At 40.9% G+C, this 72,089-nt stretch overlaps 1 protein-coding gene across 2 annotated transcripts; it reads right to left on the reverse strand.

The window, feature by feature from the left end:
• Positions 1-17,324: 17,324 nt before the first annotated feature.
• On the reverse strand, positions 17,325-24,944 carry LOC134095905 (epididymal sperm-binding protein 1-like). Of its 2 annotated transcripts, XM_062549620.1 has the most exons (8): positions 24,857-24,944; positions 24,617-24,649; positions 23,230-23,397; positions 22,859-23,026; positions 22,303-22,470; positions 21,456-21,623; positions 20,933-21,100; positions 17,325-17,628 (listed from the first exon to the last, which is right to left on the reverse strand). In XM_062549620.1, exons 1-8 carry the CDS (start codon positions 24,894-24,896, stop codon positions 17,591-17,593), a joined length of 951 nt encoding a protein of 316 aa, XP_062405604.1. In that variant the 5' UTR covers positions 24,897-24,944; the 3' UTR covers positions 17,325-17,590. The 2 variants fall into 2 exon arrangements, with proteins under 2 accessions (XP_062405604.1, XP_062405605.1); XM_062549621.1 differs by lacking the exon at positions 20,933-21,100.
• Between the last annotated feature and the right edge of the window lie 47,145 nt (positions 24,945-72,089).

Here is a 72,089-nt window from a genome sequence, read left to right on the forward strand (position 1 = left end):
ACTTGGTAAAGTAGCAGTCATAATTACACAACTTTGGTTACAATAATCACCCAGTTGTAATCTAATAAAAGTGTTCATTACAAATGCAGAAGCTTCACCAATGTCATAACAAGGGTCCTTGGTGCAAATGCAATAAATAAACAATATAATGAATTTGTTATCTGCATGGGGTTTTTAGGAATTATAATTAACTCCATTAACAATTTGCTACTGAACAGTTCAAAGGGTCTGGCTTGTAAAAATTTACAACAACAAATACAGTTTTTGAAATTAATTAATTTATGTTGATTGCTTTTCATTATTATTATGATTTTATTTTGAAATAATTAAAGAAGATCTTTAGTATTTCAGTTTGTATTTCACTGATGGTAAATCAATATCTCTAAAGCACTGTTTTTGTCACATGAATAGATTAAGCCAATTTTATGCTTGAAATTCCGATGATTCATGTTAATGCTGGTCCTTCCTCCTGGGAAGAAATGCTTCATTAGGAAAATCCCTTGGACTGATGAATGCTTCTGCTTTCAAGTGATTTTAACCAAATCATTCATAAACAGTTTTTTAAAAAGATTTTCATACAAACAAACAACACCCCAGAATGGCAACGTTAAGTAAGATAGATAGAGAGAAAGAAAGAAAGAGAGATCTTTCCTTATTCATCCCCAGGGGGAGTTGCAGACACTTACATCACTAAAACACACAAATTTACACAAAAACACACAAGGCACGTCTAATCAATGGAGTCAACCAATGAAAGGAACTGCCTTAAAACTCCATCGTCTAGTTACGCTTTAGGGACATCAGCAACAGCAGCCTCACACAGTGCAGTGTATCAGAGCCTGCGCGTTAATCAGCAGCCTCACACAGTGCAGTGTATCAGAGCCTGCGCATTAATCAGCAGCATGGTGGAGGAGCCGGGCCTGATGCACACACACTCAGAACCATCAGAATCATCTGGGCTGCTAATGCCTGATGCACACACACTCAGAACCATCAGAATCATCTGGGCTGCTAATGCCTGATGCACACACACTCAGAACCATCAGAATCATCTGGGCTGCTAATGCCTGACGCACACACACTCAGAACCATCATCTGGGCTGCTAATGCCTGATGCACACACACTCAGAACCATCAGAATCATCTGGGCTGCTAATGCCTGGTGCACACACACTCAGAACCATCAGAATCATCTGGGCTGCTAATGCCTGATGCACACACACTCAGAACCATCAGAATCATCTGGGCTGCTAATGCCTGATGCACACACACTCAGAACCATCATCTGGGCTGCTAATGCCTGATGCACACACATTCAGAACCATCATCTGGGCTGCTAATGCCTGATGCACACACACTCAGAACCATCAGAATCATCTGGGCTGCTAATGCCTGATGCACACACACTCAGAACCATCATCTGGGCTGCTAATGCCTGATGCACACACACTCAGAACCATCATCTGGGCTGCCAGGCACCATGTCACCACGTCTCTGCTAATGCCTGATGCACACACACTCAGAACCATCATCTGGGCTGCTAATGCCTGATGCACACACACTCAGAACCATCATCTGGGCTGCTAATGCCTGATGCACACACACTCAGAACCATCATCTGGGCTGCTAATGCCTGATGCACACACACTCAGAACCATCAGAATCATCTGGGCTGCTAATGCCTGATGCACACACACTCAGAACCATCATCTGGGCTGCTAATGCCTGATGCACACACACTCAGAACCATCATCTGGGCTGCTAATGCCTGATGCACACACACTCAGAACCATCATCTGGGCTGCTAATGCCTGATGCACACACACTCAGAACCATCATCTGGGCTGCTAATGCCTGATGCACACACACTCAGAACCATCATCTGGGCTGCTAATGCCTGATGCACACACACTCAGAACCATCATCTGGGCTGCCAGGCACCATGTCACCACGTCTCTGCTAATGCCTGGCCTCACATGTATCACCAGACTCTGTGTGCAAATCTCACTGCTTCCATCTTTTTTTTAAATTTGTCTCAGTCTCCGCGCCTAACCCTCTATTCGCAGTCTCAGTTGAACTTCTCCACTTCACAACTGAAATCTATTGCACATCATCATTTCCAAACAAACATCCCCAGCACAAGACCACTGCATCACAACCTCAGGCCGAGCAGAAAACATATCAGCAGGAAATTAGCACATTGATCATTTTTAAGTGCTTGCAACTGTGATGGTCATTACCAGCAGTTCAAGTGTGGCCGGCTGTGCCCAGATGTCCACTCTCGGCAGCATTTGGAGCCTCGCAAAGAGCGGCCGTGGGGTCAGGGGGTCACTGTGACCTTTGTCCGTTAGGGCAGCCGACCCCATCCCTGCTGCAGGGCCAGCAATGGGGAAGCAGATGGACAGAGCCCTCCCTTTCTTTTGGAGCGCTGCTAATATCAAGATGAGTGAAGCTAGCACCCCCACCTTCAAACACATATTGGTGCGCTGCTAATATCAAGATGAATGAAGCTAGCACCCCCACCTTCAAACACTTATTGTATCACAAAAATACACCAAAGGGATCCTGGTTATGCACAGCAGTCGGAGTACACATCATAAACCACTGCACTAGCCTGCACCCACATAACAAGAGGCTGAACCTCATCTACCTGCGTGAATATGCAGCATATTAAAGGGCCTTCTGTGTTAATTGTTCTGTGCTCTTTAGAACGTTTACATTATGTAGCACAGGGAATAAAAATAAAAACTAGGGATACATGATAATAGATTTCTGCCTATATTCAATATGACATTTTATCGATACCAATATATAGAAATATTTTTTTGTTTCCTTTAAGGGTCTGTACTAGATTGAACATATTGTGCTTATTGTGATAGCCTAGTTATTATGTATGTGGGTATATAACTTTTAGGACAACTGGACAGTCATTCATGAAAAATCATTGTAACATGGTGCATGTATAATAATAGGAGATTTTATTTTCAACTAAAAATGTAGATCTCATCTTATTTGAACAGATTTTGCACGATGCTCTCTCTCGAAACCAAATAGGATGTGCCAATAATAGTCTTGGCAATTCATCTGCCAGGAATATCTGCAGATGTTTTCATATCATCATATCAGCCGGTACCACTAATATAATTCTTAAGCTGTTATCCAACGATACTAATGTCACACTGATAATATCGTACATTCTTAACAAAAACATAAAAAACATACAAAACACACACACACACACACACAGGTGAAGGAATACAAATACAATTTAGTCTCATCTATAAACAATAAGCATGTGAACTTATTTTATTTTGCTATTAACAATCAGAAATACTGCTCTGTGGAAGCTCATCCAATTATCAACTATTTTTTCTGATAGCAAAGCCTCCCTTCTTCAAATGGGCTGACTATTAGTTTAGTAGGGATTATATCTTCAGCACTTCCAAATTGGAAGAGATCAAATTCAAATAGCCAAAGGAATGTTTTACAGTTCTAATAATCCCCTGCCTCAGGTTTAGTGAAGGGAAATTCCTGGCTCTGCATTAAAATATACTGTAGATGAACTCCTTAGAGTTATATTAATGAACTACAATTTACTAGGGAATAAATTAAATTAAAACTTCTAATTAAGATGTTTGGATCCATGCACACGCAGCACTTTGAGAATCTTGTGACATGAAGCACAGCTGAAATGATTTGCTCTGGAAAACGTGGACTAAGATGTTGGCCAATTAATGGAAGTGATTAGTGGCCCAACTAATTGATGAGGACAAAGACAGATGTGCACTAAATGGTTGCATCTTCATCTATCTCTCATTCAGAAGAGGGAGGGTACTGCTGAGAAGTACTGCTACCTCGTTCTTGTACATCTCCACACCTATCGCATACAGTATCTGTGGATGGATATGGTTATATCTCGCCTTTATTTCTTTGCTGCAGTCAGTTGTACTGTAGTTCAACTAGTGAGAGTTCAAACATTTGTAAAATTGTCATTCAAGTGTGAACTTTTCTGAACATTTCAATCATAATCCAAAGAATCCAAAATTGTCTTCTGCTTTCATTATGCATGGTATACAGTACATCTCTACCATAGTATAATTCAGAGATGGTGAAAAAGCATTAGGTGTAAAATGGACAAATAAAAATGAAAAATAATATAAGGTATAGACTGAGCTCTTTTTGGTCTATCATTGGTCAGTGTGTGATGGCCTGAAACAAAAATATAGTTTAAGTGACAATTTAACTGCTGTGGTCATTATCCTTTCACTTTAAAACCCCCTCCGTGTGGAGCGGCCCCTTGCCTGATAGCCAGTCCAAAGCCTTTGGGAGCCTCAGGAGAAGAAAATCAATATTTTTCCCACTCTCTGTCTCTTTATTCGTTTAATAACTTGCAACCATAGTATTATTGTTCCACTGATCTCCTCCCATCAACAAAAGCAGAATGCCATGATTTTTACTCTCTCATGCCATAAAATAAAAAAGAATGATGATGATTGGTTCTTTGTTCGTTCTTGGCCCCAAACCCTCTTTTTTCCAGCTTTATATATTATAACTATAAAAAAAATCAATTCTTTAATTCAGCATAAATCTGAACCTTCGTAAAATGTTATTAATTTAGTATTGCTTTGTGCTATTGCTTGAAATGACCACAATGGATGTATGAAAGCAACTGTTCGCTTTAATTTAATGTTCAAAAATCCTTTGAAGTCCGTAAATTAACAAGGTCCAAAGGGTGATGTCAGCACTGACACACCCAGGTCCAGTCATGGTCGTTTTATCCACCATATTAGGTTTGAAATTATCAGCTGCTGATAATGGCTCAAAATGAGCACATTTGACTCCTACTGTAAAATAAAGAATGATTGACTGAGCACTGCAATATTAATCTATGAAAGCACAAAAAAACAAATGCACACAGTATAACTATAATAACACCTCGAGTCTTTTCTCAAAGATAAACCAGGTGTTTTTGTGTATAAATCAGAGATATACAGAGGAACAGCCTCCCATGAACAAGAACCCCGTATTGATTCCTTTTTGTGGTGCAATGCTATTTAGCTGCTGTCAAAGCTACTTTCAACCAGCTGGAGTCAAATTGCCGTATTTACAGCAAGAGCTCTTGTTGAGAGGACTGCAGGAGCTAACAATACGCTATTGAAATGGCATCCTAGAACACAATTGGGTGTATTTGACAGAAAACTTAGGGCTGCGACAAAAGCCCCAAGTCCAAAGTTCTTTTTTGCCTCCATCAAGCAAACAGCCACATCAGCTATCATTATACAGTAAAGCACCCACACCTTTTTAAAGTCACAAAGTGTGTTTTTAACACTCCAAAACTTTGTACAAAGAGCGTGTGTGCAGTGACAAGTGCATTTGTCCTGCTGGTCCGAGGAGGGAGGGCCAGTCCAGGCTCCCCACCCCGACACGTGCACTCACAATGAGACACATGCAGGCAGCAGAGACCCATGAAATCAAAGCATTCTTTTATTGTCTCCTTGATTTATTCCAATACAATCCGCCCCTCCAAAGTCCTGCCCCCCCCCCCCCCCCCCCCCCCCCCACCCGACACCACCCAAACCTAACAGAGGGTAAGTCTTAAAAAGGGGAAAAGCCCTAAAGCCCAAAGTTGCAGAGAATTTATTTAATAAGTCCACTCCCACACACATACAACAATACATTAATAGGAAAATGCAATTATCAGATCAGTTCCCCTATTAATGAATATTAATTGATGTTATGATAGCTTTGTAAGTCACCAATACATCAGCTTCAAAGCAAAAAACATAAACTTGGAAAATTACATTAATATTTACTTTAGACTGGATACAAATTTTAGGAGGCATTTATTATATCAAGCATTATATTTACATCTAATTTAATTTAATTAAATGTAATAGATATTGTACTCTCCAAAAGCTTACACATGTAATCAATCTAATCTAATCAAAACATTATTAGATTATAAAAGTTACGCCTATAATAAAATATTTGTTGAATGTAATAATGTGTGTTTAACAATGTAAAAGCAGAAACAAATTGATTCCCAGACATTGCAAATATATTATCTTTCTGAAGATGACACGCCGCATTGACGCACACAAAAAAGGTTACGGAAATGAAATGATGGAAATTAAGCTGGACAACAATACAGAAGAAACTAACTGGCTTAGATGCTCTGTCAGATCACCATCTGTCCATAATCTACTGAGTTTCCTACGCTTACAGTAGGAGGGAATTAGAACCACAAATTCAATTCCTGGACTTAATATAAAACAAAGATCTTCAACATGTTAGAAACAAAAGTATTGTGCTTGTTCTGCATGAAATGGGGAGGGAATATTATACTTTACCATTATTACTGCAAATACAGTACTGTATACAATCATCAGAATATTGTATTTCCTATTTAAAATAGTACCTTAAAGGTGAGCATCCAAATCAAGAGGTTTAGGGGTTTTTAGGAATATTCCCGAAATATTGAGGACTGATCATGTTTCCCCCAACTTGGAATAAACACAATATCACCAAAAACAAGAAAGATGAATTTGAGCTGTGTTTGTGAGTAATTTCGGTGTGCATTTGCTCGTATATACAGTAGGCATATGCATCCTTATCCATATCACCTCTGGCAAAGCCACTGAAAGAAATCATAGAACAAACTAACGCTCTACATACTGTAATATGTGATCACCCAGGCCTTCACGTCCTATGGGAACTTCCATTCCATGCCAAAACAAAAACTGCATTTCATATGATCAACTACATTACTAATAAAATATATATTCATTCCTCTGAGATATTGCTAGAATTAAACACATATTTTCAGATGCTGCTCCTGCTACTCAATGTGAGGTCCATTACCAGACATCTCTCTCATTCAACTGGCTTGCAGATGCTTTTCATCTCACACACAGACATAGAGAGCTACAGTAGAAATATCACTTCAACTCAAACTCTATAACATCACTTATTTACTTAAAAATTGCTACTATTTGCCACCGGTACACACATTTCAATACGGACGACAAATATTTTTCATTATTCACAGGGGTCTACACAAAATGTAAAATGTGGATAACATTTTATTGTACATAGCGTTATATTTTTTTTTCAGTTGGGCATGTAGCTGACAACTCCATATTTCCCAGTCTATGACTTGGTCATGATTCAACACAATCTCCCTCATTAAGGTCTCAGTATGGTGAGCAGCATCGACCACGGCATTGACTAGAGTCGAGCTCTGCAGTGTGTGCTGCCGCAGACCTGCCTGTGCTGTGAGCAGAGACAGCAGGGCCTTCATTGATCTACAGAGACGGAGGCTGCTGCCTCTCCTCTCTTTCCCCCTCCCTCCCTCCCTCCCTCCCTCCCTCCTTCCTTCCTTGTCTTCTCTCACACAACACATTCTCTCCCCACCTCTCTCACGACATCACCATGTTTACTGTATGATTATTTGATTACGACACATAAATTCAAGCGATCAAGCCATGAGGCTAAAGCCAGTGTGTTGTGCATCACTGGAAAGCATTCCTCTAAGCTGAATATATGAGAAATAGAAATGCCGAACAGAAGACAAGTATATAGGGTTGTAAACATAAGCAGACCCAGGAAAGCCGGCGTTATCTCCCAGCGTCAATACCTGGCATCTGTAAAGCGGAGCTGAGCGCTAGAGCAGAGAACCAAAGAGCCAGAGATCCTACCTGGTGGGCTGACTGAACGCGGGGCTGCAGAGGTCCCTGCGCTGCGCTGAGATGCCTTCTTCAGGACGTTTCCCATGCAGATGACCAGGCCAGGCTCACTCCTCCGCAGAGCCATCCGGAGCTGCCGATCAATTAGCCCTCCCTGTGATTGATCACAAGAGCACGGCCTCAGTATGGCCACCTCTCCTGCACCAGCACACACACACACAGTCCAACAACAACACATGCAAAAAATACCCTATATAGAAAACGACATACATACAGTATTCATGTTTAAATCACTATTAAACTGGAAAGAGTTGAACATGAGTGTATTGAATTTACAGCTCAGTGCAGGCTGGAAATCTCAAATGAAATCATAATTTTAATGATATAGCACAGCTACTCTAGTAATCTCTGATGAAAATGAAGGACATTTCAGGGTTTAGATTTTTTCTATTTTTCATTTTTTTTTATTATTATTATTATTATTGCTGTCAAAATACATAGCCAGCCCCTGTGTGACCAAGTCCTGTGGTTGTGTGTCGATCACATAAGGACTAAGATCAGCTACATGGGTGAAAACGAGATTTGCTCTCTCTCTCTCACGCACACACACACACACACACACTGTTGTGTTACCAGGTGTCCATTTTCCTTGGCTCTTTTCATTTTTTTTCTATTTATTGTTTTCATCCCCACTCCAAGCCATTGATTGATTGTAAATGAGATCAATAGCAATCCACTCTGGACACTTATGGTATCTTCAGGATTTATGTCTGCGGTTAGTCAGTGGGAGCATACTAGTGATAAGCAGATAAAAGAAATATCAACACATAATAAGGTCCATACTTACTGTAACAATTTCCCCTGGAAGCATCTTTCATCTAACCCTGTGTTTGTATTTGTGTACAGCAATTGTGTGAATGATATTATAGCATGCCACTCAACGTATGTTTCACGCCACACACGGGATGTTATGATCGTTCTGCTGACACCATGTCATAGCTGACATAGGGAAAATGCAGCGGACAACAAAAGCCTCCAACAGAACCCCGCGGTGAGAATGGGGGAGTGCACAAGGTCACGCGCGAGTCAATCAGTCCGTCCGAGTGACCGCTGGCCTGGCCACGGCGCGGCTATCCTTCATCAGCAGGGGATGCGGCCGCCGCTCAAGGCAATGCGGAGGCACCAGGAGGAGGAGCAGCCCAACAATAAGGCCAAGCTTGACCTCCAGCACCCTGCTCCATGCACCATCAGCTCCGACCCCTGCGGCCAGTATTGACCAGCGCGGCTGGAGAGATGCACCGCACGAAAACAGGGCAGGGAGCACACCTCACACACCACGCCTCATATATGCAATAGGCTACGTTGATCTGCCTCACGATAAAATGGCAAAATTATTTCACAAATTAAAAAATACTTTATTTTTCAACGAGGCATGATTATTCAGAAACGCGACACAGAAAGTGGTGAATATGTGTGGGAGGGCTCAAAATGTGTAAAAACTGACCTCAAAACGCATGACTATTGTCTTGACAAACAGCGCCATTCAGGAGGCATATCAAAGGCGCGTTGATCCTCTGACCTTGACCCCGGCTGGGGCGTCGCCCGCGGCAGATAGGGACGTGGGCCGGGGGCTTTATCAGCAGGGCAGCAGTACTCTCACCAGTGACCTGCAGAGAGCCAAGCACGCACGCTGTAATTCACACATGCAGGAACAAAAATATGGCTGTGACATTTTCTAAATGTAAATGTCTCTAAAGTAAAATGCCCTACACTTATATTCATTTGTTGCCATACAATAAAAAAAAAAATCCTTAAGCCTGCAGACATATAGAGAAATACTCATAAAGACAAAACTTTGAAGTGGTATGCTATTTGATGGTGATTCCCTTCCCTAAATGATCACATGGATTAAATGATCATGGAGGCCTATTTGTCAATGGTTTAACACATCTCGTTCATCTCACAAATTAGCAAACTAACAACCTAAAAAACATGTAGAATAGTTTTCAAGACAACCAACCACCCGGTTGCCATGAATAGAAGCTTGCTAACATGCAAAGAAGCCTCTTTTTGCAATATTGTTTGCAAAGTCTTATTGTGATTGTCTCAGCTGACAGAACCATATAGTGTATAGCCTGAACCACTTCTGGTAAACACAAGTGTGTATCTGCCCTTTCCATGGCTCTATATAGCATCAGAATAAGTGAAGATCACACTAAAAGTGTTTTGCACACAAACATACCTCAGAAAGTGGCAAATTGGTGCATAATCTTTCTTCAAATCATAAAACAAAATAACAATATTTTATTTATTCTGCACAGATCTCCTTCATGCTGAAAATAAAACACGTAGTGCCTCTCATTCAAAAGTTGCACAGTAGGAGTAGATGCAGTCTCACAAACGTGCTAATGATAGCCAAGTTCTTTTAATGATGCACCTCATGTGGAAAATACAGACAATGAATGATATAGAGGAGTCATCTGCAGTGCAGACACACAAAGCTACACACATACTGTAATCAGATACCAAACGATTGGCTTTGCTCTGCTGCTGAATGCACTAGCCTCCCGGTTGAGCTTCATGGTGAAGAGTTGACATTAAATCATGTGCCCCTATTGATTAGCTTACACAGCTTTATGGCATGCTGTTGTAAATGTCATGTTTTAACTGGCGAATGTTTGATACAAATCTGATTAAAGTATTTGGTTAAAGATACTGCACACAGCAAATAGACAAAATGTGACCATTAGCGATTACTCAGCAATTAAAAACGTACAGATTACTATATGGCCATCATCAATTTGTCACGGCAAACACAGTTTCTGCCTTCAGTAGCAGGGGGAGGAAAGAATCAATTCAGACGACAAATGTAGTAAAAGTCTCTACAATTTCTTCTCTTTGTCTTTGACAAAGACAATCTGTCTGTTTGTTCAGCAAAGACAGCAATTTCACAAACATCATATAAGTCCCTGACTACGCTCTGTGGGGTTATCAGCAGCCCGGGTAGATTTAGTGGAACCCTCAGTCTCTCTCTCTCTCTTTCTTAGATTTGGTTATCTATTATACGAATCTGAATAGCTTTCTAATGGAAAACATCCCAAATTAGAGCTGCACCCCTCCAAGTATTCAAATGAGGGGAGAAGAAATGACCTGCAGGGCTAATAAAACCGTCTCTGTGGCTTGAAGCACATACATTACCAGCTGGCTCTCAGGTATGGCATTGATAGGAAATCTCTGCAAACAAGTGGTTAAGCCATGCTTTTCTAGCAAATGATCCTTAAACATGCTGCACACACAGTAGCCACAGAGAACACTCAGGGACGACTTCACACGTAATAGGGCTGCTTCAATTAATCCTTACCATATTAACATTTCCATGGCAGGGCTAGGATCAGGCAGATAACACAGGAAGTAATAACCATGTACTGTACCAACAAGGTCCCTGGAGACACTTTTAATGGGCAAGGAAACGACATCTCTTTCTTTTGTGATCTCTTTCAGAGACAGCTGATGAAAATACTAATACTAATACTACTGAATAGGTCAGTCAAACATCACCAATAAAGAAAAATATCAGAATTACTTGTTTGCATGTCTGTGAAAGAGAGACCAACATTAAACGGCACACAACACCTGATGTTGTACATACTGTGCCACAGTGACCTGGGACTTCCATCCAATTGACCAACTGATTATTGGGGAGGGCAGATCTATTATTTTACAGCCTTGCCTTAGGATCACAGTGACCTTGCAACAGTTAAGGTGGATACCTTTATTGATAGTGCTGAACATAGGCCTTGTATACCTGTGTCTCTCACAAAAGCCAGTTGAGAGGAAGGGGAACATTTAATATATATATTTTTTTAAATCTAAATATTTAGATAGAAATATATCTCAGTAATACTGACCTAAACTCTAAAGAAAGAATATCAACCATTATGAAACACATGAAAATTAAGAAAGTCTAAATGAGGACTCAAACCTAACTATTTCACGAAAGAAAACATGTACAGTAGGCTAGACACTGTACATGAACAAGTCATCAAATGTCTGACCAGACTCCCTGGGGTCAAGATCCTGTATTAAAGACAGAAAAGACACTCTAGGATTTACTGTAGGACATGATTAAACATCTGCGACTTGTAAGAAAAAGAGCATTTTTATTGGATTTCCTAAAAGCGCTCACGGTCACGTGTGTTTGTGGAGAACACAAAAGATAAGTGTCCAGCCTGATGATATCAGAGTGTGGATGTCCGGCCTCGTGCCCACCTGCCATGAAACAGCCTGCTTATTCATTCAACAGATGGGCATGTGCTATGTTGCTAGAGAACAATGGCAAGTATGTGCCACATGCCAAAAACAATTGAAAACAAGTCAAACGTTCACATTGTGGCTTTCTAACCTACAGTAGATGAACCAAGTTACTAAGGAGCATCATCATATCATGCAGGAGGATACGGCTCATGACAGCACAACGGCTCATGGAAACCTTCCACAGCCGTCCTTGACCACAGTCTCCCTAGCATCACTGTATTCAGAAGCCATCCTTGACCACAGTCTCCCTAGCATCACTGTATTCAGAAGCCATCCTTGACCACAGTCTCCCTAGCATCACTGTATTCAGAAGTCTGAACCAGAGTATTGACTTGAGATTCCTCACTGCCCAGAGTGAGGTGGGATTATCTGCAACTCGAGATTCCTCACTGCCCAGACAGAGTGAGGTGGGATTATCTGCAACGGATGGAATTTGGGCTTCATCTGCATATTAATAGCGCGTGGCACAGCCAGGATGTCAATTCTGGAGCACGCTTTTCTCCGGCCTATCTCTCTCTGTTCATCCTCCTGTGTGGAGCCCCGGCTCCAGCTGCTCGGTTCTGCATGGATGATCTTGCCCCCCCACCTCCCGCTGTGCCACACAAAGAGCAGCTCGCGGCCTGACTCCACACTAAACCTCCCCCCGCTCTCTTCGCTTGGCCTTTTGATCGTGTGTGACATGGTGTGATTTCCTTTAATAAACTACCCCAAGTTCATCTTGTACCTGCAGTTCTCCAAGTGTGTATGTGTGGGCGGTGGGGAGGTGGGGGGGTGGAGGGCATCTTGGCAGTGGGAGTTCCCCTTTCTGGGCCCACCTGTCAGCCAGCTGGCCCTGTGTGTCACTTGCTCCTACCAACTAGCAACAGACTCCCAACTCGCCACTCGGGGTCTGCTGCTTGGACAGCACCTTGGCCTTCCCTGGCTGTGCTCTGGACTCCTCCACACATGGGATACAATACAACATACAGTAGCCCTGAGTCCACATGAACTACCATCCGTGCAGCACAATATACTGTACTGATGGACACTTCACAAAGTTAAAAATGGGGATCTTCACTAAATATGTTTACCACACGTGGAATAAAACATAGCCTTAAATCCACATGAACTACACAAAGTTTAAAATGGGGATCTTCACTAAATATGTAATGACCTATTTGTGAACATGACAACCACATGTTTAAATGCCCCATTGCTTAATTCATAGATTACCTATTTATAAAGTCAGCTCTCATTTAAAAATCACAAGATTGTACATTACTCGTGCACATGTATGTTACGTAAAATTTTTGTAGATATCATGTCTGGAAAATGTGTATATTTGTTTTTTGTGTATATCACTTTTCATCCTTTGAGAGCCTTGAAATATAACTGACTGATAGCACACTTTAAATCTGTAATGTACAAACAGCACAGAGACCTAATTGTGTAGTCTCCATCTAGTGGCAGTGATGCAAATTTTTGCTACCATAGATAAAAAAAAAAAAAAAAAAAAAAAACGTCAGTAACTCTTCTATCCTTTGCACCTGCCAAATGGTGTATAAATATGGCTTAAGAGAGATTTTCTGAGAGATTGCTCCATAGTACATTCTTAATTGAGACTGTCTTTAATTTCTACACCTTATCACGCAGGCTGCTGTAACTACTCATGGAGAAAAGTCTACAGAATTTCCCAGAGATCATTACATTTACCACTTCACCTATTGCAGACAGGCTAACAATAGTTATGAAACATAAAAAACACTTAGTTGAGAGGATTTATCAGCTGCAATGGCATTACAAAGATCACTCCTGAGCCCCAAAGACAATGACACAGACAGTCCAAGTTAATGTTCTACAGGCTGGCGGCATTCCCTATTTTGCATCTGTTTGCATAGCTGATTCATGGCGGTGTGAATAGATAAAGAAGTTACATGAGTCTTGCGAGGGCTAGTGGCGGTGGTCTGTGTACACGGATCTAATCTCTGTTCAGGTGTGTGGGGGGTCCCTCAAGTCAAGGCACTCCCTCTGAGATAGTGAGAACGACCAAGCCGAGACCACGTGCCTCGCTGTGTAGGAGGCCAGCACCAATGCCCCTTCTAGAGAGAGTCCGGAGAACATGCTTTAGCTGTGGGTGCGATAGCTGCCGCTTTTCTGTTTCTGACATTTTGGTCTCTCAGCGCTAAATGCAGACTACCACAACAGTTATTGGTCAAGCTTATTAGAAAAATGTTTAGCTTTACAATCAATCAAAAACATGATGTGATTCATGCAAGGTGCATGCTTTCATACCAGGATCAGTTAGTGAACACTGACATCTACTGGGCACAAAATAAACAAAGAACAATACTGTATACTGTGAAGTCATATAAAATTGAGGTAAAAATTAATACCCAATATTATAGAGAAGACAATTTACTACAAGACAAATAAACCGTCATTTCAAAAACCTCCTGATCTATTTAAAATCATTTGCAATGATCTCATTGTGTCCAATTTTCATAAAATGAAAAGGACTAACACAACTTTCTCTACCTTGTTAAGCAAGAATACTTTAGCAATAATCAGAATGCTTTTGTAGATTTTTCACTATAAAATTTAGATATTAATTTAAAAATGTAATTATAAAAGCTTATGAAGAATAAAATGTCGGCACATGAGTTTCTGAATCAGGTGACTGAATGTATTATTTCCTCATATGATGATTACAAACATGAAAATAAAAATAATAATTGAAATTGAAACTGAAATTATAGTAACTTTAGTGTCACTGGTAAGAGATGTTTGTCACATTTCCAGTGAGGAAAATGTAGCTAGATAACCTGGTACCTCGTGCCAGGCAACTCAATATCAGTATTTGGTAAGAACTGTTCTCCTGCACAACACCCTTGAGGGCGTAGAGCAAGAGAAATAGTAACAAAGCCAAATGTAGATAACCAATGAAGCTTAGCCTGTTACAACACGCTAAATCTGAGGGTTGTAAAGTTCAGCTTAGACGACTAGAATCATATGCAAGATACAACTCTTCTAGTTCTAACAAAAGGAAACACTCTGATTTAAAAACCTTATCAATCAACAGACAGTCAGTGAATTTCACCAGGCATTGTACAAATCAAAGAGGGAAAAATTAACAATGTTTTACAACAGCACCATCCAGTGGGCCAAATGGGTGCTGTCAGAATAGCCATAAAGGGTGTGTGGTGGAGGTGCCAATCTAAATGCACCTTCACTAATGGTAGGCTATATAGCCGGTGGAGCCATAGTCCAATAAACAATAGTTTTGGTAATGTTCGTAGGACTTAAATGATATGTGTACACAGCTAAGTGTTTCAATGAGGTGCAAAAAGTTATTTCTATTGACTATTTAAATGTTTATGTCGGGATGGTTATGGCAGACATGAGTTGTTAAAGTTGTGTCCATGATGTATGCTTTCCATTGCTGCTAGTTAGCCCCACCATGAACAGAAGTGCTGCAGGAGAGGAGTGTTTCTTTCCTTTCGTTTATGCGGACACGGAACACTGGGAATGCACCGGCATCGACCATGACCATAGACAACCGCAGCGCGAGAGAACTATGACGGGGATGGGAGATAGAGAGAATGTGATGTCATCAGAATGCGATGTCACATTTTCTTTTTTTTTTTTAGTATACTGGCTTATACTGGTATGTACAGTAGTCTATATGTTTAAGTATATCTAGCCTATACTGGTAGTGCACCTATGAAACGTAACTACTTTTACTTCTTAACAATACTTTATTATGAACTAAAAGGTGTGCTACAGGTATATAATTAGTATATTCACTTATAGTTCTCAATACTTATGAGTTTACTATTATTAAGTGAGTTCATGTTGTTTCATTGAATTAAGTGTTAAAATTACACTGACAAGTTGTGTATGTTTCAGATCATTTAACATACTTTAACATGCTCAAATTAATTCTAACTTATTAGGTTTACAAAGTGTGGGATTGTGATGGATCTCTCTCATACAACCAGAGACCCCAGATACATAAGCTATATTACAGAGCATACTGTTATCTCATAACACAGATGCTTGATTGGGATCTGTGATACAGTAGCTGCACCCAGACATTTCAACACTCACTCATTTCTTGCAAAAAAAGGAAATGTTGCTTAGTTTCGAGTATTGAACTATTGACTGTCATGTGTGTTGGCAATGATAAAAAGAGCCCTTTCAATAGGACTTTACTGAGCAGAGCGCTCAACCTTAAAATGAAGGGAACAGGCTCAACATTTACATACGGTGAGCTTGAGGAAGATGAGGAGTAAACTGCACAGTGACCACTGGGTTTTCTGTACTGGTTGAGGAAGATGAGTAGTAAACTGCACAGTGACCACTGGGTTTTCTGTACTGGTTGAGGAAGATGAGGAGTAAACTGCACAGTGACCACTGGGTTTTCTGTACTGGTTGAGGAAGATGAGTAGTAAACTGCACAGTGACCACTGGGTTTTCTGTACTGGTTTTCACAGCCTGCTGCACTGGACCCCATGACTGGTTCTCATCATTCTCTCTCTTTGTGTTAGCTGCTCACTCTCTTGCACTCCCAAGACAATGAGGCCAGTTTGTTACAAACCCTGCTCCCTAGTGGTGAAAACATAGATAGTGATATTAACTGCTCCAATGTTGGGCTGAGCTAGTCTATCTGCATGGGTGTGTGTATGCCTGTCTGTTATCTCACATTACATAATGATATGATCAAATAAAATGCCAATTTGATATAGCCTATTAGCTAAAATTTATATGCAAAGAGAATCACCATACTGTATCTTGGACCTACATGATCATCCAGATAAGGATCAAAGCTGGCCCTTTGAAGGCTTCTTGGTGTTATGCCCCTGTGATGTCCTTCAGGACCTGACAAACCACCAGCATCCCACCTCATGTGCCGTACGAAACAGTGTACAGTTGTATTTTTAAGGCCTACATTTCAAATAATTATTTATATCAGGTGCTTGCCAGAATCTAGTCTGGTTTTCACCACTAAACTCAATTTTTTAAGATTAAACATTAGTCTGGGGAGCCTGCGCTTTGTTTCTACTGCACTTGGCGTCGCTTAAGTTTCGTTATCGTCACGTATGGCCGTTTCTGATTGGAGCCAAAGGTTCTGGCAGTAAACATAGGATATAGATCTGCTGGTTTCCAGCCTGAGCTGCCGGGCGAAATTCAAATTCCCCGGAAGTTCAGGCAGGGTTCAACTAGCCTAGCCAGAATCCCTAAAAAGTCTGAATAATCCATTCTATCCTCCATAGGAGCTCCTGCAACTCACATCTTGAACTTAGACTTGCGTTGAGGAATGTACTGTACATACAAGGACACAGAACAGCAGAATAACTGGCAGCTTTATTGAAGCCTTGGGAGAGCAGAGTGGGAGAGCAGTACATGAGGAGTTTAAAAAGAGAAAAAGAATGTGTGAGAGAGGAGTTTATGAGTTAGGAGTTTGGAAAGAGAGGGAGGATGTACTGTGTTGGCATGGCAGCATTGTGGGTATCCATAGTGACAGGAGTTTAAGCTCTGCGGTAGTATTCGCCGTCCCTTGTTGCGAGTGTTTTGATGAGTGGCCATGTTGCAGCAGGAGTGATGCTGGGGATCTACATCCATTCATCACTACACTGTAAAAAAGGGGTGACTAAAAACAAGATAAAAACACTAAATCTGAGGTAAAAGGTACTCAAAACAAGTGAAATTGGCCGCGTTTCCCAGATTCATTAAGAAGCTAAGAACTAGGAGGGCTCTAAGAACATTCTAAGATACATACATTTTTAAATGAGCATTATTTCTTAACGTGACATATCAGGGCCACTCTATGATTAATTGAAATACTGTACATTTCTTACATACGGTTCCTTTAAGAGCTTCTTAACAAATCTGGGAAACACGCCCATTATCTGTCCATGCAGCAAGATGATTTCACTCGACAAGATTTCTTGAATAAATCTAGAACTAAGATTATGGCGCGAAGTTGAACACTTAAAATAAGAATAAATTATCTAACACTTCTAAATCTAAGTTTTTTTTGTCTTGATAACATTAACTAATTTGCAGTGTAGCTAAAGTTTGGGAATGAAAGAAGAGAGGGTTTGTACCATTTTACGCTTTTTTTCTCACAAAAGAATGCACTACGTCAGTAAAAAAGTATGCACCTTTACTAAAAGTGCAACTGTGAACTTGTGTGCCTGGTCAGACTCCTTAAAGGGATAGTTTGGGTTTTAAGACACGAAGTTATATGGGTTCCCTGTCAGCAACGTTGTGCATCAGCACTGGCTTACCCCCCGACAGCGTCCTGTGAGCCGAGATCCAGCCGGTTTTTGATCGTTTTTGATGCTGAAGAAAGTAGTCCGGCAAGTTTCTGGGGTCACGAAAGTAAAGTGTTTTTCTTCTCAAAACCATATGCGTTCAAAAGAGTGATATATTTGCACCACAAAAACGTTGTCCAGCTGTCAGTAGCGCGCAGTGATAGGAATCGAGAAAAATAGTGCCAAGATAACGAGGTTTGAATTTTTCCTGGACAACGTTTTTGTGGTGCAAATATATCACTCTTTTGAACACGTATGGTTTTGAGAAGAAAAACACTTTACTTTCGTGACCCCAGAAACTTGCCGGACTACTTTCTTCAGCATCAAAAACCGGCTGGATCTCGGCTCACAGGACGCTGTCGGGGGGTAAGCCAGTGCTGATGCACAACGTTGACAGGGAACCCATATAACTTCGTGTCTTAAAACCCGAACTATCCCTTTAAGGGACACTTCACCGATTAGCATTAAGCTTTGTATCTTTAGAAAACCAGTCATGTTTTTGAATGGTCGTGCATCATTCCCTCAGTTTGCCCTGAGACGGGGGAAATACGGATTTCAATGTTGGACTTCCTGCTTTCAATGATGTAAAAATCATCATTTTACATCATTGAAAGCAGGAAGTCCTATATCTTTGTCGAAGAGGTAAAACTACAAACACGTTCCTCATTTTTCCAAGTGGGGGCGCTAGGGGTGGCACTTCACTTGCAAAAACAAAAATATATAGCCGCCATCTTTTTTGGTAGCTAAGCTAACTAGGCTCTGGTCTGTGGATAACAGTCTATGGTGGAGAAAGGTTAAATAACTACAATGGTGGATGGTAATTTTTAAACGGATTATGGCAAATGAGGATTCTGAAGATCTGTGTGAATCTAGCGCTTGTGATTACCTATAAGAGCCGTAATACCAGCGTAATACAGCAAGGCCTCCAGCCAGACCTGCGTGTCGAGTAAGAGCCCGGGCCGACTCCTACAGCTAGTGGACTGGCTTCTCACGAAATCAGCTTGAAAGTAGCTCGTGGTGTGCGAGCAAAGCTGATAAGTAGCTACGATGGCGAATGGTAATTTTGAAACTTATTTAAAAAAAAAAAAAAAAACCTGCAAACTGCATATTGGGATTCTGAAGACGTAATACAAGGAGGATCAGGATGCCTCCAGCCAGACGGTATCCCAGGGCAGGTCGACTAGAACTGGGGTGGTGGACTGCTCGCAGAGTTGCTTGAAAGGTACTGAACATTACGTGCACTTTTATGATCTCACAAATCAGTGTCAGCGATATGTTTGTTAAATGTCGGGTAGGCCCTATTGTAGCCTACACTGTCAATTTTCAGGACATCTGACATGGAAATATGTAATGTTTTGAGCCGACAAGTAGCGGACGCTTTATTTAGCCCAAGTATGTTCCGTTTTAATGTTTTCATGTTGACAAGAGTTCATGTCAGCGTGCTAGCTTGCCAGTGGTAGGCTATCTGTTTTCCTATAGGCTACAGCCTGGCTGTATAGCGGCTTCTTGATTATCTTGCAGACTCATTTGTGGACTCTCAAGAACATAACGTCACTAACAATGATCGCACAAAATTACTAGGCATAATATGAGCGGTAGTAATGTTTGTGAAATGTCGGGTATTTAAGCCTATGCTGTCAACTTGCGGACGTACACCAACATGGAAATGTATAAAATGTGTTTTTCGTTCAAACAAGCAGCCTAGTGATGGTTTGCAAACTAGCGATTTTTAAACTTTCATCTTGAAGAACGGGACCTTCAATATATGGCCACAAGATTGAGTGCAACATAAAACAATGATCGTTTTAATTTTTGAATCCTTATTAATGCCAAAACGTTACATTAATGACTCTCTATCTTTGCTGCACTACTTCCTGGAGGGGGTGCAACGAAGAGCAGTGAAAGCGCGGAATTCTGGGAATTGTTGGCTTTTATTGAAAAGCGCCAAAAATACATTTTCGGCTTTTTCTCCCATCTCAGATGAAAATCAGGGAATTATCCATGACCATTCAATAGTATGACTGGGTTTCTAACCATATAAAGCTTAAAGAGGAACTATGCAGGATTGGCGATTTCATCTCTGGTTTTGGTTTCATTTTTCGTTTTCGCTCGTTTTCTGCTTGCATCTTCTCTGCAGAGCTTCCCAAACAGCTTTAGCGTGTATATTTATACATGTATAGGCTATATTTAATTTTATAAATCGCAAGCGTGGTTCTTCGTCTCAGACTTCCAGATGTAAACAAGGAGCGATCGTCTCCTGCAGAAAGTTGCATAGGGTCTGTTTAATGCCAATGGGTGAAATGCTTCTTTATCAAAGATCAACTTGTGTAATATACTGTATATATATCATATATTAGCATTGTCCCGACTGGCACTGTATTGATGGTCATTAAAGCTTTTTCCAAAGCCAAGAGCAACATCTCCACTGCCACATCTAGTACACATTTGAAATGTTATATTTCATACTTCAAAATGAGAACTTAGACATAACCCATGAATACTGTTGATGTTTTTCTTTTTTCTCTCTCTCCCTCCCCATCTCTCTCTCCTACTTGCTTCCTGTCCATCTGTTCACTGTCATATACTATAATGGCCAAAAAGACCCTAAAAATGCACAAAAAACTGTTGATGTCTTACCCGTTCGTATACACTCTCCCCACCTCCCATCCCTGGTGTAGTCATCAGTGGTTGCACACCATGGCTTGTCATGCCCAACGCTGGTGCATTCCCAGTATGCTGTGTCCTTATAAACGAAAGGGAAAGAACACTCCTCTCCTGCAGCATTTCCGTTCATGGTGGGATTAACTAGAAACAGCAGTTGAAATCATACATCATGGAGTAACATTTCTTTGGGGGACACTTAACTTTAACAACTCTGTCTGCCATAACCATCTGACATGCAAGTTCTAAATAAATTTACGGTAAATACCGGTAGTCATTAGAAGGCACATCATTGAAACACAAAAAAGCTCAACAGTCTCTCTAGGTTTTGATGAGCTGTATGTTCTTTAGTTGTTAAGTATTGTTGGTTATCAAAGCTAGATCCAAAGCCAAATCACTCATTGTAGGACTGCCACATCTCTAGTACAACTTCAAATGTTGCATTTCATATGTAAATAAAGAAATTAAACATGTCTCAGTAAAAATACTGGTATCTTACCTAAGCCAGTACATTCTCCCCACCTCCCATCCCTGGTGTAGTCATTGGTGGTTGCACACCATGGCTTGTCATGCCGAACGCTGGTGCATTTCGAGTATGCTGTGTCCTTATAAACGAAAGGGAAAGAACACTCCTCTCCTGCAGCATTTCCGTTCATGGTGGGATTAACTAGAAACAGCAGTTGAAATCATACATCATGGAGTAACATTTCTTTGGAGAACACTTAACTTTAACAACTCTGTCTGCCATAACCATCTGACATGCAAGTTCTAAATAAATGTACGGTAAATACCGGTAGTCATTAGAAAGCACATCATTGAAACACAAAAAAGCTCAACAGTCTCTCTAGGTTTTGAAGAGCTGTATGTTCTTTAGTTGCAAGTATTGGCCGGGTTTCCCAAAATTGTTAAGAAGCTCTTAAGTGCTAAGAACTTCTTAGGAGCGTTGTAAGAATGTTCTAAGAACGCTCCTAAGAAGTTCTTAGGACTTAAGAGCTTCTTAACGATTTTGGGAAACCCGGCCACTGTTGGTTATCAAAGCTAGATCCAAAGCCAATATTACTCACTGTAGGACTGCCACATCTCTAGTACTGTAATTTCCCGACTATTAGCCGCAGCTTATACATTGATTTTGCAACATTTCTTCAGCTATGAGGTTAATACAGGGGAGCCGTTAATATGTTGCTAATATGGTTTTGTTTCTTTTAACTTGCATAACACAGTGTCCTGCGGCTTATACACAATGCGGCTTATATGCGGGAAATTACTGTACAACTTCAAATGTTGCAGTTCATATGTAAATAAATAAATAAATAAAACATGTCTCAGTAGAAATACTGGTATCTTACCTAAGCCAGTACATTCTCCCCACCTCCCATCCCTGGTGTAGTCATCGGTGGTTGCACACCATGGCTTGTCATGCCGAACGCTGGTGCATTTCGAGTGCCAAATGCCCTTATACTTAAAAGGGAAGACACAAAGCGCACCGCCGGCATTGCCATTGATAGTGGGATTACCTGGAAACAATAAAAGGAAAACAACATGTGGCGCAGTCGGAAATAGTGTTGTACATCATACATGGTAGGAAATAGTGTTATTCGGCATCATGCATGGTAAAAAATATACTGAGTATAAATATAACATTTGTTGAAAAGGAAGGTGAGCACTAACAAACTGCACAGTAACTGGTTATCTGTACAACATCCGGATACAATTATGGCCTTCTGTGTAAAATGAGAACTTCAACATAACCATGAATACTGTTGATGTTTTTCTTTTCTTGGGGGGGAATATTATCCCGAGTTATTTCTCTCTCCTACTTGCTTCCTGTCCATCTGTTCACTGTCATATACTATAATGGCCAAAAAGACCCTAAAAATGCACAAAAAACTGTTGATGTCTTACCCGTTCGTATACACTCTCCCCACCTCCCATCCCTGGTGTAGTCATCAGTGGTTGCACACCATGGCTTGTCATGCGCAACGCTGGTGCATTCCCAGTATGCTGTGTCCTTATAAACGAAAGGGAAAGAACACTCCTCTCCTGCAGCATTTCCGTTCATGGTGGGATTAACTAGAAACAGCAGTTGAAATCATACATCATGGAGTAACATTTCTTTGGGGAACACTTAACTTTAACAACTCTGTCTGCCATAACCATCTGACATGCAAGTTCTAAATAAATTTACGGTAAATACCGGTAGTCATTAGAAGGCACATCATTGAAACACAAAAAAGCTCAACAGTCTCTCTAGGTTTTGATGAGCTGTATCTTACCTAAGCCAGTACATTCTCCCCACCTCCCATCCCTGGTGTAGTCATTGGTGGTTGCACACCATGGCTTGTCATGCCCAACGCTGGTACATTTCGAGTGCCAAATGTCCTCGTACTTAAAAGGGAAGACACAAACCGCACCGCCGGCATTTCCATTAATAGTGGCATTACCTGGAAACGGCAAAGAAAACAGTATTATGATAGTTTGCAATAAAGGTTTGTGTTCAGACCAGCATGGCAGTGCTGCCTGCCGCACGTCCTCTGGTGCCTGTAGGCTAAGGGGGGGGGGGGGGGGGGGGGGGCACCTCTTCCTCTGGTGCCTGTAGGCTAAGAAGGGGGGCAAGAGCACTGTAGGACACAGCACCCATATCACCATCAGGCACGGGGTTCCAGTCGTCTTTCGATCCCACCCCATCGCCCTCCAGTTGCTTATTGTCCATCTACAATAAAGCCAAAAAGCCCCTAAAATATATATATTTAAAGAGGTATCTGTCAGTATTTCTTTTTAAAAATGTCATTTGAACAGTGGACTAACAGTGGACCCCTACCAGCATCAGGCATGGCAGAGCAGGGCAGAATAGAGGCCTGACACCCTAGATGTTGTCCAGTCCCCACCTCCTACACTTCCTCCACAGCATAGCCCAAAGCTGCCTCTTCTGCTGGCCCTTTGAAGGCTTATCTGTGTTCTGCCCTGTGATGCCCATGTCCTTCAGGACCTGACAAACCCAGGCATCTCACCTCATGTGTGGTAAGAAACAGTGTTATACATCATAGAATCAGACAGGGTTGGCAAGAAATATAATGTCATGCCAAATCCATTCTTTCTTTTCTTCAACCCCTTCTACCAGTTGGTGACTAGACTAGTGCGTTTCTCAAAACGATGGGCCTCAATCATGAAGACTATGGCCCTCAACGTGAAGACTGCTGGTGGCGTGAAGTGAAATTAGGCTCAGTGCTTGACCTGATAATTATGACTAGCGTAGCAGTCATAGGGATTGTCAAAGCTTTTTTCCCCACTACTTCCTGAAACACAAAAAATGACCTACAAGTCATTTGTGATTTGCGTGGTAAAAAATGAAACGCTATGCGGTACATCTAGTTTGCTGCGCAATTGATCAAGGAACCGTGGGCTGACAGAAAAAGAAAACAAATGTTTCTGCAATCAGGAGGAAATATTTAGTAATTCAATGTGATTAAACATAGAGCCTTACAATTAAGTGGTGGTCTGAGAGCATTCATTGAATGCATGGTGACACAAAATAAAACATGGTGCTTTTCTAAGCGGGTATAAAGGAGAACTGTAATGTATGGCGGAATAGCACTTGGTAGCACTTTGACTTGGCACAGTAATATCCCCACCTTATATCTTACATTTCCCCAGTCAACTTACCATGAGAGAATGCATGAGTTACTCCAACTTCACCTGCCAATCAAATCAATACATTACATTCACTCAGTAGATGTCTCCAAATTAAAAACATATATTTGAAAAATAAAATCTGCCATGTGAGACATTTTTCAGTTTATTTTGAAAGGGTTAAAGATAAAATATCTATTTTTGTATAGTTAATTTGATTGAGGATCATTACTGGTTGAACATTCAGATTGAGAGATAAACGTCAAGTCTTACCTGAGATGAGAAAGAGGAGGAACATCAGGAGGACGTTCATACTGCGCGTCACAGATTCAAACAGGTCCCTGTTATGATCCTCTTGGTGTTTCTGTCAACAGTGGACTGATGACTTCTGTCACTCAGAATCTTGCCTCTTTTTATACAGTACCTGAAATGACTCATTGTTCACTGTGACATTGCAGTCAGACAGATACTTCCCCTTTCTTCTCTTTAGGGGGTGGATAAGATTGAACTGATACTACAAATGACTTTACTCTACTGTAACTGATCCTAGGCAGATGGGTTGGGCCCTTGAGTCATGGATCTGTCCAAGGTTTCCTCCTATATGTATCTCCAATTCTAGGGAGTTTTTCCTTGCCCCTGTTACTCATGGGCTCTCTTTGAATGTTTAACACTCTGTAAAGCGCCATGAGACATGTGTAATGTTTTGGCGCTCTATAAGCAAAATTAAATTGAAATTGAAAATGTAATGAGAGAGACACAAAATCCAAGAATTTAGTACAGATGTAGACCATGTTCAAACTTTTTAGATACCCTGATGCTTTGCACATGGGTTCTTAAAGGAACAGAGTTTCTCTAACATGCAGACCGTAAAAAAAACCCTCTCATCTGGCGTAATAATCAAGGCAACTTGCAAACTACTGGCACTACTACTGCTTGTTGTCTACGGGGACTATTTTCAGATGCTGCGTACAATATCACTACGTTTGCAAGTTGCCTTGATTATTATGCCAGATGAGAGTGTAGTTCCATGTCAAATCAGCCTAGAAAAACGCCAGGTTTCATTTTCAGTTGGTCTTATTGCACTTTCTAACTTGAGAGGAGACACGTTTTAAATGGGAAAATGACCAGAAATCTTAGTCACTTTTAAACATGAAGCTAGCAGGCGAGAGGCTAATGGTCTAATCCGATACAATGATCTATGCTAGGCTGAAGCTAAAAGTTGTATCGCCAGACTCACAGAATGGCTGGATGAACGGGAACAAGGTAAATATCGATTGTTTTGCTCGAGGAGAGGTGGGAAATGAGCGTATTTCCAAAAATGACGGAATATCCCTTTAAGAGCCAGACATTTATCTTTGATGATTCCCATTCAGCTGTCCATAAGGAATTCTTTTGAAGAATGACATTCACTCAAACAACCAGAATCTGACTGGAAACCAAAGATTATAGTCTAAACATGTTATTCATGTCAGACCACATATTACAATGGTAAGTGAACTGACCTGACCCCCTTTGATCTGAACAGAGTAACAAACTACATACGCAACTTGTGTCATTTTACTCAAACCTATCATTTCAAAGGGGTAGTCTCGTCCAACAGTTAGTTGTACTCGGTCTGAAATCCACAATATCTCTGCTGTTTTTAGTGTTGAAGTAGTCGACCTTGTTACTGCAAGGTCATGCCATGCCAGTTGGGGAAATGCTAAAAAAACCAATGTGACACAAGTTCATCTTTGATAAGGAGTCCGACCAGGCACTGTTGTGCAAGTTCACACTATTCAGGAACTAGTTCAAAGTCAGTGGCGTAACTGGAAATGCAGCAAGTGCAGTCACAGGTCGCTACCCCCGCCCTGCCTTTTTTAAATTTTTTTTTTATAACTTTCACCACAGAATCAAACTATCAAATAAAAATGGTTAAATGAAATTACCCTCTGTCATCATACTGTTTCGCCAGAATACTGTATCTTTACTGTATCTACTGAGACACAGCAAGGACATCTGGGTAGGCTAAGTGATTTTTTGCGATTCTTTGAATAGATGGTTGCACATTTCAGTCATCGTTCCGACCAAAATGCCCTTCAAACACAAGAGGGGCTGCAAGAAACGGCAGGAGGATAAAGAGCAAGGGGAAATGGTGACAAAACTACTTACTACTAACATCTATTTTTCAACTTGCCAAAATGCTGGTGGTAGAATATTTATGACAGTGTCACATCAACATTCGGGGAAGTGTGTAGGCTACTGCTCTCATGTTGTTTCTGACATTGCCTGTGACTGTGGCAACAGCTGAGCAATCTTTTTCCAAAGTCAAACTTATTAAGACCTACGGACCAGCATGGGGCAGGAAACAGTGCGGTCTCTCCTGACTGGGACTGATCTGTCCTTCACAAGCATTGCTTAGCAACAACAAGATGAGCTCAGTTGACTGGTCTGATTTTAAGATCCGAAGTAAACTCACAGCACTTGTAAAAGCGGTTAACAGTTCATGAATGAATCGTTTAGTCTATCACTAAAGACAACTTGGTTAACAGTGTTTGAAACTAGATGTATCGCAAAGCAGTAGCCTACACAATATGACCGATACTCAGTCCTGCACATTTTCTCTGCAAATATAAATCACTCTTTTGTTTCCATCATCTACTCCATCCCCAACTGCAACTTTTATGTATGTAAATGAGTGTGTGCATGTGTGAGCTTGCTTTTGTGTACGAGTGCTTCTCTGTCTGTGAGTGTGTGTGGTGAGGATAATGGTGTGTGTGTGTGTGTGTGCATCAGCTTGTGTTTTATGTGTCTCTGTGTGTTTGTGTGTGTGCATGCGTGTGGGTGTGTTTATGCATGAGTTTGTGTAAATTTTTATGTATGTGTGTGTTGGTGCGTGTGTATGTGCGTATGCCTGCCTGTCTACTGTGTGTGTGTGTGTGTGTGTGTGTGTAACCAGAGCAACCCTCCCTCAATGCCACCCTCTGCAGGCCCAAATTAAAGGAATAGTTCGGAATTTTGGACATAGGACCTCATTTCCAACTTTACCGAGGTGATACAGGTCGGTGCAGACCGTTTTTATCGCGTTTAACCCCTTCCTTCAGTTGCAGCGTTCCCCTTTGCTAACGCTGGTTCTGAGCTACCGCATTTCAATGGTAACATCAGTCTGACATCAACAACGGTCTTACTCACTCCACAGCACACCCGAAACAAGTCAATTAAAGCGTCAGACTATCGATATACATGTCCGTGTTGATAGAATAATTTTAGAAATAAAACTAACCTTGCACCTCAATGATTTATTACATTTTGAGGGACTAGTTTCTCAATATCAATCCGCCACTGCCATACAGGGAACAAAGTAGGCTATTGCAATGCGATGCAAGGTTAGTTTTATTTCTAACATTGTTCTATCAACACAGGCATGTGCATCGATAGTTTGACGTTATAATTTATTTGTTTCGGGTGTTCTGTGGAGTGTTTTCAGTGGCAGGCTGGATGTTAGGCTACAGTTGACTTGCGTTATCTCGGCACCTAGGTTAGCACGAGATGAACGCTGCAACTCAAGGAAGGGCAGAAATTCACTGAAAATGGTCTTCACCAACCTATATCACCTCGACTAAAGGATTAGGATTTTGCAAAGACTGTGGGTCACTATTTACAAGACTGCTGCTAGATTCCTTCAAATTATTTCCATAGTGCAATAGGCTACACGTCATCATTCACAGGAAATCACATGATAGCCTACTCATATCAAAGTATTTTTTTCGCGTTTCTGCAGCATTGTTTGATGTGTGACATCACTAACAGATATAGAGTTGTTCTGTCACGTAGAACAGCCGACTAATAAATTATAAGAAATGAAATAACAAATAATCATAAAGGCTACAGCTGTCGCCTATTTTGCCCCTTCCTGTTTCATGTTCGCGCAAGGTTACTATTGGTTTTTAATGTTCACGTCACTATTTGCATGAGCCACGACTGAAAAGACTTCCGATAATATCAAACATGTTTGATATTGTCGTAACGGCAAAACTAGAAAAAGACTGCCTCCGACGGACTTAAAACCGCTAAGATTGGCACCTTACACTAAACGATTTAGATGACGGGAGCGCGCTGCGATTTCAGTACAACTCCCAAGAGTAAGTGCAATAAGACCAACTGAAAATGAACCCTGCCGTTTTTCTAGGCTGATTTGACATGGAACTACATTCTCATCTGGCGTAATAATCAAGGCAACTTGCAGCTACTGGCACTACTACTGCTTGATGTCTATGGGGACTATTTTCAGATGCTGCGTGCGATATCACTGCGCCTATGGTACGTTTGCAAGTTGCCTTGATTATTACGCCAGATGAGAGTGTAGTTCCATGTCAAATCAGCCTAGAAAAACGCCAGGTTTCATTTTCAGTTGGTCTTATTGCACTTTCTAACTTGAGAGGAGACACGTTTTAAATGGGAAAATTACCAGAAATCTTAGTCACTTTTAAACATGAAGCTAGCAGGCGAGAAGCTAATGGTCTAATCCGATTCAGTGATCTATGCTAGGCTGAAGCTAAAAGTTGTATCGCCAGACTCACAGAATGGCTGGATGAACGGGAACAAGGTAAATATCGATTGTTTTGCTCGAGGGGAGGTGGAAAATGAGCGTATTTCCAAAAATGGCGGAATATCCCTTTAAGTTGGAAATGAGGTCCTATGTCCAAAATTCCTAACTATTGCTTTAAGCCATGGTAGTAAAGCCATGAAAAGTCATGTCACGATTAGGGATGGGCATTCGATTACGTTTTCTTAGTCGATCGTCGGTAGAATTAACGACCAACTATCGATTAATCATTAATATTTTCATATAAAAAATTAATGATTTATTCAATTTAAAATGCAATGAAAATACAAAACTACAACGTGTTTGTTGCGTAGTGTGAGTATTGAAGCAATGAAATCAATTTCACTGTGTGGCAACAATGAAACATTTTACCAGGCAGGAGCAATATTTGACGCCATTCTCAGTTAAATGCGAGTTTCCGTTTTGATTGTGTTCAGTTTCAACCTAGCATCAACTCGAATTTAGCATGTAGGACATGTGATGCTCAACGAGCTCAGAAAATTACTAACTGTGCGTTCAGACCAAAACCGTCAAAAGCGTCAAAGTCGCTGGTGAAGCTCATAGCCCGACGCTCAACCCAGTTCAGCGCCGAAAGCGTCAAAGCCATGACGTGAAACATTCGGACAAACCACAAGCAGCAATCCTGCGAGTTTGACATTCTGATTAAGCCTACCTTACATTGCCAGACTTTGCAAAGATTTGGAAAAGATTTTTGAAAAACTACAGTCTCAGACCCTCTCACATCTAAAGACAATTCATTGAGGTTTTAGTCACAGTCTAGTCACAGGCCAGTCTCAGATTAGGATTTTGCAAAGACTGTGGGTCACTATTTACAAGACTGCTGCTAGATTCCTTCAAATTATTTCCATCGTGCAATAGGCTACACGTCATCATTCACAGGAAATCACATGATAGCCTACTCATATCAAAGTATTTTTTTCGCGTTTCTGCAGCATTGTTTGATGTGTGACATCACTAACAGATATAGAGCTGTTCTGTCACGTAGAACAACCGACTAATAAATTATAAGAAATGAAATAACAAATAATCATAAAGGCTACAGCTGTCGCCTATTTTGCCCCTTCCTGTTTCATGTTCGCGCAAGGTTACTATTGGTTTTTAATGTTCACGTCACTATTTGCATGAGCCACGACTGAAAAGACTTCCGATAATATCAAACATGTTTGATATTGTCGTAACGGCAAAACTAGAGAAAGATTGCCTCCGACGGACTTAAAACCGCTAAGATTGGCACCTTACACTAAACGATTTAGATGACGGGAGCGCGCTGCGATTCCAGTACAACTCCCAAGATTTCCGCCCGATTTTGGAAATTTAGTCGCCGACTGTTAAAACAGACCAAAATCGTGCAATGTAAGCCAGCCTTTAGTTGACGCCGAACCGTGTCATAGCTAATTAGCATAAAGTTAACTGAGGCTCAACTTCTTTTTGACGCCCGTGAAGCTGATGAAGCCACGCTCACGCCCAGAACGCTTTTGACGCCGGTAACGCCGACTCTTCATAGAAAATGAATGATTTCCGGCGCTCTTGCCGCTTTTGACGGTCTTGGTGTGAACGCACAGTAATGGATCTACAAGTTCATTGAGATGATATGCTGCCCTTACATTTATTGAGACCAGCATATCACATTCCGTCACGACATAGCCTACTATCACCAGACTGGTAGAATCTCACTAACAGCTGCTTCTTTTCTTCGCAGTGAGATTCATAGTTTGATAACGTTACAGGATGCAGCGCTATATTTAGTCAAGTGAGTTATGCCCGTGTTGTAGGGCTACTTTGGATAAAGGCGTCTGCTAGCAATAGGGCTGTAAAATTGCTCAAAAATGACGTTTGAGTATTCGCTCTAAAAAAACCCCATATATTCGATCTATTCGAATATCTGGTTATGCATTTGGTCAATGACGCCTATTACGTCAATAACAGGACAAATGAATACAAAGACACATAACTACTTGTTATTAGCCTGGTCCTAACCATCCCATAATACTACCATTTCATTTCATATTATGGTCTGGCATTTCTTTGCTCTGAAGCGCTTGCAGGAAGCGGGAAGTAACGCCCAGTTCTGGTTTGAATTGATTGGACAGCTCTCACCCAATCGGCGATAGTTACTCATAACAACATAGCGCAGGCGTTTAACGTCATCGTCACGAGCGCCCTCCCCCTTTCGCCCCCACCAACCCGTCTCTTCGTTTATTGGCTGCTTTCTGGAGGGGGGGCGTTCTGTTACAATTCTACCGAGCAGAATGCTCCACAGAGGAGCACGGCCAGACTCGTAGTGGAGGCAATCCTTGGCCGGAAGTACGTGGATGGCTCGCGAGGCTAACTTGTTATAGGCAGTTTATTTAAGTTTAAACATTTGACAATGTACACAAAACCACCCCTTGCGCTCCCAGCGCGTAATTTAAATGAACAACAATAAACAAATGTTCAGTAGTGCTGAGTTTTGTGCTATTTAAGGTCGCGACTTGTCCCTAGCATGCTTCGGTGATTGAAACATTGAAACATTAACATATAGCCTAATTGAAGTTTTACAGTATATAGCCTAGAACCGACAACGAACTTTGCTGGTAAACATGTAATTTTTCCTTGACACGAAACGGTAAATGATCAAACCCGTGGAAGCCTGCAGTGCATGAAACTGCTGCATCTAGCCTACCGTATTCATGCAATATTCAGTCAGTACAGTAGCTTACACTTTAGTAATGTTTCTGTTTAACGTTAAATAAAATGAGGCACGCAATTCCAAGAAATGTGACAAGGAACTTTTACCCTGAGGTTCATAAAAAATAAAGTGCTATTAAAAGAAAAAGGCTATAGTTACATTCTTGGTGCGTAAAAAAAGGGGGGGTCTGACTGCTATTTATTCCATTGTCTTTTTAGTGCACGGTCACCGTCGGGTCTTTATAGCCTGAAGGCCTAGCCTACAGGTTATTAGCTAAAAACACAAGACAGTCCACATTTGACGGGGCCAGTGCTGATCTCTTTTTATTTACTATATTCCCAGCGGAGGAAAAGACGCGTTCAGAGCGCACTGAGGATCCGGGGATGGAAAGATATTTCTTCGCCATCTGGGCGACATGAGGGTATCTCCCAGAGCCACAAGTTTTCCACCACATTAGAGGATTTTGTTGCGCAGGTATTGGAGACTCTTGTTCACACATCGACATCTCTCTCTGAAGCTGCAGAGTGATGTCCTGGACCTGGTCTCGGCTGTCGGTGCAATACGTATCGCCGAAGAGACACCCCATAGCAGATAACGCCGTTTTCTCAGCGGGTTGCTCACGGGGTTGTCCGGCAGCGGCCTCACTGCCTGTGCCTCCTGCCAGTTTCACTTGTTTAATCTCCTCCAGAATAGCTACCTGCACCTGCCGTCTCTGCTCCTCTTTCAAATGAACGAGGCGATGAAAGCGTGGATCCAGGTAACTCGCTTTGTTAAGCAGCATAAACGCGCCCCTTTCCTCTCTATAACGCTTCTGCAGATCTGTGATGATGTTTGTCTTCATCTCTGACAGTGCAGGCGGTTCGTCTTGGCTTCGCTTGTTCAGTTGAGCAAGCAGAACGTGTGTTAAAGGCAGCACAGCCGACGCTGTTGGATATGTGTCAGTTGAAAGTGCTTCTGTTGCCACTTTAAATGGTTAAAGGACCTCTTGAACCTGCAATAAATAAGTAAACATAATACATTGATATTAGGACAGGTTCGCATTTGTCCAGCTCTAACATTCACACACACGAGCCATAATTCTACCTAGGCTATTTTAAAAATATATTAGGACAGATTTGCATGTGTCCAGCCTATTACGGTACATTTTTCATACACTTTACTCACCTTTTCCAGTAGGGACCATTCGCTTGTAGTCAGCTCCATTCTTGACAGTTTTTTCTCGAAGATGACAGCAGACACAGCTGCTTGCTGCTCCGACGCACGGGAGATCATTTCGTACGTGCTGTTCCAGCGCGTCGGACAGTCGTTTATCAGCTTCTCCGTTTTCAACCCCAAAAGTTGTTGTTTCTGCTTAAGGAGGTAGTGGTCGGTGGAAGATTTGCTGAAATGTGAGGCTGCAATTTTCAGCCTACTAACGGGGATTTCAATGGCTCTGACCCCGAGCCCCTTACGCACAGCCAAGTTCAATGTGTGTGCCACACATGGTATATTTACCGTCTGAAGATGCCTCTCCACTGCATTGACATAGTTAGTAGCATTGTCCGTTGTGATGGCAATCACCCTTTCTACACCAAAAAAGTCCAAGATCTCTTGAATGCATTGGCCTACATTCTCTGCGGTGTGGCTTTCCTTAACCTCTTCTGTTTTCAGCACTTTGTTAAGCATTTCCCAATCATCACTGATCCAATGGGCCGTCACTGTAACGTAGGATGCTGTCGCTAGAGATGTCCACCCATCCGTGGTAAGAGCCACGTCCTTGTCTTTGATTGATTCCTTTATTTTGTCTACGGTGCTGTTATACACACCTACGATTCTGCTTGTGACTGTTCCGCGGCTAGGGATGCAATATCTCGGTTCCATTGCCTGACAGAACTCCCTGAAGCCTGCCCCATCCACGACGCTGATCGGTCTCATGTCTTTACTAATGAATGAAACTAATTTTTGCGTGATGGCCTCCTGTCTTGTTGCAGACAAAGAGCTTGTGGCGGGCGGCGCATAATACGTGTCTATGCGTGGCTGTTTAGTTGAAGTTCCACTATCATTTGGGTGCATATTTTCTAGATGTAACTTCAAGTTGGTAGTGGTTGAATGGTATGCTAACTCTGTCTTACATAGCTTACATACAACTTTATCTCGCGGCTCCACAATTTCACCTTGTACCGACCAAAATCCAAAGTACTTCCAGACATGGCTTCTCAAATGTTGTGGGGTTAAAATGGCTTTTTCTGCTGCGGTAGAGTTTTGCGCTACACTTTCTGCCATCTTCCATGTAGCCTACAGTGGGTACGGGTTGAGAATGCACCTTCTCCCGCGGGACTACCGAAGAGATCCCGCAGTGCGTCAAGCCGATTTTTTTCGAGGCTAAGGCAATGTACCCAAACAACCACCAGGTGGCAGAAAGTTTCAACTGCATTTAATGATGAAGACCGCATATCCGTCAATAGTCGACTCCTTAATCTCATTGAATCATTAAAATGAAGGTGATGACTGGCGAAATTATTCAAACGACACTTCAATGAACCATTGTTGAAATGAATGAAAATGGTTATAGAAATCGCCTACAGCCAGCGTTATAAGAAATATATAAGTAATAGTTAAAGTCTTCTTCCGTATTAAACAGATAGCCTACGGGACGCTCTTTGTTCCGTAGGCTATTTTAAGGAACTACTCAATGCACACACACTGGGTAAACTGGCGCGCTACAAACATTAAAATGTCAAATCATATTTATTTCTCTTTGTCGCCATGATATTGGGGGAAACGCGGAGAGGCGAGATGGTCAGTCCTCATATTTGTTCTTCGCATTTCGTTATAAGAAATAAGTAATAGTTAAAGTCTTCTTCTGTATTAAACAGATAGCCTACAGGACGCTCTTTGTTCCGTATTTTAAGGAACTACTCAATGCACACACACTGGGTAAACTGGCGCGCTACAAACATTAAAATGTCAAATCATATTTATTTCTCTTTGTCGCCATGATATTGGGGGAAACGCGGAGAGGCGAGGGCTACCGCCGTTCATTCCGACATACCAGCACTCCGACATTGACGTCCAATTGTCGTAGTGGAGGCATGTCTCTTTATGGGAGAAAGTTCCACCACTCCGACATTTTTTTTTTTCATGGTCGCAGTGGCGGTATTTAACTTTTTTTTCAAACAACGTGCCATTCCGACATGAGGTCATTAATAGGCTATTAATGTCATAACTATATCCAATTGTGTAAAATAATAAAGATTCTCATTTAAAATGTCATTGTGAAGACTTCTTGATATGGTTATGTGTCTGTTGCGTGCACGACTCGGGGAAGTGAAAGCAGTTTTCTTCTCTGTCTCATTATTCGCGGACTAAGTGGAGCTAAATTAAGTTATTATTTTGCTGTCACTTCGTCTGTTTTATGGCATAGAAGGTTGTATTTGGTATCTGTGGATAGCTCTAGCTCTCCTCTTTTATCTGACATGCAAGCCGTATCTTTTTAACACGGTTTCACAAGTAAATCAAACGAAAGTATAGCGGTAGCCGAAGCTATATGATTCTTATTTGTTTGTCACTTCGTCTGTTTCTATAACACAAAAGGATCGATGTGTTTGGTATCAATGGAAAGCTCTCTTTCTCCTCTTTCATTTGATATGCATGTTATGGCTGTGCGATGCCTGGTCCCGGAGTAATTCAAGCGAGAGCAGTGGCTGCGTGGGTGAACGCAGAGCAATATAGACTGTAATATAGCCTACTTTCATTTAAATTAATGATTTTATTTTTATTTTCATACTTGATCGTACAGACATGTGTCTAGTCTCGTTGGAAAGGTTCTGAGCTCTTTCATGCAATATAGGTCTCATCTCGCTGTGACTAATAATAGCAGAGCAATGTAACAGAGAAGAATGGGTGTGTTTTTCGACGCACTTTGCGTCCGTCGGGCTCATAGGGTCCATTAAATTGACGTGGAAAAAAATAAGATTTGTAAACTGTCGGAATGGGGGTACTAAAATGTGTCGGATTGGCAGCATGTCGGAATAACACCATGTCTGAATAGCGGCATGTCGGACGAAAGGGATGTCGGACTGGCAGGATGTCGGACTGCCGACATGTAACCAGAGGCGAGATGGTCAGTCCTCGTATTTTTTATTCGCGTTTCGTTATAAGAAATATATAAGTAATAGTTAAAGTCTTCTTCTGTATTGAACAGATAGCCTACGGGACGCTCTTTGTTCCGTATTTTAAGGAACTACTCAATGCACACACACTGGGTAAACTGGCGCGCTACAAACATTAAAATGTCAAATCTATTTATTTCTCTTTGTCGCCATGGTATTGGGGGAAACGCGGAGAGGCGAGATGGTCAGTCCTCGTATTTTTTCTTCGCGTTTCGTTATAAGAAATATATAAGTAATAGTTAAAGTCTTCTTCTGTATTCTCTGCCACATTCGACAACAGCATTCAAGTTCCTTCTCAGCACGAAGACGTGACTTTGCTTGCTGTTGGTCCAGAACAACATGCTCGGATTCACCAACAGAGTCGCGGCAACGTTGGTAGATACGGATGCCTGCTCTCCAGAGCCATCACCACAAAGGAGCACTACAGAGCCTGGTGCAAAACCACCAACTGGGATGGATCGAAGGGCAAGCAAGCACTGCCACACAACGTCAAGACCTTTGTGTTGTCAACACTAAGCAGAAAGTTTCCTACGATGGGGAGAAGTGGCCGCAAGGACTGCATCGATAAGATCAACGAATGCCTTCGCAAGCCCCGAAACCCTGGCGATACATTTTCTTTCCTTTAATTCAATAAAACATTGTTTATCTGAAGAACTTTTCCGAGGTTGTCTTGTCTACCAAATCCTAAACTTAAATAGAGTAAACATTTTATCTTATGAAAAAACTCTTAGGGGGAACAGTTAGGCAGCCCTTCCTCCATTATCGTAGTAGGACTATAGGCAATTTATTAGAGGGGTCAAAAAAAACTCATAAAGTAGGCTAGACTAAATGTGTCACTTTAGTGATTGGCTCTTTCAAATGCAAATTAGGTGGATGGGCTTTTGTTTTTAGAAAGTGCCATTATCATTGCCATATTCTCTTAAAACATAGGCTATATATTTGAAAACGAGTTGATTAAAGGCTTCTAATGGTGTTTCTATAATATGATAAAAGCAGAGATTGAGATGTGTGTTTGGAACAGTTTTTCGAATCCCCCGGGGGTATTTAGACTCCAGGGTGTTAAGCACTCATTCACAACTGTCCCCTCGCTAAATGCTCTCTTCTGTTGCGTGATCACACAAGTATACCTGTCGTAGTGTGCTTTTAATTTGATAGGCCTAATTATTATCTCCGCCAAGGATATAATAAAGTCTATGGATTTGCTATCCAGTAGCCTAATAATTAGGCTATGTGCCACGTCCGATTTCGCAAGTGGTGTAGTAGGCTACATTTAAAAATCGACAGCAGCCTGTGAGATTCATTTCATGAAGAGCAATTGTCTTGTGCGATCATTCCCCCTCCCCCACTCTCGTCTAACCAGTTCACTACATTATAGCCTACCTATGCGGCACTGAGGACGACACTTGAGCCCGATGTCAATGTAAAAATGTGTGTGAGTGCGCGCTGAACCATGAATTAACATATTAACTTTTCTTTTCAGCAGACATCGCAAACATAAAAAGAATCTCAAAACATAAAGTCTTTCATTCTTTTTAATAAATCGATGCATTTTGTTTTGATGGTTTCCGGAGAGGTTCCTCGACTGGGTTTCGAACACCGGTCGCTGGCGTACGACACCTATGCTTCAACCACTTGCGCCACAGCTGGCTGTGAACTGCAACAGGCTTTATTCGGCACATGTACTTGAAACGCCGATCAAAAGTTCTGACATGTTAAACTGACGTTAGTTATTGATTCACCACATGATAAAATGCTGTCATATAGCTTGACGCCCAGCAGCCTATGGTAGTCTATGCCTATCTCTGAATCAACATGAACATGCATAGGCCTACGATACGTTGCTAGAAACTTATTTTGCGGAGCTAGGCCTGCTAGTCGATGGTTACAATGAATTACCCTCACTGCCCTATCGCATATCTGACCATCCATTGTTACAATGTTACAAAATGCGCGATCTTCTCCATGCATGTAGCCTACGGTTATAAGTAAAGTGACAAGCATAGGCATGTATTAAAGAGATTTCTGTTAAATACATTTTATTTTCAGTCGTCAAAAGTGGTGGGGACAAAATCTGTGATAACAAGTGCTGGGTACATGTAGGCTACCCAGCGTCGCCGGTTAAAATGAACATGCCTCCGTTTTAAAATAGCCTACACATTTCTAAGTATTCCTAGCATGTAAATGTTGCCAAAATGTCCATCTTGTCCATCTCTTTCGTCTTCGCCTTGACGTTGACAATAATAGCCTATTCACGGAAATGCGGTCTTGTAACCGTAATGAATTAATTAATCTAAGGTTGCCTTTCGAGTAGGCTATTTCAGGTTGAATTGAAGGCTATTTCCTTCTGATAGGCCTATATGTTTCTAAAACCATTTTCATTCATTTCAACAATGGTTTATTGAAACGTCGTTTGATTAATTTCGCCAGTCATCACTTTCATTTTAATGATTAAATGAGACGGATATGCGGAGCATTTCTCTCCCTCTCCATTGACCAAAACGTTGCTCTGGCATCTCTGCTGGACTGACTGAGTTATAGGCTACGTAGAGTGAGAGAGCTGTGAGGTAGGCTGTAAACATTCGAAAACTCTGCAACTGCAATCTAACATGCCGAGCGTCATGTCTCTTTTCTCCGCTTGTCACCAGCGCGGTGTCCTCGGGTTTTTCCATGAGCCGAACCTTCATATTATTAGGGCGGTCTATGTTGCCCCCTTGCGGTTGCAGTTTTCCCGATGCTTCGGGAGTCCCGATGTGCGGGAAAGAAAGGAGCATTCTCAACCCGTACCATCTGTAAGTCAACTTTCAACAGACAGTGTGTGACAGACAGTGTGTGACTCCTGCCGTGACCTGACTCTGGCCCCTCCCCCCTCGCACCATCTTGCAAACCAGACCTCTGCTACCGCGGGGCGCGTGCGTATATTTACTACCGCGGGCGTATGTTTACATTATCGAATATTAATTTTCAGCTTCGAATGTCTGTTTTTTGAAACAATTTGAATATACATTCGAATTTAGAATATTCGTTGACAGCCCTAGCTAGCAATAGCATAACCAACCATACACGTTATTGTAGGGTAGTGTTTGCACCGCGTTGAAGTTAGTTTGAAATTAGACATTAGCCAGACATTCAAAACATTGCTAGTTCTCTATCTCATTCTACGCTGAATAAAATACTCACAAAGTGCGATGTTCATATTTTGCATTTAGTTGTGAGAATATATTAACTGTTATTGAATGCAATAAAGGGCAAAATTGACCTTGGATGTTGTCTCACAACTACCAAAATCTTCATATTTTATTACCACAGTTTCTATCTATAGGCCTTCCTTATTTGGTATAGGCCTACTGACCTTATTGAACAAACATAGGCTATTCATCTGTATTTCAGTATCTCAGTAGGTTTTAGATGCCTCCCTGAAATTACTTTTTGCAGTATATGTGATGGAGGAGCCAGCCAGTGAACCAGCCGAAAATGAAAATGTTCAACAGCAGGACTGGGCAACCAGACAGGAGATATATAACCAGAGGTGGGAATTGGCAAGGCTGCATCTTCTACAAGATTTTCTGAAATCTGAGAGGTGCCTACCTCGCCTCTTTCAGCGATGCCACAATGGGGAGGCAGTCATAAGGTGCAGGGACTGCCTCCCAACTCCTTATTTCTGTGGCACCTGCGACCTGGAGGTCCATAGAAGCTATGTGCTGCACAATAGGTGCTCTATGGATGGGTTCTTCAACACCATTTCAGTGATTCACAAAGTTGGGGAAGAGAGAACCCAACAGCATCATAGTAAGCAATGCATTTTATATCATGTAATTGTTCGGTCTATGATATTATAATTTCTAAAACTTTTAACTTTCTTAAGTGAAGTTTTCTGCCATTGAATTTACTAAGCTGTCACTGTCATTTACTAAGCTGGGATTGAAATTGACTGGATAACTCAACCAGTGGAAACATGGAAAGAACATGATGGGTACAAAGTGGCTGAAAAGTTTGTGAGGTCTGAAAAGGTGACTAAAGATGTAACTGAACAAGGTGTTAAACTAATGTCTGACTTTGCCATTCAGATCTACAGATCCACAACAGAGAAGTTGCCTCCTTCAGGTTATGGAGTATCATAGGAGGAAATTTGACAGCTTCAAGAGGGCCACATTGAATTGTGTAACATAATATCGCGTAAGTAGTTAATTAGTCCTTAATTTCCTTCAGAATTAATCAAGCATCTCTATCTAGTTCGATGTTCATAGTAACCCTGATATTGTGTTCCAACTGAGTAATTTGCAATGTTCCAATGTTTTAAAATATTTCTTCTTTCAAACTTCTATTTGCCACTATATTTGGTTGAATCAGTAAACATGTCTGAGGTACAATGGTGTATTGTCTGAACTGACACCTCTGAAATTCCCTAATATGTACATATTTGCATTTTTACAGGTCTAGCGTCCATGTTCTTCCGAGGGAGGGACAATCAGTTGCACATTTTCAAAATCTGCCTGTCAGTATTCTGCCCTGGGACTCTGTTTATTTGTAGCCCTCTGCTGGTCTGCCTGTATCACTGCTTGTTTTTGTTTTTGTCCACCATGTGCTCTAGCCACGCCCCTGCCTCTGTTCTGTTTCCCGCCACTTTTTGGCTCTCACCTGTTTCTCATTTGTTTGTATTACCTGCCCTACTTATACCCTGCTCTACTGGTGCCTCATTGTCAGATTGTCTTCCTCCAGTGGTGTGTGTACCTGTGCCTTTGTGGACTGAAACTGCAAGTTTGTAAGTTTGGACTTTGAATCTGATTTTTGAATCTGCCTGTTTTTGGATCTGCCAGTTTTTTGAATCTGCCTGTTTTTGGATCTGCCAGTTTTTTGAATCTGCCTGTTTTTGGATCTGCCCGTTTTTGGAAACCGCCTGTTTTAGAATCTGCCTGTGTTGGAATTAGCCCTTTTTGGAATTGCCTGTTTTTGACTGACTGCCTTATTTGCCTGTGGCTCGGCCACAAACTGTTCCCCCTGCCTACAATAAAGTAGTGAACTGTATCTGCGCTTGGGTCCAGTCTCTGAATCTGACACTGCCGGCTGTTTTGCGAATTCCATACCCATCCATTAAGGAGAGGAGGAAGTAGAAGGAGAAAAGGAGTGGAGCATGGGCCGAGCTCAAGCGTACTTGGAAGGACGCCATCATGCCCTTCTTGGAGCCCCATGTCAGGGAGAGAGCAAGCACGTCCACCTTTTTCACCTCAAACCAGCCCCTGCCCCTGTCCCCGCAGAGGGGTCCTTTGATCTAGCCTGGCACGCCCTCCCAGTGACGCAACACCTTCGGCTTTTGAAGTCTCTGGTCTGGTCAACTGCTAATTGGGAAGGATTTCTGAGTTCCCGAAATTTGCGGAACTGCCCCCTTTGGTCGAGAACCAATCAACTTTGAGCAGCTCCAACGGCTCTGGGTAGAGGCGTGTTCAAGGCAGAGGAAAGAGTGTTGTTATTGGTTTAAACTCGGCAAACCGCTTTCTGACATCGACCAGTAGCAAATCAAGGCACTTACAGGAGGTGGGTCAACCAGTGCTTGGAGAAACCGTGTTAGCACAGGCTCTTGGTCAGACTAAAGTCTCGCAGAGCCTTTGAAAGACGATGGTAATCAGGCTACCTTTGATCAGTGTATCACTCTGTGTCTGGAGGAGATAGACTTAGAAGATCTAGAGTAGCCAATGGAGCCTGCTGCTCCGCCTACAACCCAAGCTGGCTACCCAGGTTGCTCTAGCTTTAACACTGGCTGCACCGCCAACAACCCAGGCTGTTTCAGCAACCCCCCATGCTCTCACGGCAACTCCCGTCTCAGGGTTCTGCTAGAAAAAGGAGGAGACAGGGTGGTCAGCAGGGGGATGAGTTTGAGGACTTGGTATTAAACGTCCTGAGCCAAAGCAGTGATGAAACGGAGTTGTTCCTCCTCAGCTTGGCACCACGGCTCAGGAGCTTATCGAGGGAGAAGAGAAGTCAGGTCCAAATGGATTTCTTGACTACGCTCCATAGAGTTTCCCTATATAGCTATACACTGTTTTCTAAAATGAATACAACTAATTACAATTAAATAATAATAATAAAAAAAAAAACATGTTTTAGTATTAATTATATAGTACTGGGAACCAGAATTATGTGGTGCGTGGATCACCACTTGCTTCACATCTATTGCCCCCACACAGTTGGGCAACTCTCCTGGAAGCCCTGGGCGATCTCCTTCCAGTTGGCAGTTGTTGGAACAGGCATGAATTCCTCCACCATGCTATCCTAAATGACCCGACAGAACTCGGGTACAATGCTTACAACAGTAGAGAAACCCACCCGGAAACTGCCGACAATGGTCCTGTAGGAATCACCGGTGACCAGGTATCTGAAATGATTTCATCATTTAAGTTCAAAGATGTAACAAAGGCACAATAATGCAATTCTGATTTAAAATATTCATCATCAGTCTACTGTATAATGATGATCATCAGTAGCTCATTACTATCAGTCAATTAAACTGACATAAATCTAATCACCACAGCTCACCGACTAAACAGAAACACGCAATTCCATTGATAACAATCATCAGTCTATAAGAATGATCATCAGCGTATTACTATCACAGTCAGTAAAACTGACTCAAATCTATAATCACCACAGCTAGCTGCTAGCCTACTAAACAGAAAAACTGTGCAACAACAACATTTAGCGATGCTAGATATTTTATGACATATTTTCTTCTCATTTAAATCACTTACCTCAGACAAATTGCCACATGCTCCATCGCAGAAATGGGCTCTCGAAAAGTTGGCCGAATCTTTGAAATAGCAGGACCAACTGTAGTCAGCAGCTCGTCAAACTGCCCCCTGTTTAGCCGAAAGTACCCCTGAAACTGGTCATTGTAACAAATGAGCTCCATCACCAGTTGGAATTCTCCCAACTGCTCTCTGGCCCTGAGGGTCTGATGCACCCACACCCGATTTGTCGCTGCTTCTGCTCTTCTTCTGATGACCAGGACAAGTGCCAAGGCTTTCTTTTGGTTCAGAGACAGATACATCCCAGCTAACACGCAAACGTTGACATTGGTTGACAGCGTTAAACTGCAACGTTGAAACACCTTACCATAACAACGTAGAAAACATTGTAGCACAAATGTTCCTTTTAACGGCACAAATCAGCACAAATGTAACACAAACGATTGAGACCATTTTTGGAAGATTTTGACATTGATGGGGGGCTGGGTGACGTTACTAACAAATAAAGTGGAATAGCTTAAAAAACATAGTAACACAAATGATAATTTTAACAGCACAAACGTAGCACAAATGGGGCCGAGTGCCGTCACATTTTAATTACTTAAAACCCTTAACAGCATAAATGATAATTGTTACGGCGCAAACTGGCACAAACGTAGCACAAATGAATATTGAATAGCATGGGGGCCAGGTTCACGCGGGTCTGAAGGATTCCATGTGTTCCAACTGCCTCACAGGACTTTTGTAGGCACGTGTACAACTCTGTTTCAGTGGCATGTCCTACAAACTGTGAGTCGAAATATCTTGACCTAACTTCATCACCATCCCAAAATTGTCCTTTAAACTTTCATTAAATAAGGGAACATATTTATCTGAAGCTCTAATCTTTGCTTTTAAAATCGAACTGAAGTGTGGGGTAATTCCAAAAGAGGATAGATATGCTGCCTTTGATTCAGCATATGTGATTTTTCTGCAATACCACTGTTTGAAAACATCAACTGAAAGACATTGCTGAATCCATTGCAGCTCTTGAATGAGTTGTGTTTGGTTACCAGCTCCAGTACCCAGTAAATCTCAGCATTAAGAACTTCAGCGCCTAGCATAAAACTATTAACGAGGTTGCCGGAGATGCTGGAGTTCCAGTTGATGCCGTCACACTTGAAGCAGAGGCAGGAGTTCTTCTAGCTGACGTGCTTAAAGAGTCACTGCACCCTAAAATAGGTTTTTTGAGCTGTTGATTGATTGAAAATGCTCATGGTGAACTGTACTATTACCAGGGTTAATTTTGACAAAAATCGTGTTTCTCGACAAAAGTAACATTTCGTCTGATTTTGTATTGGAGATATTGCTCTCCGCGCTTACTACAGTTTGAAACATGCCATGGCATGTTGGTCCAAAATACTATTGGAATGCTGACGTTGTCCTGGACTTCAAGTCCAACACTACGTCACCGGGTCGTTACAAATTAGGACTGAAACGCCCCAACACCTGCTACCCTGATTAGCTTACCTGTGATAAACCATTGTCTGTAGCACTCATTCCCAGATTGACCTGAAATCACCATGGTTGATTGGTTGCAGCAGTGCTGCACTCCCTCTCCAAATTTCAGAACGTCTCGCCCATTTTGAAAGCCTTTTTCAGAAATGTGAAGTGGGTGGAGTTATGGGGTGAAGTAACTCTTTAAACAAATAATATATCTAAAAAATTACACTGGCGTTTACAAAAATACAACTAGAAAAGCACTCAGAGAGCGCAGACCTCCGCCTGCACTGTTTTTCCTAGGTAGGGTGACCAGATTTCTCTGAACTAAAACCGGGACACTTTTGTGTGTGCTCAAATGTAACGTCAACATTTGACAGGTGAAACTTTTTTTGTACCCGTCCAAGCCCAAACGGTAGTGGGGGTTCAGGGGTGTCGCCCCTGAGAAAATGTCTGAAATATTGCTGTGTAAATGCACTAATTCTGTAGCCTGATTACCATCGACTTTCAAAGGCTCTGCGAGACTTTAGTCTGACCAACAGCCTGTGCTATCAGGGTTTCTTGCCAGCGCTGGTTGACCCGCCTCCTTTAAGTGCCTCGATTTGCTACTGGTAGATGTCAGAAAGCGGATTGCCGAGTTTAAACCAATAACAACACTCTTTCCTCTGCCTTGAACACGCCTCTACCCAGAGCCGTTGGAGCTGCTCAAAGTTAATTGGTTCTCGACCAAAGGGGGCAGTTCCGCAGATTTCGGGAACTCAGAAATCCTTCTCAATGAGCAGTTGACCAGACCAGCAGCAAAGCCTGAAGGCGTTGCGTCACTGGGAGGGCGTGCCAGGCTACTAATTCTGTGCACTTTCAGTCAGAGATTAGGGCCTGCACTGTTTGACTCCTTAACATTCCTCACCTATTATCCAGATAGCATATGCATGAAAACATTTTTTGAAAACGAAACTCAGCCATATTATTTTCTCAACCTTAGTTTACATTATGTGTGATAACTCTAAACAGCTAGGATACTCTTGTCAGATGGCCATTATACATCATTGAAAAGCTGAGAATTCCAGGCTTTCAGTAAAGGTATGGTTTGCCACCTTTTTGGTAACGACCAACCCCTCTGGCTCACGGACTAATAGGTTATTGAGAATGATGACTTTCTCTTCAGCATTGTTGTAGCGTAACCTGCTAGCCATTAAAACGAGGCAATGAAACAATGTAACGTTGACTGCAAAGATTGTACAGACTGTTGCGATTGACTGGCACACGATCACACACACACAAATCATACGTCGGACGCTTTATGCTAGTTTCTACATGGGTTTAGGTAGTGATCGGGCTATATAAAACCACACTTCAATAGTGGTTGGTGAAAACCGGGACATATTAGCGTCCCGACAGGCTTTTGTCGGGACTCGGGACACGCCACCCAAAATCGGGACTGTCCCAGGAAAACCGGGACGTCTGGTCACCCTATTCCTAGGTTGTCATACATTAGAACCTAAACTATTCCGATCGCCACCACGTGGCCATACCATGCCATTACACCACTAAGCGAAACACATAAACAGCTCCGGAATCCCGACGGTGTTACGGATCACTCCCAAAATGTAATTATTTATTCCTTGTGTCATTCCTGACATTCACTGAAATGAAAGGGAAATCCATCCATTACGTTTTGAGTTATCTTGCTAACAAACAGACAGACAGACAAACAAACGGAACAAACGCCGGTTCCCGAAGAAAACGCAACCTCCTTGGCGGAGGTGACAATTCTAATGTAAGTTAAAGCAATCTAAACAATACCAAATGAATGACCTTACCTGTATTGGAGGCAAACCAGACAGCATTTTTAATGTTAATCATCCAGCTTTGTACACTAGTGCTCAAAAAAATAAAGGGAACACTGGTCCATAGCAGTAGCCTATAGCATTAAGTCAGTCACACCTGTGGGATATTGATCTGGCCAGATATGTAACGAGGTGGTTGAGAATGAGGTTCACCTGCTGAATGTCTCAGACGTCATTGTCAGAAACAGACTTCATGAGGGTGACCTGAGGACCCGGTGGCTTCTAGAGGAACCTGTGTTCTTTACCCTTCGACGTTACCCACCTAGCATGGTTTGTTTATTAGCCTGTTAGCATTGACAAATATACTTACTGCCAGCTCTTGTGTGAGTAGGAGCACAACACAAGTTATCCCAACATACAGGTAATCACCACACAGTTTACATCGCTCTGTATTACAAAAATATGTAAAGCCAGTTTAGCAAATTGCCATTTTGATCAGTTGGAGACGAAACGCCCAAACTATATGACGTCACATGCTACTGTAGTTCGTTATCACCATGTTACAAATAAACTCAAAACATTTAACCCTCTAACCGCCCGGGTTTTTTTTGATTTTTGCATAAAAAATTCAAAAGGCCATGGCTTGAAAGTGGTCAGAGATAAAGTCCTACTGTAAATGTGAAAATCATTGAGTATGAACTAAAGTTTATAAAGGGAGTAAATTTACTCATCTAATTTGCATATTATGACGTCACAGGATGGCAATAGCGTCAAATTATGCACATTTTAGTAAATATTGATTGTTGAACACATTTGAGCAGTTTTACTTTGATTTTTGTAATTTCTCCGACATAACAAACAAACAGGACCACAGCCACATGTAAACCAACAATAGTAAACTATTAGTATTATCACAATCCCTATGTTACTATATAATAAAGTAGCCTGGTCAAATCAGTTCCTATCGCGGATGACTTTGTAGTTCTTCAGAGCCCTATTTTTACTAGACCTGCTGTCTGTACCATGTCAATTACAGACACTATCATCATGATTATCACTGGCACCAAGCACACCATGCTTATTTGAACCCTTTCGTCAACATTGCTGCAGGTAAACATTGACGTACACACGCAAAGACCCACCTCCATTCACAGACGCATCTTGACTGTCACTGCCAATGAACGACCGATCATAATCTCCAAAAGGCAGATATTCTCCTTCAGAATCAGAGTAGGTGAATGGCAGACCCAAGACTTCATAACACACGACTTTGTTTTTTAACATTTGCCGTTTTTCTGCTTCAATTTGTGCATAGCGATCGCGCATTTCACTTCCGCGTTATAAACAGGAAATGCGTCTTTTTTTTTTGTTTCTCGCGAGTAATACAGGCACTTCCTGAAAACTTTTTTACTCAAGTTTGGGCTTGAATCGAAGCTCTGGATGTCTGCCAACTAGTGGTGGAGAGTACAAAGGCGATTTGTCACCCTACTCGGATCTACCGTCTGTTTTAATCAGTGATGTTGCTTGTCGCCGTACGGCGCCTTGGGCGGTTAGAGGGTTAAAGGTAAATTATGCAACGTTTTTCAGTTAATCAATTCGTTCCATACTGTTATATATGATTAAATGAGTCATTACCGGTCGAACAGTGTTTTTTCGGCCACCCTAGTGGTCTGTAGCGGTAGAACCACACTTGCAACTTCAGGAGACCTCGGGCACGCACCCATGCTCTACTCCAGGAAGTGTCATGTAAAGTCTAATGAAAAGGCACGGCAGACTGACCGATTGAGAAGTTTTGTAAAATATACACGCTAAGGGTACGTTCAGACTAAGCGTCTCTTTCTCAGCTGCCGGCGTCTGTTTTACATTATAACCCTATGGAGGAGACCGTGTTTTCAAAAAAGTTACCGGCTTCTTTTAAAACGCGACTGCAGCCGTCTTTTTTCTGCAGCTCGAAGTTGAGAAATGTTCAACTTCTTGCGGAAAAACGCCTTACGTCATGCTGTCTTTTTTACAATTGACCAATCACAAGCGGATTAACGAGACCTGTGGTTTCCCATGACAACAGGTAAAAAATGGAGAAGGTGACAGAAGATCGGTCGAGAGAAATGTTTGACATGACTTCACAACTTTGCCATAACATACTAAAAGCAATAGTCAACCACATTTGTTTTATTTCGCGATATTTTGTGTCCGTACGTTAGTCACTCTGCCTTTCGCAATAAAAAACGCTTCCGGCTGATTTTGGAATAAAAATGCTGGCAGATTTTTTTTTTTTCAAGATGATAAAACGGTCTGCACAACTTCTTTTGTCAGAAAAAGACGCTTAGTCTGAACGTACCCTAAAGCTGTAGGGGAAGCTCTGCAGAGAAATACACAAGTATAATAAAACGAACGAAAACGAAAAGCGAAAGCGAAACCGGCGATGAAATCGTCAATCCTGCATAGTATACCTTTAAACTGATCCTAAAAAATAAAGTATGACCACTAGAAGCGAGCTGACCTCAATGCATAGCATATGGGAGGCATTTCCAAGTTCCCATTGTGGGCCGAGATATATTTTTTTCTAAAAGAAAATCCCATCCACTCGATTCAAAATAGAAAAAATATTTCTGATCAAACCAGTCCACACCATTTGAAACTGGGTGGCAAAAATATAAGCTTTGTCACTTAACAAGATCGTTCTATTTGCAAAAAAAATATTACTAATGAACTAGTAACTGAAATTTTACCATAGAGTTAAATGCTAAATTATAGCAATCGACTATGTTACAGCTAGCGGGGCCGGACCATTGGTCCGACATCCCATTAGTCCGACATCCCATTCGTCCGAAAATGAACCATTCAATAGAGATACCATTAGTCCGACATCTCATTACTCCGAAAAAAAGAGAACCATTGGTCCGACGTCCCATTAGTCCGACCATACACAGTAGAGATGCATGGATGACTTGAAACTGAAAGATGCAAAATTCGCGGAAAAGAGGAGACATCTTTTTTTGCAGCATTGTGTGTCTAACAACAGGTGGAAATGTGCTAGCCTGTTGTAACAATCAACCGTTTACCTTCGGCTGCGTTAATTAAACGCAGAAGGTTTTTTTTGAATGACTAAATATGAATGGCAATAAACAGATAATTCTGAGAATGAAGTAGGCTACAACGTAGACTACACATCTGAGTGCGTCTCTTGATTATAACAATGAAACAATGTCGCTTTCTTCGGTTTAACAGTAAAGGAAGACACACACCAAACAATAACCCAGGTCGTGCACAGCGGCGCTTTATATTCACACACAATTAAATGTCCCAAACAATCCCAAGCGTTGCAATTCCCCCTTTCATTCAGTCCCGAAAATAAACCTAAAAGTCCAAACTAAACGAAAGATGTCCTGTATTTTGCCAGGACCGCGCACAAGAGTCAATAATCCAATCCAGGAAAACTAAAGGGCCGCTGCCGACAAAACGTCCCGCAGCAATCAAAAAAATATAATGCTCAGAAAAAAGGGAAAACGCGATTGCTGTCTCTCTGCTAGACCAAGCAATATGAAAACACAGAAAAGCAATCGATCTCACCAAATCTGGTGAATGCACCAGCAGTCCCCGAATTCGGCTTTTTCTCTTCGTGCGCCCTCTGTTTGGTAACGCAACGGTCCAAACTGCGCACAGCGTTTAACTAATGTGAAAGTACGTTTCCTCGGTATTGTTGTTAGTTTCAAACTCGAAGGAAAACATTTACAAACACTCGTTGCCGCAGCACTGAGTAGGCTAGGCCTACTGGCGCCACAGATTCAAAATCTCACACGCATTTGCTACCCTCTTCAGACCGCCCCCATCATAGCGCATTCGAGTAAGGTGCGCGGGTGCGCGTGCATATAAAAAAAATACATAGAAATAAGTAGGCTACATATACATACAATGATATTACATGAGAACAGAGTTATTATATGCAATTAAACAATGTAATATTTAAGAAATGGCACCTAAACCAATGTGGCAGTGTGTTGTGCGACATTTTGGGAAGCCAGGACTATGCACAAATTAAAACGAGTTTCTGGAGTGAAACTTTGAATTTAGTCAGACCTGTGTGATAGAAGAATATGGCAAGGCTCTATTTCTAGCTCATATCGAGAAGAACGCACGATGGAAATAACTGTGACTAACTGTAGATAACTTGTAGCCTAGAACATAAAGGTAGGAGTTCATTGTCCTATACGTTTAGCTATGTTGGAATGTAGGCTAATTTGTGGTTTTGTCGTATGAAAGTTTATACGACTGAAACACGTTTGCTTCGATGTTCGTTTGCAAAAATATAAAACACATCTCATGCTAGATGAAGTTCATCGCGGGATGTGAGCCTGGGTCACCTGCATGACAGTCACGCACCCATCCACTAGCCTATGTCCCTGCTATTGAAATCATAGGCCTACTACAAATAGCGTCACATCACTCTAACTGTAAACAGTGGTAGACGGAGTTTTTAGGAAATAGACCAAAGTCTGGATTTGTTTATGTATTGTATGGTCGGACTAATGAGATGTCGGACCAATGGGCTTCTTTTTTTCGGACCAATGGGATGTCGGACTAATGGGATCTCTGGTCAATGGTTCATTTTCGGACTAATGAGATGTCGGACTTATGGGATGTCGGACCAATGATACGGAACCACAGCTAGCATAGCCGCTTAGTACGTTCAGCTAGTCACCAAGGGGGCAGGCATATTCCCGGAAGTAGAAACACGAAATGAGCTGGTGATCAACGCTCTGCCAACTCCCTTGGACGGCCATAGATTTCAGATTTTTTTGCGATCCCATAACTTCATGTAACATGTGCCCTTTGTCTCCCTTAACCTCTGTGTATTCTATATAGGGTATCGAAGGCAAAATTAATTCACTTCTTCCCCGTATATTACGTTGGTTTCCCATAAAGAAGTATTTTAGCATGTCGGTTGTAGGGAAGCTAACGTTCGAGGGGAGATTCCCCGTAATGTTTGGATAAGAAGCTGAGTGAGCCTGCACGAAAACCATGACGGAAAGTCATTCGCAAGATCAGTGAAAATGCGTGTAGCCTACGGTAGCCTACTGTTTGATAGGGTAAAGCATTACCTAGAGGCAAGTAAACTTAATAATAATATTAAAAACGAACGTTTTTCAGAGGTTTTCGATCTATCAGACGAGTTACAGCATGGCTAACGTCACGAAGTGAGTACGAGTCTGCGCAGTACGATGGAAAGTAAACGGAATTTTGTTTCAGCCCCCGTCCATTGAGAACAACGGAGTCTGTTTGTCCATTTCTTTTAGGTCTATGCTAGTCACACTCACACACTTTACACCAGAGAACCATAATAAACAAGCTCTGGATATTTTGACTACAGTATACAAGCTCTCTTACCTGGACTATCAGTTCTTGACTGAAAACAGCTGGACACTGGTGGTGATGTCAAGGCAACTTGCAAACTACTGGCACTACTACTGCTTGTTGTCTATGGGGACTATTTTCAGATGTTGTGTACGATATCACTGCGCCTATGGTACATTTGCAAGTTGCCTTGATTATTACGCCAGATGAGAGTGTAGTTCCATGTCAAATCAGCCTAGAAAAACGCCAGGTTTCTTTTTCAGTTGGTCTTATTGCACTTTCTAATTTGAGAGGAGACACGTTTTAAATGGGAAAATTACCAGAAATCTTAGTCACTTTTAAACATGAAGCTAGCAGGCGAGAAGCTAATGGTCTAATCCGATTTAATGATCTATGCTAACTTAAGTTAAAAATTGTATCGCCAGACTCACAGAATGGCTGGATGAACGGGAACAAGGTATCGATTGTTTTGCTCGAGCTGAAGTGGGAAATGAGCGTACATGTATAGAGCTCCCCAGTCCCGCCCCTCCTCCGAGAGAGGTGCTTGTCCGGAAGTAAAATTCTCATTCATTTCTCCCATTGACTTCTGGAAAAATTCGGATATAAAGAGTTTTAGACCATGCCTTAGGCTGACCAGCTACGATGTGACTCATAAGCATATAACTTATAATTTCGAGTGAAAAAATGAACAGAAAATGTAAAAAAAGCGAAAGGTACAAGACTGTGTACATATCTTAAATTCCGAGATAGAGAACTCAAATCCCAGGATGCTTTGCAAACGTACACACATTTCCAACATTTGCAGCCTAAAGATAGTTTAACATGGTTCCATATTAATCTGAGAAAAGAAGATGATTACTTCCTACCGTTTCCATTGAGTAAATTCAACCTTCAAGATGAGAAAACCGTTATTTTTCGGAAGACCACACATCGGTCCTGATCAGCCCTGCAGCCATTTTAAGTTTTGAAGTTCCAGCGAGACGAAGCTGGACGATAGGCGCGGGAAAAGCTGAGTACAGTTTGTTTGGCATTGCCATGGCAACGGCGATCTCTACCAATCAAAGGCTCTGCTTTCACCAGTTTTACACGTTAGGGTGTCGGGTAGTGTAGTACTCTCTCGTTAAATCGTGAATAAAGCATTGTTTTCTCAAAACAAGGTTGATGCCCCCATTAACTTTTGACATCTATATGAGCAAGTATAATCGCTTAGTCACATCGTAGCTGGTTTTAAGTCTACCATGGACGGTTACGATGTTATGGCTTATTCTCCAATTGTCAATGGAGAAATTGTATCGGATTTTTACTTCCGGACAAGGCTGTGGGCGGGACTGGGGAGCTCTATTTCCAAAAATGGCGGAATATCCCTTTAAACCTAAATGGTGAAACTGTCTATCAGGTTGGAGTTCACTTATTAGAACGCTGAGTTAAGACCATAGACAGTAAAAGATAGGTTAAGACAGTGGTGGCTAAAGACCCGGCGTAGGCCCTGTTGGTGCAACCGATCCGACGTTAAACGATAGCTAACTATTAGCAGCATGTCTAAATAGCAGCATGTCGAAATAGATGCATGTCTAAATGGAAGCATGTCGTACTGGTGGCATGTCTGAGTGGCAGCATGTATCTGTGTTCGGTAAATTGACGATAAATACAAGTGCATATCATTTAGAGTAGACAAATTACAGTAAGTGAAGTGATGTGCATTTATCTCTTCAGGCACATAACATTATGTTGTTTTGGCAATGACGCCAATGTTAGCCAAGCCTAACATTGGTGAATTTAGCTGGCCTGCTTATTAGGCTGGAACACGAGCTTAGCCTATTATTCAATATTAGCTACTGAAGCAATGAATCTAAAGTGATTCCCTCTAACTCTGTGTAATTTCAGGAACATTTTTACCTTGCATAAAGTCTTCAGGCCTTCTTTTCCATCCCTATGCATCTTTAATTTTCTCTCAGCTGTCAGAAAATATCTGCCACATTAAGAAAACGCACATTTTTGCAATAAAACCACCTGTTTTTCCAGAAGTGGCAACTTTATTGCTTTGATACATTTCATGTCACTAGAGGTCACTGTTGTACTGTATTTCCATATAGAAACATGAAGAAAATGTGGTTGTGTTGTATTTTCAGAGATCGGATTTAAGCTACTTTCACCAGAGATCACCACTGATGTAAGTTCCTTTTACAATTACAATGCAGTGTCAAAATTGTTGTTCATACTGTATCTTCAACACCATCTTTTTTACTGATCAATTAGTTCAGCTAAACATAGGTTGATTTAAGATATTAAGATATTTATCTTAAGAGTATGTCTGTGTATTATTACACAATTATGCTAAATAATATATGAGTCACTCAGTGTTAATTTTTTGTTCAATTCTAATTGCTTCATTTTTTCCACCCCTTATATTTGTACACTACACTCTAAAAAGGCCTTATATTGATAGCCATAGTTGGACATACATATTGTTATAAGTATTATTCCTAGCCTGCCCAAACCTTGTAGGATGGAAAACAATCATGTTCACAGGATGGATGGAGGGGACCATTAAACGTTTGTGCATGCCCAGTGATTTTATAGAAGGCCCTAGATTTGGAACAAGAACGAGTGACATGAACAAAATACAAGTGTGATCATTGCAAATGACCAATAATTTGTGTGTCAATATTGTAGGTATCCACAGCATATAAACATTGGGAAATTAACAGTGTTAAATGTTTAACTGTGTTAAGTGTTTAATCATTTAGTTAGCATTTTGTCATTTGTGTACAAAGTCTTGATGTTGCCCCTGCTCATACATGGTCTAATTTGATGCCTACAGTAACACTGCAGGTTGGGGATATCACACATGATACCATGCTGCAGAAGCACAAACATTTGAGCTACTATATGGGTCGTTTATAGGCTACAATCCTTGTTGAGTAACCATAGATACTGTATCTGGTGCATCACGCACCTATAATGTGAGGGATGTAATCTGCCTTTATAATCTGTGACTTTGTGTCTAGATATGGGAGGAAATGAAGCCTACTGCAGTAGGCTTTCGTACACTAAATGTGCCTTACATCCACATGTTCCAAACAAGCACAGACACTGTCAGGGATGGATTACTGAACCCTGAAGCCCAAGCCTCTGTGTGAAGTTGCTATTATATTCTTCCCTGATATCTGAATCCTCAGAGGCTCATGATCCATCCATGGGCACTATGCGAGTCCTACGCTACCTCGTCGTTCGTAGGCTGTCCAACCGAAGTACTATCAGGGGCTGAAAAAAACATGGAGACTAGTACAGTATTGTCCATCATTTATGACAGGTTTATTAGACAGGTTTCAAACAAAATCTGAAATGGTAGAACAACAAACCTTATCTGATTTGATACAGAATGAGCCACATAGCTCTCCAAGCCAACATTGCATCATACAAGCTAAGCAGTTGACATATGTCTGCGAGTTAGAGGAAAAGTCTGGCAGATAGGTGTGCATGAAATGAGCATTTTTTTTTTTAGAAGAAGAATGCTGGACCCTGCTGACTGTATGTTTCAGGAGAGGACATCCCATGAGCTCTTGCCTGAGCTACAGACTGCAGCCCACCGTGCTGCTCTCTGTCTCCCCCAGAGTTAGATAAGATGATATTGCTGTATCTGTCAAACATTGCAATGTTGTTGCCATTTGGAACAACCTGCACAAAACCAAAAATGCTGTGCATTACCAGACAAAATGAAAGCTATTCTGTGAAGTTCATTCGCTAGAATAAACCATGCATGGCAAAGGACACATTTGAAATGTTAACATTTGCACCGAGGGGACATCTGAACTGGGGCAGAGCACAGCACATTGTGTGTTTTGCTATGAGCAGCCAGTGTCTTTAGTTATCGGTAGGGCTTAGTCAGGCCAGTATGGTCTTGGGGTTGGACGTTTACCCATGCAGCCATCTGTCTCTCTTTACTATGGTGTCCCAGGGCTCACAGGGCAAGTTCTTGGTGCCAAGGATCAGTCGGTGGAGGCACAGAGGATATGCGTAGCCTACAAACTAGAGTAAGGACTGGAGACCACAGCCAGACCAGGTAATGTCACTGTCCTAGCTACCCTGAGTGTTTTCCACAAAATCAAATGGTCACACAGAAAAAAATAAAAACTAACAGTTCCTGTAGTTCCACTGTAGGTTAAAAACCTATAGACAATTTGCATGTAATGTTTGTTCTGTGCATTGTGGTTCTTATATTGTTTTATTGTACTATCTCAGATAATTTCACACAAAATCTGTTTGATTTTACGTAAGATTAGGCTACAAAGCAACATGTTGAAAAATCTATGCACTTATTGGTTTAACATCGGAATAAACCACCCACTTACTTCGGAATTAAGATTAATTCCGAATATCAATTTTCATGCAGAATAATTGTTTACATGGTCTTTTTTTTAAAAAAAGCGAAATTAAGTTTTATTCAGAATTGTGTTTGTTTTATTCGTAATTAAAGCTCTCGTGTAAACATCATGGGGGCAAGATAAGGGAGGGAATTTTGTTGTAGCAGATTAAAATTCACTTGCCAAAATATATTTCCACTCAGTATTGCTGTCTGGTTATTAGCTTGACTGCTTGTGTAGTTGTGGTTAGTCCATCTTTGTGTGCCCATTTATTCATCTCCTGGTCTAAAAAAGTAAACGATTCTTAAACGCTACGCGATTGTTCTGAAATTTTTAGGCGGTATTGTACCCTTCATTACGTAGTAGATCACAGATTTTTTTTTTTTTTTTTTTTTTTAGTCAGGGAAAGTTAAGGAATAGTCATGGAATTTTACATATCATTTCGAGTGGGAACACTGGCTATTGTACAATTGGCATAAAGCAATTTGGGATTCTCTGGGAGAACAAACAGCAAGGCTGGTTCTTTGTAGGCTGTGTATTGTTTAGTTGTTGCTAATAGTAGGCTATGCCATTGTTGAGTGTCTGCAATGTAGTGACTTGTTAAGTAAAGAAATCCTCTCATGTCAGTGAGTGACAGTAGGTAGCGCAATGATGGCCTAGTTATTTAAGCGATGCGCACGAGAAGGTGAAAAATAGATATTTGATAGACCGCATTGGGCTCCAGAACGTACTGTAGGTAAATCATCATGGTGGGGGCTGCAATCACTGGAGGCCAATGGAATAGCAGGTGTCTCTGATTGTCGGCAACGGTTGCCCCGTAGACAGTAAGGTGTTTGCCCCCAGCAATATGACAGCCGCGCTCACATAGCCTATGCCACTTAAAGCAACACTAAAGAGTTTTTTGTACCTTAAAATCATGTTTCCAAAATCATTTCAGTGGTTAATGAACTCGTAACAGGCTGAAGGGCACTTCTGCATTCGCTTTGCGGCCCTCTATAGGAGATATATGGCTATAAATTGCACACATAGGAGATACAGACAAGTTGACAAGCGTCATTTATTTTTGTGTGCAGAACTGAGTGGCGGTCATATTTTGTATCGCTGTGCGATACATCTAGTATTTTATGATATCTGAATACTGTAGTGTAGCTGAGCAAGGCAAGATTTTGCTGCTATGTTCTTTTGGCCTATTAGTGTGTGTGTGCTGTTGCGAGCAACGTTTGTAACCTATACTTCAAGGACTTCCGAGGATAGTGGGGGTCGCAAGTCTCTGGTACTGTTATTTTGGGGGTATGGGACTGAAACATTTGGGAACCCCTGACATACAGGGTTCACTCATTGAATTGCAATTTGAACAAGTAAATGAAAAGAGGCATTATATACACTATCTGATGACCAGGTGTTCAAAAGCCTTGATCATCTCGTCAGCTCCCCGGCCTGCCTGTGTGACGGCTATACAGGGCTGGGTCTCGCTACGCTCTCTTCCCACTCCGTCGGCTCCTCCTCGTCCGTCGTCAGGTCGGAGACTACGCCCCCCTGAGGCCAAGCCGTGCTGGGCTGCCAGTCCATTGGCTCCTCTGTGTCAATGCTCAGTCCTCCCTGCCTGCCTGCCTGCCTGCCTGCCTGCCTGAGACTGGACCCACAGGGGCCAAGTCATGCTGGGCTGCCAGTCCATAATAAACTGCTCACAAAAAGAAAGGAAACTTGACTTTGGCCCATTATATCTCCCCTTTAGTAATACCAACCAGTAAAGTGTTTCATATCATTTTTAACGTTGATTTGTCACCTTTACAATGAGGTATATCTTGTAAGCATAGGGCAATCATGGAATGAGCAACACAAGCAAACATGTAAGTAGTGCCAACGAAAAATGTGCCAAAATGGCCTGATGCTGTTGGAATTCACCTTTGTTACTTAAAGCATTGACGATTGCACTCTCCCACAGAAAAGTTAGGCATACATTTGTTCATTTTATACTCAGTGTCAGGGTCCTCAGTAGCGTGTAGACAGGTTGGCACCTTCTTCTCATGCTGGTCACCAACCTGGCTACATTCTGCTGTGGGATGGCATTCCATTCCTCGATAAGGATCTGTTGTAAGTCAGCCAACCTGGTTTTGTTGGTAACTCTGGCACGTACAGCACGCCCAAGCTGATCCCACAAGTGTTCAAGGTAGGCCATTCGATCCTCTCCACTCCCAAATCCTCTAGAGGTACTCTCTGATGATCCCAACTCTATGGGGGCGAGCGTTGTCATCCTGGAGGATGGCAATTGGTCCCATATCCTGGAGATATGGAACTGCCACTGGCTCCAGAATCTCATTCCGGTATCTAACTGCATGATGATTGCCTTCAATGATAACAAGGTCTGTCTTTCCAGTTAGGGAGATGTCACCCCACAGCAGAATGTAGCCAGGTTGGTGACCTGCATGAGAAGAAGGTGCCAAGCTGTTGTGGCTGCATATGGATCCTCTACACGCTACTGAGGACCCTGACACTGAGTATAAAATGAACAAATGTATGCCTAACATGTTTTGTTTTCCTCATTTCTGTGGGAGAGTGCAATCGTCAATGCTTGAAGTAACAAAGGTGAATTCCAACAGCATAACAGGCCATTTTGGCACATTTTTCGTTGGCACTACTTACACGTTTGCTTGTGTTGCTCATTCCATGATTGCCCTATGCTTACAAGCTATACCTCATTGTAAAGGTGACAAATCAACGATAAAAATGATATGAAACACTTTACTGGTTGGTATTACTAAAGGGGAGATATAATGGGCCAAAGTCAAGTTTCCTTACTTTTTGTGAGCGGTTTATTAGTTTTAAACTATAAATGGTAAAAAAACAAAATTGTTATACACGTCTCAAACAGTACTAGAAAGTAAGCACACAGAAGTAGAGTAGAATTGGAATGATAGAATCTTGCCAGTTTTCTGACAAAAGGTGGCCATGATGAATATGTCATACATACAGTGGGTACGGGTTGAGAATGCACCTTCTCCCGCGGGACTCCCGAAGAGATCCCGCAGTGCGTCAAGCCGATTTTTTTCGAGGCTAAGGCAATGTACCCAAACAACCACCAGGTGGCAGAAAGTTTCAACTGCATTTAATGATGAAGACCGCATATCCGTCAATAGTCGACTCCTTAATCTCACTGAATCATTAAAATGAAGGTGATGACTGGCGAAATTATTCAAACGACACTTCAATGAACCATTGTTGAAATGAATGAAAATGGTTATAGAAATCGCCTACAGCCAGCGTTATAAGAAATATATAAGTAATAGTTAAAGTCTTCTTCCGTATTAAACAGATAGCCTACGGGACGCTCTTTGTTCCGTAGGCTATTTTAAGGAACTACTCAATGCACACACACTGGTGTCGTGTCAAAAAATGGGTATTTAATAATCCAATAATGCAAACTTGCAAGATGAAAGAATACTGAAGATTGTGTTTATTCCTCCCAGAGCCACGGTTCATGAAGCATGCTCGTACAGTACAAAATGTCACTTTGCTTTTATACCTGGTGAAACTACTGTAACATATCTGTGGTCACCCAAAATAGCAGAGAGATGTACATCTTCTATCCTAATTAGGTAAAGGTCAGTTGTCCAGTCCTTGCAATGCAAACATATCTTGTCCCAGGATGCTTGTGCATCATACATGTGTTGCCATGTAGTCTAGTAACTATGAATAACTTTGTTTATCTAAGTCATCCCCACTTACAGTGGGTCAGACTCACAGTGTTCACTACTTATGCATAATTTGTTCTACGGGAAATATACTACATAATTCCCCCCTTTGAGTACATCTGTACTCACATAACTGCAAAACCTTTATTCTTACTTTACCTTCAACTTTTGATCAATAATAATGTAGGCGTTGGGCACAAGTGGGTTCGTCTTTATGATTAACCAAAAGTAGGTCTATTTTACCACAGACAATTTCAACTATCAATTTGCTAATAACACAACTAGTGGTTCAACATCAATTAATACCACTAATAACCACTTCAACAATTAAATTGACATTTCAGTCCAAGTACACCCTTATTCCAACCCCATTCTAAAATCAAATCAGAGTGTAGCAATCGTTACCAATTGGAATGACAAATTTCAATTCCTTTTGATGGAAGCGAAAACTTTAACGGAAAACCTCAAGTTTTGTTGTTGGTCTTATTCTGAGGAGAAAACCGTTAAAGGAAAATTCTTCCATTACCCTGCCATAGCAGCGGCACTTGTCAAACAAGCAAGAGGAGAAACTTCCCTTCTACTACACATATGCTTTTCCCATTCCCATAATATCACAGCACATGAGCAAGTGATTCACATCAGATTATGTGATGGACTATTTGCAATAAAGCTAATCTTCCAATATGTTATGCTTCTAGTAGATTATGGAATCTATGATACTCCTATCATTTGATACGTCATATCAACATGTTAAATCAATCAATTCACACACAATGTCCAATTCTTGCTTCTTGGGGATGAGGTGTCAATGCAAACGCAGATGTCTGACTGTAAATGTTGGATGCTGCGCTTCAAGTGTGGGGTGTGTATGCGATTGTTGCGACAACAAATCTTCCTGTAATCCTACAAGACACGGTGTTGGATAGAGGTGGTGTTGACATCCAACACAACTTCATGTGAGAGAGCTGGCATTGCTTCCAGCTATGCCTTCTACATCCTCCTCATTTCTCCAACCATCAATGAGCAGGGTTGCTCAGCTAGAGCAGATAGAAACAAAGAGAGCACAAACACAAATACAAACAAACATATTCCCACAAGTATGTTAGTAACACAAACTTATCCTCTAGTGTAGTGCTGGGTTGCTCAGTGGCTTTCTCCGTAATAGGGATGACTTTAGTGGCATTGGATTCGGTTGGAGCATCGTTGAACAGTTGATTGTCCTTTCGGGTGGTCACAGGCACATGCCTGTAGTTGGTAGGCTGAACTAACAACGGTGTAGAATTTTCCTTGGTTCCAGAGTCTGTTGTAGTAGATAAGATTTGATCAGTCAATAATTTCTTTGTTACCTGGGTCGTCGGTGTTGGGCTGATGTTCACCGAAACAGAAGAATGGCTCGTTTCCTGATTTCCTCTATGGTGGTATACTTATAAACTGAGATTTCATGGCCAGCATCACTGGGCTCTATTGCTCTCTGCTCATCTCCTGGTTGTTATTGAGACAGGTGTCGTTGAACCGGGGTCCCCCCTTCCAGATTGGATACATTGCATGGAAGTCTATAGCCAACAGGGGGAAAAGGAGCATACATGCCAGAAACACTATACCCACCAAAGCTCTTTTCTGTCCAGCTCTCGGCTTTGTTGCTTACAACAGAGATGGATTCTGACTTGGGCTCTCCAGAACAGTCTATCTGGCATCCTATTCTTTTCCTCTTGGTACACCATCATCATTTGAGTCTGTTCGGATCATTGGGTTTTTTTATTCCTGTTTTCCACTGTTGGAGTGCCCTGTGTCACTCTGTATGGTTCTTCTGCTCTTGGTTAGAGACAGGATCACTTGAGTACCTGCAAGTACACTCTCCAAACTACATATTGTTCTCTCATTTCCTATGAATTTATAGTTAGCCTATGAATTTGAAACTATCAAAGTATTCAACACTATGTAAAGACAATAGTTATCTAAAGTGTAAATAACTATAGAGAAAGATAATACCCCTTTATTGATTACTATTCTACAACCCAAATATGTAATATATTAGATAAACTAAACAAACAAAATCTATGTCTTCAACACACAACAGTCAGTTGTTTGATGGTCACCATTGCTTCATCCTCTGATGACAACATATCCCAAACCCAGGAATCATTTCTTTAATGCAAAAGTTAATAACTGTTGAGGCCCTTGGCCTGAACAAAATTCCACACACCTTGAAACCCTACAGACCTGTACCACCATGTAAGAGTGTCTGTTTATTACTTTTTATCATGTAAATATAATCAATCACCTAATGTTTAAATGGTCCTTCTAGCACTGTTATTTGTCCTAAAGACTTAGTTACTATCCCTTGCCTGATATTATGAAGACTTCACATATGACACTGTGTTTGACAAACATCAATAACTTCCTGTAAACATAATCCAAAAACGTTCATTAAAATGTTCCTGTAAACATTATCCAAAAACGTTAATTGAAAAATGAAAAAATGTTCCTCTTCACCTCCCCCCTTGCGCATGAATCCCAATCATGCGCATTGAAGATGAACATGTATAACCTCTGTGGGGAAGGTACCTTGTTAGTAATGCACAACCATCATACCTAGGGTTCACCCCCCTTTGTGACTTCAAGCGGCACAATGTTGTCGATAGGCTCTCATTCCTGCTAGAAAGGCCAACATCTTTTCAATGATTGAAAGATTTTTCTATTTTTTTAAATGGTGAATAGTCTGTAGTCATTTAAAAAGTACTTATGACTTTCCTGATTCTATCTTTCTTTGCATAAAGGCTAAACACGTTTCTCTAATTGGCAATATGTTCCATTTATTTTAATTTATGTATTTATCTATTCATTTATTTTCCAATTACCTTAAATAAGACTTTACTTCATTATTCTGAAGTCGTATTTTGAGACTAGTTAGGTTATCTATATTGGCTAGTTTTTCCTATGATATACAGTATTTAAATTTTTACAACATACCCTGCTTCAAATTGTTCTTGCATGCCATATACTTTTATCATTACCCTTTTCAATTATATTTTTTATTATCTAATGTTATGGTGCAGTATATTAGACTTCTTAGCATCCCAATATGTACATGTAGAACATAATATAAGAGCATGTCATTATTCCTTGAACCTTTACTTTCAAAATAACCTAAATTATTATACCTTAGACGTGTTGAATGTGAGTGACCACCAGTTCCAGAAGCAATCTTTGAAGTAAGAATCCCTATGGTGAATTCAAATTATCCTTACCTTTTTACACCACCTGTTCTAAAACATGTGAATTGACATTAAGATGAAATTATGTCACGTAATTGGATCTGATAATTTGCCTTTAAACAGTTGTTACTGTCGTTCAAAACAACAATCAATGTATACTAAGAATAAGAGTAAGTCATAAGTTAAATGTGGACTTACCCATGTATCATTATTACCAAAATTCCTTCAGCGTGGTTTCCTCATCATCTCCCCCAAGAATATTGGTATCCAACCTTCTCCTGTAGAATTCTCTAGGCCTCCTTACAAATATTTTACATCAAACGGGAAGAGAACAATATACCTTGTCGGGTCCACCCTTCAGTGCCTAGGTGCCTCCTCCCTCCTCCCTCTCCCTGTCCTGTTTCTTTCAGACAGTTTCTGAAGATGTGTCCATTGTCCAGTCTTTTTCCATCATAGCAAATTGGTGGTAGCCTTGCCTCAGTTGCATTGGGGTTGGTGCTGCACAGATAGGGAGACTTGATTTGCCATTAGTGTATCACGTATGTACAATGTAGTTGATGCTGCAGGAGCTGCCATTGTATGTTCATGTTCCATCTTTGCTCTCCAGATAGGCACTCTGTCACCTTGACAAAAGCTTTAAAGTTCTCAGTTAGTTTGTCCATGTTCAGCGCAGTTGTGCTGAACTTGCTCAGAACTTGGTCAGGACAGGGAGTCAGCTTGGATTAACCCTTGCACGTCAGCATGTCCTCATGACCGGCATACCTGTCTTCCCTTAGATATAAGAGGCAGCATTATCTTTATATTTACTGTTTAACTGGAGGTGATGAGGATCTCACGCTGTAGGCAGAGTATAAATTTCATTAAAGCACATCTCTATCATCTACTTTACCATGCCCTTTTGTAGTTTATCATTCAACTTCAGCCTTTATCCGTTATTTTCTTACATCCCATACTTCTGTTATTTCCCTTCAACTATGGTCACTCACTCCCAAGTCATCTTCTTACTTTTATGTCTTAAAAAGTCAAAAGTTAGATCCTGTCTTATTCATTTCCACTATGACTAACCTATTTTTTACCTATTTATTTTCCATATTACATAAGATATTTTCATGTAATCCCGGATCTTTGCTCTAACAGTTTTAAATCAATGAATTCTTCTATGGGCCGTAAACCTATGTATTTCCCAATTTCTTCAGCCCGTTTTCTATACATTTTCATAAAATGTTACAGAGAAAACATAAATGCAGCTGAAGTATAATTTTCCTAAGTTGGCCTTCTTTCGTTATTTTATATTGCTCTATAACCTAGATACATTTACTAAAAGGGAAACATAACATTTTCTAAATGGATTCCATTAACTGCAATTTGTCATGTAGCCTTCTCAACATCCTGGCTACAAGTACTGTACAAGCACATATATAGCATCAGTATATTAAATATATCTAAGTATAAGCGTTATGTATTGGCTGGATATACTCACCCTTTATGTATACCGTACCTGTCAAAATCAGCCAAGCATAAATTAATGTACCATACCTGTGATTAGTACACCTAAAGTTAGATTCTTCATACTTTTTTGTTAGACATAAATAAACCCACAATACATTCATCAAACTAATTTTGCTAAAGGAGTCTCTATTTAGTTCCCTCTATAGTAGACCCCTATAAACACAACAGCATATTACCCAATACACAATTTTAGCCTATATCCAATTCATTATCACAATATTACATTCCTTATAATGCTTTTAACCATACAACCAACTTACCCACTGATACTCAAAGGCCAAGCGTCTTAGTAACCCTTAAATAACCCAACAATGCCAGCAGCAATTGCTGACCTTGCACCATATGGTTGTTTAAATTATTTCACCATTGGAAACTAATTTCCAAAGTGGGAATAAATTGCTCTGGAAAGTTTGCTGAAAACACAAATATTCCCATCATCTAAATTGTTTCCTATGTAGTAGTCATCCTTACAGTCTTATGTCAGTCTGAGTCAGTCTTTTGTCCAGTTTTGCTGTCAAAACAAAATATGTTTTGATTATTGTCACATGTAAGTTTTTCTACACACAATGACATACTGTAGACAACATAAACCCCCAATGAGCTCTTTTCAACACTTAACAAAAAGAAGGACGATATGGATAGGTTATGACTATAGCCTATAGCCCATAATTGTTTTGTTGTTTTGTTTCTTCAAAACTGTTAATAGACCTTTTTCACACACCAGCTCTTTAGCCAGATGACCTTGCCCAACAACACTTTTACAGATCTTAAACAGTATCCTATACCTTCATAACCTGCAAATGTACATAGAGACAAAACATGATGTAATTGTATATCATACCCATTAATAGTATTTATACTATTACTTACACTTCTATAACTCTAAAGTTTAAGAGTTATCTCAATCACTCAAACCTTTTGAAACCTCCACTTGTTCAGTCTTTCTTTATCACAAATTCAATTATTTTCCTATACTCAGCTTGAGGTACCGGTACTCCTCAGCCAGCATCAATCCATTGCAGTGGACAACAGTCACTGCATTCAGAACTCTGTCATTCTGATCTGCCATTACCAACTTTTAAACCACACACATTACTTAGTGGAAAAACAATTTCCCACTACCACATTCTCTTTATCTACCATTTCTAATATTTTGATCATGGAAGACCAAACTGTCAACACCACACTTACAGTTTTAAACATCACCACAGTGAAATATTTTCCCTTTCTAAAAGTCAATCTCTAGATTGCTTAACCATTTAACTCGTGAAGGTTTTCATCAGACATCCTCTATTTCTTACCAAAATTCACACCAGACATTCCATTGCTACTTTTACACACAGGCCTTTACACACACACATACAAACGTACTCATACATGATACTACAGCAGCTGCTTTCATACACACACACCTTTGGCTCACCATACACTAACAATTATATTTTTTATCCTTACAGTATCACTCCAATGCAAATGCTATCAATAATCAAAAACCAGTGTGCCCACAACGAGAACTTGATCCACTAGTCAAATTATTGACACCATTTCCATCTGATTTACACAGAGTAATCACCCAAACTATAACTACTCCATCAACACTTATTATTGTTGTAGCAAGATGCTACAGTATATTCCCCATGGAACATATGCATTTCACTAAACCCAATCACTTTAGTAGATATCACTTTAAATTATTTAAGTTACTGTTTAACTTGAATACTTTAAGTTACCGTTAACAGCTGTCTCTCTACACCTGTGTCTCAGCGGGTTGTCTTTTTTAAACATACAAGTTGATCACTAGTCATTAACACTTCATCAACATCCTTTGTCCGATGTTATTTTGTACTATTACGGTTCTCAGACCTTTATCACATCAAACATTTAGTTTACACCATGTACTTACTTACACTGTAACACACATTGGTTAACCATTTACAAATATTAGGGCTTTGACTTCATTCATACAACCAGTCACTGTCCCTCAACACTCTCTCATCCTGTTACTATTTTTAGCCCACAAACAGCAGTCACCTCTTCTCTCTTACTCACACAGATGCTCTCATCTGCTATCCTTCCACACTTGAACTTGACATCATATATAAATACTATTCCTTAACTTTTACTTGTTAAGGGACCCGGGTCTCACAATCTTTACTAAATTACTCACTCTATCTCGGAGTGCTTTTCTCTAACTAAACTACTCACTCTATCTCGGAGTGTTCTTCTTACTCATGCACTATTCACTCTGTCTCGGAGTGTTTTTCTTACTCATGCATCTATTCACTCTGTCTCGGAGTGTTTTTCTTTACTCATGCATCTATTCACTCTGTCTCGGAGTGTTTTTCTTTACTCATGCATCTATTCACTCTGTCTCGGAGTGTTTTTTCTTACTCATGCATCTATTCACTCTGTCTCGGAGTGTTTTTTCTTACTCATGCATCTATTCACTCTGTCTCGGAGTGTTTTTCTTACTCATGCATCTATTCACTCTGTCTCGGAGTGTTTTTCTTTACTCATGCATCTATTCACTCTGTCTCGGAGTGTTTTTCTTTACTCATGCACTATTCACTCTATCTCGGAGTGTTTTTCTTACTCATGCACTATAGACCAAAACCTGTTATTCTCTTGTTATTTTCCTCATGCATTAGTGATCACACACAATCCCCACATGCTTCTTACCACAATCTTCAGTTTTACTTTACTTTATTTAAAATATAGCTCTTTTTCAAGAGGACTTAGATATACAGTCATACCTTAGTGGACAGTTTGATCAGGAGATAGCTGCTATTAAGCAAAACGCTTACTTTTGTTTATATTGTGCGCATCAGCTTCTCCCTGACCATCTGATCATCAAGGCGGTGAGACTGTCCTACCTTTTGTTTTAGTCCTTACAAGCTCCTGGCTGGCTCGCCAATATGTCGTGTCAAAAAATGGGTATTTAATAATCCAATAATGCAAACTTGCAAGATGAAAGAATACTGAAGATTGTGTTTATTCCTCCCAGAGCCACGGTTCATGAAGCATGCTCGTACAGTACAAAATGTCACTTTGCTTTTATACCTGGTGAAACTACTGTAACATATCTGTGGTCACCCAAAATAGCAGAGAGATGTACATCTTCTATCCTAATTAGGTAAAGGTCAGTTGTCCAGTCCTTGCAATGCAAACATATCTTGTCCCAGGATGCTTGTGCATCATACATGTGTTGCCATGTAGTCTAGTAACTATGAATAACTTTGTTTATCTAAGTCATCCCCACTTACAGTGGGTCAGACTCACAGTGTTCACTACTTATGCATAATTTGTTCTACGGGAAATATACTACATAATTCCCCCCTTTGAGTACATCTGTACTCACATAACTGCAAAACCTTTATTCTTACTTTACCTTCAACTTTTGATCAATAATAATGTAGGCGTTGGGCACAAGTGGGTTCGTCTTTATGATTAACCAAAAGTAGGTCTATTTTACCACAGACAATTTCAACTATCAATTTGCTAATAACACAACTAGTGGTTCAACATCAATTAATACCACTAATAACCACTTCAACAATTAAATTGACATTTCAGTCCAAGTACACCCTTATTCCAACCCCATTCTAAAATCAAATCAGAGTGTAGCAATCGTTACCAATTGGAATGACAAATTTCAATTCCTTTTGATGGAAGCGAAAACTTTAACGGAAAACCTCAAGTTTTGTTGTTGGTCTTATTCTGAGGAGAAAACCGTTAAAGGAAAATTCTTCCATTACCCTGCCATAGCAGCGGCACTTGTCAAACAAGCAAGAGGAGAAACTTCCCTTCTACTACACATATGCTTTTCCCATTCCCATAATATCACAGCACATGAGCAAGTGATTCACATCAGATTATGTGATGGACTATTTGCAATAAAGCTAATCTTCCAATATGTTATGCTTCTAGTAGATTATGGAATCTATGATACTCCTATCATTTGATACGTCATATCAACATGTTAAATCAATCAATTCACACACAATGTCCAATTCTTGCTTCTTGGGGATGAGGTGTCAATGCAAACGCAGATGTCTGACTGTAAATGTTGGATGCTGCGCTTCAAGTGTGGGGTGTGTATGCGATTGTTGCGACAACAAATCTTCCTGTAATCCTACAAGACACGGTGTTGGATAGAGGTGGTGTTGACATCCAACACAACTTCATGTGAGAGAGCTGGCATTGCTTCCAGCTATGCCTTCTACATCCTCCTCATTTCTCCAACCATCAATGAGCAGGGTTGCTCAGCTAGAGCAGATAGAAACAAAGAGAGCACAAACACAAATACAAACAAACATATTCCCACAAGTATGTTAGTAACACAAACTTATCCTCTAGTGTAGTGCTGGGTTGCTCAGTGGCTTTCTCCGTAATAGGGATGACTTTAGTGGCATTGGATTCGGTTGGAGCATCGTTGAACAGTTGATTGTCCTTTCGGGTGGTCACAGGCACATGCCTGTAGTTGGTAGGCTGAACTAACAACGGTGTAGAATTTTCCTTGGTTCCAGAGTCTGTTGTAGTAGATAAGATTTGATCAGTCAATAATTTCTTTGTTACCTGGGTCGTCGGTGTTGGGCTGATGTTCACCGAAACAGAAGAATGGCTCGTTTCCTGATTTCCTCTATGGTGGTATACTTATAAACTGAGATTTCATGGCCAGCATCACTGGGCTCTATTGCTCTCTGCTCATCTCCTGGTTGTTATTGAGACAGGTGTCGTTGAACCGGGGTCCCCCCTTCCAGATTGGATACATTGCATGGAAGTCTATAGCCAACAGGGGGAAAAGGAGCATACATGCCAGAAACACTATACCCACCAAAGCTCTTTTCTGTCCAGCTCTCGGCTTTGTTGCTTACAACAGAGATGGATTCTGACTTGGGCTCTCCAGAACAGTCTATCTGGCATCCTATTCTTTTCCTCTTGGTACACCATCATCATTTGAGTCTGTTCGGATCATTGGGTTTTTTTATTCCTGTTTTCCACTGTTGGAGTGCCCTGTGTCACTCTGTATGGTTCTTCTGCTCTTGGTTAGAGACAGGATCACTTGAGTACCTGCAAGTACACTCTCCAAACTACATATTGTTCTCTCATTTCCTATGAATTTATAGTTAGCCTATGAATTTGAAACTATCAAAGTATTCAACACTATGTAAAGACAATAGTTATCTAAAGTGTAAATAACTATAGAGAAAGATAATACCCCTTTATTGATTACTATTCTACAACCCAAATATGTAATATATTAGATAAACTAAACAAACAAAATCTATGTCTTCAACACACAACAGTCAGTTGTTTGATGGTCACCATTGCTTCATCCTCTGATGACAACATATCCCAAACCCAGGAATCATTTCTTTAATGCAAAAGTTAATAACTGTTGAGGCCCTTGGCCTGAACAAAATTCCACACACCTTGAAACCCTACAGACCTGTACCACCATGTAAGAGTGTCTGTTTATTACTTTTTATCATGTAAATATAATCAATCACCTAATGTTTAAATGGTCCTTCTAGCACTGTTATTTGTCCTAAAGACTTAGTTACTATCCCTTGCCTGATATTATGAAGACTTCACATATGACACTGTGTTTGACAAACATCAATAACTTCCTGTAAACATAATCCAAAAACGTTCATTAAAATGTTCCTGTAAACATTATCCAAAAACGTTAATTGAAAAATGAAAAAATGTTCCTCTTCACCTCCCCCCTTGCGCATGAATCCCAATCATGCGCATTGAAGATGAACATGTATAACCTCTGTGGGGAAGGTACCTTGTTAGTAATGCACAACCATCATACCTAGGGTTCACCCCCCTTTGTGACTTCAAGCGGCACAATGTTGTCGATAGGCTCTCATTCCTGCTAGAAAGGCCAACATCTTTTCAATGATTGAAAGATTTTTCTATTTTTTTAAATGGTGAATAGTCTGTAGTCATTTAAAAAGTACTTATGACTTTCCTGATTCTATCTTTCTTTGCATAAAGGCTAAACACGTTTCTCTAATTGGCAATATGTTCCATTTATTTTAATTTATGTATTTATCTATTCATTTATTTTCCAATTACCTTAAATAAGACTTTACTTCATTATTCTGAAGTCGTATTTTGAGACTAGTTAGGTTATCTATATTGGCTAGTTTTTCCTATGATATACAGTATTTAAATTTTTACAACATACCCTGCTTCAAATTGTTCTTGCATGCCATATACTTTTATCATTACCCTTTTCAATTATATTTTTTATTATCTAATGTTATGGTGCAGTATATTAGACTTCTTAGCATCCCAATATGTACATGTAGAACATAATATAAGAGCATGTCATTATTCCTTGAACCTTTACTTTCAAAATAACCTAAATTATTATACCTTAGACGTGTTGAATGTGAGTGACCACCAGTTCCAGAAGCAATCTTTGAAGTAAGAATCCCTATGGTGAATTCAAATTATCCTTACCTTTTTACACCACCTGTTCTAAAACATGTGAATTGACATTAAGATGAAATTATGTCACGTAATTGGATCTGATAATTTGCCTTTAAACAGTTGTTACTGTCGTTCAAAACAACAATCAATGTATACTAAGAATAAGAGTAAGTCATAAGTTAAATGTGGACTTACCCATGTATCATTATTACCAAAATTCCTTCAGCGTGGTTTCCTCATCATCTCCCCCAAGAATATTGGTATCCAACCTTCTCCTGTAGAATTCTCTAGGCCTCCTTACAAATATTTTACATCAAACGGGAAGAGAACAATATACCTTGTCGGGTCCACCCTTCAGTGCCTAGGTGCCTCCTCCCTCCTCCCTCTCCCTGTCCTGTTTCTTTCAGACAGTTTCTGAAGATGTGTCCATTGTCCAGTCTTTTTCCATCATAGCAAATTGGTGGTAGCCTTGCCTCAGTTGCATTGGGGTTGGTGCTGCACAGATAGGGAGACTTGATTTGCCATTAGTGTATCACGTATGTACAATGTAGTTGATGCTGCAGGAGCTGCCATTGTATGTTCATGTTCCATCTTTGCTCTCCAGATAGGCACTCTGTCACCTTGACAAAAGCTTTAAAGTTCTCAGTTAGTTTGTCCATGTTCAGCGCAGTTGTGCTGAACTTGCTCAGAACTTGGTCAGGACAGGGAGTCAGCTTGGATTAACCCTTGCACGTCAGCATGTCCTCATGACCGGCATACCTGTCTTCCCTTAGATATAAGAGGCAGCATTATCTTTATATTTACTGTTTAACTGGAGGTGATGAGGATCTCACGCTGTAGGCAGAGTATAAATTTCATTAAAGCACATCTCTATCATCTACTTTACCATGCCCTTTTGTAGTTTATCATTCAACTTCAGCCTTTATCCGTTATTTTCTTACATCCCATACTTCTGTTATTTCCCTTCAACTATGGTCACTCACTCCCAAGTCATCTTCTTACTTTTATGTCTTAAAAAGTCAAAAGTTAGATCCTGTCTTATTCATTTCCACTATGACTAACCTATTTTTTACCTATTTATTTTCCATATTACATAAGATATTTTCATGTAATCCCGGATCTTTGCTCTAACAGTTTTAAATCAATGAATTCTTCTATGGGCCGTAAACCTATGTATTTCCCAATTTCTTCAGCCCGTTTTCTATACATTTTCATAAAATGTTACAGAGAAAACATAAATGCAGCTGAAGTATAATTTTCCTAAGTTGGCCTTCTTTCGTTATTTTATATTGCTCTATAACCTAGATACATTTACTAAAAGGGAAACATAACATTTTCTAAATGGATTCCATTAACTGCAATTTGTCATGTAGCCTTCTCAACATCCTGGCTACAAGTACTGTACAAGCACATATATAGCATCAGTATATTAAATATATCTAAGTATAAGCGTTATGTATTGGCTGGATATACTCACCCTTTATGTATACCGTACCTGT

The sequence above is a fragment of the Sardina pilchardus genome, chromosome 11 (genome assembly GCF_963854185.1).
Source record: "Sardina pilchardus chromosome 11, fSarPil1.1, whole genome shotgun sequence".
NCBI lineage: Eukaryota > Metazoa > Chordata > Actinopteri > Clupeiformes > Clupeidae > Sardina > Sardina pilchardus.

Coding starts and splice junctions, on each gene's coding strand:
- LOC134095905 (XM_062549620.1), bottom strand. CDS start 24,896: ATGAACGTCCTCCTGATGTTCCTCCTCTTTCTCATCTCAG. Junction 22,471..22,858: donor GGGAGAGTGTATACGAACGG/GTAAGACATCAA, acceptor TATTGTTTCCAG/GTAATCCCACTATCAATGGC. Junction 17,629..20,932: donor GGGAGAGTGTATACGAACGG/GTAAGACATCAA, acceptor TCTTGTTTTTAG/TCACCCCTTTTTTACAGTGT.